Source organism: Vigna umbellata, chromosome 3, assembly GCF_029865625.1.
Source record: "Vigna umbellata cultivar VRB3 chromosome 3, Vumbellata_1.0, whole genome shotgun sequence".
Lineage (NCBI taxonomy): Eukaryota > Viridiplantae > Streptophyta > Magnoliopsida > Fabales > Fabaceae > Vigna > Vigna umbellata.
Window position 1 is genome coordinate 52,915,830 of NC_142167.1, and position 60,948 is coordinate 52,976,777.

Here is a 60,948-nt window from a genome sequence, read left to right on the forward strand (position 1 = left end):
TGCAACAGGCCTCCACCCAACCAGCCACCGCGAGTTGTGGCACAAGGCGTCGCCGGCGCTGACGTTCGTTGCCGATCGAGGTGAGAGTTCCCCTCTTCCGCCGCTCGTCGCGCGATCGCTGCCACAATCTCTGCCGGCCACCGCACCAAGGTGCCTCTTCCTTCTCCTCTTCGCGCGAGGTTCTCCTGCGCCTCGTCTTAAGACGTTGATGCCAGAAAGGGTCGCCACTCCAATGCCGGCGATAAAACTCCTCTTCCTCTGTTATGCGAAGTCGAAGGTGAAATAAATCGTCATGGTTGCACCGCTTCTACTCGGAATTCACACCCGCCATCGGCAATCACCTTCTTGTTTGTACTGTATTGTGTTGGGCGTGAGTCTTGGGGCGTGAAAAATTGATTTTCTGATTGGTGTAGTGAATGTTTTCTGTTAAGCATTGGGTTGGGGAAAAAATGGGTTTATGTTTGGGTTGAACTTCTGGAGATGAAGGAGAGGGTGTTCAGAATTCTCAGGTTGTGATGGTAAGGCGTTTTGCTTCAGAAATTGATTTGTTGTTTGATTTTCTTTCGGCGGTGGTTGATTTGGGTGATGGTGGAAGATGAGGGATATGAGTTGTTTCAAAAGATAAGCTTTAAACCTATCGGCATGGGATTTGTGATTTGGGTCTGTTCATTCTGGAAATGCATTTGATTCTGCTACCATTTTCTATAGTGTTTTCTGGGTGCAAGCAGAGGAGTATCGAAGCCTTGATGCTGGTGGAATATACACTATTTTTTTATTTTACCCTATTTACACGTCATTATTAATTATTTTTTAAAACAAATTATAATGCCACATGATCAAACATTGCACACCTGGCAATTCTACCGTTAGTGAACTTAACGCCGTTACCAAAAAGGACCAACTTGAACAGTTTTTGCGAAAGGTAGGACTAAAGTGAATTTTTGAAAAAAGGAAGGACCACTTTGAACAAACCCTCCCAAAAGAGGGACCAAAATAGATATTAAACCTTTTTTATAAAAACACAATAACTAGTACGATGAAATGGATCGAACATGTGAAATCTTGAAATCTTAACAAAGGAAAGAATAATATATATAAAAGAAGACCCTGCATTAATTTTAAAAGCAGATTCACATAAGATTGATGATAAAATGTACTCATAACGTATAATGCTAAGATAATAACATCTAATAATTAAAACTGGAGTTAAAAAAGCTAAAAATTGATACACGAGTAGAAAATATTTGATAAGGATGGAAAACTTCACAGGAAATAACTTTATTATAGTATATTATTTTTAAATATAAAAGGATAGAACAATTGCATTCTAGAATATCCCTCTCAATAATAGGAAAGAAGAATTTTACATCATCTTTTAGTTGAATCCCATTAGTCTGAGGTGAAACTATATTGGTGATATATATGTGTGTTAAATTATGTATCAAAACGGAGTAATAATGAATGGGTATTCAAATAATTGAGCAATTTCAATTAGTATCATAGTAAATTTAGATGTATTATTAGAAATAATATAAATGGAAGAATTTCTTCCAATGGTAAAACATTTTATATATTTTTATTTTAATTTTTACGAAATAAAGAGAAAGAAATAAAAATAATATATTCATATTTATATATAAGAACTATTTATGTAATCTCTCATTTATTTTTTCTTAAGTTACTTTATGTAATTCTGCACACTAAATCTTTTATGAAATATATGTTTTTAGTTATAGATTTAATTAATTAGATTATTTTAATAAATTGATTAATAAAAGATGTGTTAGATTTTATGAGTTTAAAATTATCATTGTATGTCTTGAGTATATTAAAAAGATCTTGTCCATTGATCACATTTGTATATAAAATTAAAATAATTTTTCATTATATTAATAGCAACTAAACCACACAGTGATCACTAATATTGACATAATCAAATGACATTGACTCATTATAAAATGTGTAGCATAAAAATTACGTAAATGTGACTTGTACGCATTTATTTTCAACTGGTACTTACTTTATCTCAATAAGATCAATATAATAATCTTAATATACAAAGTGAAATTTATGAATAATGAACCATATATTTATAAAATCAAATATGTCTAAAATACAATGTATGTATACATAAAATCAAACATAGAACATAAAAACAGGTAAAAGTGACTAACTCCCACTAACGAAAATATTCCTAAAAATGTAAAACACTCATATTAGCAACATGTTCATAAAAGACCTTCGATGGAAGTCCCTTAGTAAGAGGATTTGCTATCATGGAGTTTGTCCCTAAGTGTTCAATGAAAATATGTTCACTATATCCTTTCTTTAACAACCAAAAATTTGATGTCAATATGCTTCAACTTACTCGAACTCTTATTATTGTTAGAATATAATACAACTGAATTGTTGTCACAATATAACTTAAGTGACCTTTCAATTCTTTCCATAACGTACAACCTTGTGATAATTCCTTGTGATAATTCCTTAGCTATATTCCTTTATTTGATGCGTTATTGTTGACTATTCCATGCAAGTGTAGTGAATGACTCACAAATGTCTATATGTATCAATTCTAAGATGTTTGTAGCTCTATATGCACATAATCTCAATGTCTTGGTATGTTTACCTTTAATGCATTCAACAGAAACATAGATTACGAAGTCAATGGAATCCAAGATCCCATTTGACACAAGTCATTCAAATATATTTTTAGAAATGTGACCTAGACACTTATGCCACAATGCTCTTGAATAAAAAATGGTCATTTTTACGCGAAGTACTACACTATTTCATATTTAAGGATTCACTATAGAAATTCACCGTATCAAGCATATATAGATTATCATTAGCAAAAGTGAACCGGTTTGAAGAACATTTGAATTTAAAGACAATATGAATTTAAAGACAATCTGAATTCATTGTTTCTAAACAAACACAAATAACCTAATTTGTTCAAATAGGAAACTAAAACTAAATTTTGTCTAAATGACGGCATAACAAAAGTGTTTTTCAAATCCAAATAAAAACCACTGCATAATAATAATAATCTAAAATACTCCATGACTTCCAACTCCATTGATTTGCCAACATATATCCATATTTCATAATCTATTGACTTCTGGTAACTTAGACAACCTTGTATTGAAATATTGATGTTAGCCGTTTCACCATAATCTAACCACCAAATGTTTCTTAGCATTGAAGCAAAAATTGACTACAAAATAGATTAAAGAAAGACTTATACAATTTGAGCGATCTCACTTTTCACAACTTTCCTCTCTTCAAAGGTACTAAAGTCCGTAGGAGAAATGGATTTTACAATCCTTAATTATAATCAAAATTGCAGATAAGAACAATTTCCATGTTCTCGTTCGAGTCGTTAAAATTTGTTCCACTAAGAATTGGAACTAGGTTCATGTTGTTTGATATAGAAATATTTTTAAGTGTATTTAGAAATAAGAGTAATATAAATAACCTCACATTATAAAAATAATAATAAATAAATTCAAATAATGGTCTAACATATCTCGAGACACTTAAAACACCGTTAATATTAAGTCATTGAACAATAATATTAATTGTTAGGAATATCTTGGTATAATGATCATATATTGATAATATTAATACCACACTATAAATCAATAAGATCGCTTTGACTTCTAAAATTACAAAAGTGACTATTGTTTTAGAGATAAAATTGAACCATTAACGTAAGATGGTTTTTGTATTGTTTACACTAAAGGGGACAGAAAGTGACTCTCAAAATTCAATGTAAAGTAGCTCAATAGATTTCAATAATATTTAATCCAGTGTGTAAGAATTTACTACCTCTATGTATATTCTCACTTAATCATGCCTTCCTTTCTTGGTGAGGTAAGAAGATGCGTTAAAATTAAAAAGAAAAATATCTAGAAAACGTTATATTAAACTCAAAAATCATAGATTTTGAGTCTTTTTATGATATCATGTTTTTCAGTTTGTCTCTTAGGTGGTATGAGTTAAAATATCAAGAATGATTATAATTAAGATTTTCTGTTCTTTTTTTCTTCTTCTACTTAATCTTTAAAATATTATGGTGAATACTAATTTGATATTCAAAATATATATATTTTTTTAATATATTAATATCAGTGCGGTTCAGCAGAAAGACAGTATAAAAAATACAACAGAAAATATAGACTCGAATGATTATCAGTAAGACATATCATCAAATTATAATTTGTAAGCTTTTGCAAATTTTATTTTATAAATCTATTTTAATATTTTTTAAGCATAACTAAACTTAAAAGAAAGATTTCTATGTGATGGTAAGTATATAGAAAATATCTACTTGTAAAAGATTTAGGAGATAAGTGTTGTTTTTAAGAAAACATTCCATTAATAAGCTCACCCCCTTTTATACAAGTTTACCTTCACCAATATAACCATCAAAACAATAAATTTTACACATAAATGGTTGGCACCAAGTGTCACACCACAACAACATTATTTTAGGTCTTTGATCATGAACTCAATATAAAAAAATCCAAGTTTAAAGAAAAACCAGTGGCCCAGCAGGAAGCAAAGGCCCACACCTTGAGGCCCAGACTTGAGACAAAAGTCTCACTGGATGTCTTCGACAGTCAGCAGAGAAGCATTCAGACAGCTGCGAAAAGAAGGGAGAAGCGGGATCTCCATGTTCGTCCGGCAAGAGTACCGCGACGGTGGTGGATCGGAAAGAGGACGACGGCGGGACGGACGCACGACGGAGGTAAGCTCCTTAAACTGATTAGAGATAAGGGAAAAGAGAGAAAAACGTATGTGCATGAATATATGTGAATAGTCTGTTTTCAGAGGCTGGAAACCTTTATATAAGGTTCCAGTAAGGCAGCAAAGACAGCCAAACTAACAAACTAACTGAAAATAACAAAACCCCCAAATTAGAAAACCTAGAAACCGAAAATACTGTTCACAGGAACAGTAAACTAAAAACAGTAACACCGAATACATTCAATAGCCTCCCCTCAAGCTGGATGATGGATATTCATCATTCCAAGCTTGGGAATAATAGATTTGAACCTAGTCCGGTGAGGAAATTTAGTAAATACATCTGCAAGTTGCCCTTCTGACCGAATGGGAAGCAGATGTAGAAGCTTAGCTTGTATTTTCTCACGAACAACGTGACAATCCAACTCTATGTGCTTGGTTCGCTCATGATAGCTTTGATTGTGAGCAATATGCCTTGCTGAGTTGTTATCACAATAAAGAACAGCAGTAGCTGTTGGCTCAATGTGCAAGTCTTGAAGAAGATAGTGTAACCACTGCATCTCACAGACTGTAGCTGCAAGAGCCCTGTATTCAGCCTCCGTGGAAGACCTTGACACTGTACTCTGTTTCTTTGACCTCCATGAAATAAGAGAGTTGCCTAAGAAAATGCAGTATCCAGTAGTAGACCTTCTTGTATTAGGACATGTGGCCCAATCTGAATCACTGAAGCCCTTTATCTGAGGATTAGAATCAGCAGCAAAGAAAAGTCCTTCAGCTGGACTTGCTTTGACATACCTAAGAACATGTTGTAAGGCTTGATAGTGGTGCTTAGTTGGTTCCTGCATGAACTGACTTAAGAGATTGACAGTGAAACACAAATCAGGCCTAGTGTTAGTAAGATAGAATAATTTTCCTATTAATTTCCTATAATCACTAGGATTCTCCATATAATCCTCCTTTTTGTACAGATTGCTAGTATTGCTCAAATAGGGTGTGGAACTAGGTTTACTCCCTAGCATTCCAGTTTCTTCTAAGATATCCAAGGCATATTTCCTTTGGCACAAGTGTATTCCTTTCTGCGATCTAGCCACTTCAAACCCAAGAAAATACTTGAGTTCTCCTAAATCCTTAATCCGAAATTGATTATCCAAAAGAGTTTTCATGAGATTAATTTCTTTCATTGAATTCCCTGTCAAGACAATGTCATCAACATATATAAGTAGGGCTGTGAAATCCGAAGAGGTTCTTTTAACAAACAGGGAGTGGTCAGATTTAGATTGGGTATATCCTGAAGAAATAAGAAAAGATGAAAGCTTGTCAAACCACTGTCTGCTAGCTTGTTTCAGCCCATATAAGGATTTGGTTAGTTTACAGACCAGACCTTTATTGTCAACATTTAATCCTGGAGGAAGATCCATATAAACATCTTCATTTAAATCTCCATGAAGGAAGGCATTGTCCACATCAAGTTGATGTAGGAACCAGCCTTTAGAGGCTGCAAGAGCCAACAAAAGTCTAACAGAGGTGAGTTTGGCAACTGGGGAAAAAGTATCCAAAAAATCTATTCCCTCTTGTTGAGTGTAGCCTTTAGCTACTAATCTGGCTTTATATCTCTCAACCGTACCATCAGCCTTATGTTTCACTTTATAGACCCATCTGCATCCAATGGATCTCTTTCCTGGAGGAAGTTGGGTCAAATACCAGGTTTTATTCATTTGTAGAGCATGTATTTCCTTCCTCATAGCATCAACCCATTCAGGGCTGTTCTTAGCTTCTTCATAGGAATTGGGCTCTTTATTCACAGTTATAGCAAGAGTGTATTTCAAATGTTTGTCTGAAAGGGATTTATAGGACAAAAATTTCTTAATGGGATAGGGAGTAATCAAACCATTTTTGGCACACAGTTGAGTGGAAGGAGAGTGATCACTTTGTTGTATGTAGTCTTTTAAGTATTCTGGGGTCTTTCTCACTCTGCTGGATTTCCTCTGTGCATTTCCAAGTTCTTGATCTATGGGGCTGTCAGTCTCGGTGGCAGCTTCCTCTTCAGTAACTCTTTCATTCTCAGTAGAACCTTGTTCATGGCTGTTAGTAATGTCATCAAGAAAAAATATGTCTTTGGCATCTTTATTACGATTACTGCTTCCTGCTTGTTTATCTTTATATGGGAAAATATTTTCATAGAAGATAACATTCCTACTTATGAATATTTCTCTACTGTTAATGTCAAGGACTATATATCCTTTTATCCCACTCTTGTATCCTAGAAAAATACCCTTTCTAGCTCTAGGATCAAGCTTACTTCTGTTACCTTCTAAGGTGGAGGCAAAACATAGACAACCAAAAATTTTTAAGTCAAGATAGGTGGGTGATTTACCGTGTAAGAGTTCATATGGAGTTTTGTCTTTAATGACAGGAGAGGGAAGTCTATTGATCAGATAAACAGCTTGGGATAGAGCATAGGACCAATATATGTGAGGGATATTAGATTGGAAGATCAAGCTGCGGGTTACACTCAATATATGTTGGTGTTTCCTTTCCACAACAGAATTTTGTTGTGGAGTCTCAACACAACTTCTTTGATGTTCAATTCCATACGAATTATAGACACTAGAGCAATTAAATTCAGGTCCATTATCGGTTCTTATCACTTTGATAGTTTTATTATGTTGTGTCTGAACCTTGGCAATAAAACTCTGCAGCAGTTCTCTAGTTTGGCCCTTATTATGCATAAGAAAAATCCAAGTATGCCTACTGTAGTCATCAACAACAGTTAAGAAATACCTATGACCATGTACAGAGGGGGTAGATATGGGACCCCAAATATCACAGTGAATCATGTCAAAACAGTCATCAGATAAAGAGGTGCTTTTAGGAAAAGGCAATTTGTGCTGCTTAGCAAAATGGCAGATATCACAAGCGTCATTATCATTAACAGTTTGAATATAAGGGAAAACTTTACACATCTTATCAAGAGTTTTATGTCCAGGATGACCAAGTCTAAAATGCCAAATGTTAACATTGTCATGTTCATACGAAAAGGCAAAACTAGGAGCTAAATTCCTTCCAAAGGATTGTAAATGGTAGAGTCCCTTGCACACACTAGCATATCCAATCATCCTCAATGTTGAGTTTTCCTGAATTTCACACATCTTAGAAGAAAAAGTTAGTGTACAGTTTATGTCCCTAGTGAGACTTTGGACAGATATCAGATTAAAGGTGAATTCTGGTATATATAAGACATTAAAAATCACAAATTCTTTAGAGAAATGTACGGTTCCAGCATAATGAGCAGTGACAGTAGAACTATTTGGTAATTTCACTAATATAGGACTGATTTTATAGAAAGTTGTAAACTGGTTTTTATCATGGGTCACATGATCTGTTGCCCCTGTGTCTATAATCCATGAAAATGTACCTGGTGCATTCTCTGTGTTGTCTTTCTGGATTTGACTGATGCTGTGAGATGGTGTGTCAACTTTCTCCAGCATTTGCAGTATCTTTTGCATCTGTTCATGAGTGAAAGAATTCTGAGTGACATTTTGCTGGCTTGTTTGCACTCCAGTAGATGTAGGACATGCATTAACTGCTCCCCATTCACTCTGTCCAGTGTTGTTTTCATTACTGTTGTCATTCTTTTTGTACCAAGGTGGATATCCATGCTTGGAATAACACTCATCAATGGTGTGGTTCATCTTATGACAGTAGGAACACTGTTTTCCATAGTTGGGGTTTCTTCCTCTCCCTCTTCCTTGATTTCTGGGAGGATTTCCACGTCCATAAGTCTTCCAACCTTGATTGTTCTTCCATTGATTTTGCTTTTCAGTGGCACTTGCAAGAACCTTGCTGTCATTCTGATTAGAATCATTTTTCCCTTGTCTTTCTTGCTGTATGATGAGGGAAAAAACACGATTAATGTTGGGTAGAGGCTCCATAAGTAATATCTGGGTTTTAACAGTATCATAGCATTCATTTAGGCCCTTTAGGAAACATATGACATGCTCCATGTCCCTGTATTTCTGTGATGCTTTGGACAGATCACATTTGCATGGAATTTTGCAACTGCAAATGGGAATAGGTCTTAGAAATTCAAGTTCTTCCCACAAGATTTTCAAATCTGTAAAAAACTGGGTCACACTCCTTTCACCTTGCTTGATGGAGTGAATTTCTTGGAGTAAATCTGAGAATTTGAAGTGATCTCCTTTAGAAAATCTTTCCTTCAATTCTTCCCACAATTCTTGTGCATTCTCTACGTATATCACACTCTCAGCTATTTGGGGTGAGAGGGTTTTGATGATCCAAGATAGTACCATCATGTTGTTTCTTTCCCAAGAATCAAACAAACTGTCACTTCTTTCGGGTCTTGTGATGCCTCCATCTATGAATTTCAGTTTGTTCTTGGATAAAAGAGCCCTTCTCATGTTTCTACTCCAAGAAGTATAGTTGGTTTCATTCAAGACCTGAGATATGAGGGAGATGCCTGGGTTCTCCCCTGGGTGTAAGTAGTAGGGATTGACTGGGTTATTGGTCTGGTCCAGTTTTTCCATAGTTAGCAAGAAAGAAATTAAAGAACCAAAGAAAGATCAAGAAGAAGAAAGATGTGCAGCGGAAACAGTGGCAGAACAGGTCCAAGACCTGCTCTGGTACCATAAAGAAAAACCAGTGGCCCAGCAGGAAGCAAAGGCCCACACCTTGAGGCCCAGACTTGAGACAAAAGTCTCACTGGATGTCTTCGACAGTCAGCAGAGAAGCATTCAGACAGCTGCGAAAAGAAGGGAGAAGCGGGATCTCCATGTTCGTCCGGCAAGAGTACCGCGACGGTGGTGGATCGGAAAGAGGACGACGGCGGGACGGACGCACGACGGAGGTAAGCTCCTTAAACTGATTAGAGATAAGGGAAAAGAGAGAAAAACGTATGTGCATGAATATATGTGAATAGTCTGTTTTCAGAGGCTGGAAACCTTTATATAAGGTTCCAGTAAGGCAGCAAAGACAGCCAAACTAACAAACTAACTGAAAATAACAAAACCCCCAAATTAGAAAACCTAGAAACCGAAAATACTGTTCACAGGAACAGTAAACTAAAAACAGTAACACCGAATACATTCAATAAAGTTCCTCCGACAAATTTAAGACATTATTCACGCCGCCATCAAAAGGGTTAGAACTTTATGTCGGCGTGATCTTATTCATGTTAGGTTGCACTTATTGAAGCTTGTTCAACTCTTAAGAGTCTATGTAGAACATTGTATATAAGATTGTTTCCTTCTCCTTTGCACATTCTTCACTACAAATAGGTAAGCACTTCATTATCCCTATTTTCATTCTCCAACATCAAAGAGATTTATCTTCTTTTAATATCTTGTTGTTATTTCTGTTTTTGGAGTTCTCTTCCCCACAAAACATATATGCTATATATGACTTGGTTGTTGTTTGGTCTTTGTAATTATATTTGCTATTTATTTTCATATTCAATTGTGGAAATTTTAAAATGTAAGTGAGATTCCTTCAAATCCTTCTAATGTTGCCAGAAATAGAATGCAATTTTGTATTTTTCTATTTTACTTAGTGTTCAACATTGAATTGATTTACTATTTAACTGCTATAGGGTCATTATTATTTTGTTTATTTCAAGTAGGATTAGAAGACTATAAGTCTGATTCGATACTTTATTAATAATCTTATTAATTATACAAATAATAAAATACACATGCAATTCCTTCTATGCTTTTTGGTTTTATTTTTTAAATAAAATAGAGTTCATTTCAGTAATATGGGCTTTGGTACAATTTTTCTCTCATATAGAGTGCTAAAATAAACTAATTTTTAATCAATAGTAAGACTAAACCCTGAATATTATTTCAGTCATCAAACAGTCAGTTCTTTCCCTTCAAAAGCAAAAAGAAGTTGTATCATCAAATTAGCATGAAATTATTAAAATATAATCAGTGATTGCAAACTATATTTTAACCATTCAAGAAAACATTTGTCAACAATAGTAATAAAAATTGTCTTTCACACACACAAAAAAAAAATGCACAAAAGAAAAAAAAATTAGTGCTATATATAATTACTCTTTTTGAGCTTTGCAATATGGGTCCCTCTACCGTAGTCTGCTTTATTAGCATTTCCAATTTTTCAGGTGGTTCAGGCAAAGCAAGCATCACTGGAAAAGAATCCAATACCAGGTACACCACCACCACATTTCCTCTTAATTATTCCAACAGATATCTTTTTCTTTTCCCTTTTTTATTCAAATAAAATAATTTATCATATATTTTTAATGCTTTCTTTACACCATTTTAATATTATGTCACTGAATTTTTTTCTCTGTGATCTACATGTTATTCCAAAATTGATAATAAAGAAGTAATTTCTACTTAATAATTTTAATATTGTGAAAATCAATAGGGTAGGCACCATGTCAAATGAGCACAGTGAATCATAAATAGGAATTGTTCAATAAAAATAAAAAACTGGCAACTTTAATACAATTTATATTAATTTTAGCTAGTTATGAAAAAAATACTGTGAAAAGAACTGGAGTAGGAAATATGTTTATAACTTGTGCTTTTCTGCCTTTCTTTGATTTACCGAATTTCATAGTTGATGGCCTTTTCTAGTGAAGCATCAAATATATCGCTAACGCTTTGTTTCCTTAAATGGATTTGGAAAAGAGTAATTGAATGAATTTGAAATGATTTGAAGAAATTTTTTTTGTTATTTATTTGGATGGATTTGGAGTTAAGTAAGAGTGGATTTGGAAGTAGAATTTATGAAAATTAGTATAGGATTTAATTGATGTGACAAATCAAAAAATTTACTTTCAAATTCATTCTTATTTATCTCCAAAAAATTCACTCAAATAAAAAAAAATTAACAAGTGTAAATTATGTCACGCGTATTAATTTTTCCATGTCCTTTTTGTTTGTTAAAGTTTTGTTTATATGAAGAATTTTCACATGGGTACGAAACTTATAAAGTAAATAGTTTCTCAAAGTGTATATATAAAAGATGTACAAAATATGTACTGCATTCAATATTGTATTTGGTTTTTCAAATAAAGGACTAAACATTTAGACAATTTACTTTCTAATCACTTCTCCTTCCTTTTTTTCTTTTCGTTTTTACTCCACCCTTTCTCCGAAGGAAGAAAAAATCGTTTACCTGTTTTCTTTTTAATTTCTTGTTTTGAAGTTTTTTTTCAATATAAAGAAGAACATATTATATACACACACGTATGTATGTATTTTTTTCAAGTTTTTTCTTCTATATATGTTATTATTTGATCTATTAAAAGTATATAGAGAAAATGTATTTAAGTAAATTTATATCAAATTATACGGGTAAGACTTTAAATTTTACGTTGAACACTATCAGATTTAACGTAAAAAACCATCATAAATAAAATAAAAAGTTACAATGAACACATATTTCTATGTTTGTTTCAATTTAGTGTTACATATTAAATGAAAGATTTTGATAAAGTTAAAGTAGAGTTGGTGAACAAAGAAATCAAACTTACGACGAAGGTGAAGCCACTTGGAAAGAAAATTGAGTTGTACAAGTTCAAAGATATTAAATATTTTTGAACTTTAATAACCTCAAACCTATTCAACTCAATACTCTCTCCCAAGTGGTCAGACTTTTGTCTTATGTTTGACTTCTCTATTCACTACCATTTCAACTTTATAGAAAAAGTCCTTTATAGTAACACCATAAACTCAAACATATTCAAAAGTTTCCCTTTCGTTGTAGCTTTTTTACTTGTTGTAAAAATGAATTATGGTGTGACTCGAGATTCGATTTTGATTTTAAACGTTTTTTAGCAAAAAACACAAAAAATAATGATATTAAAAATAATTTATGTAAAGTGTGCCTATTAAATAATAGTTTTTTAAATGATAGTTTTTAATATATATATATATATATATATATATATATATATATATATATATATATATATATATATATATATATATATATATATATATATATATAAGTCTATTGTAAAGCATATGTCTTTGTAATGTTAGAAAGAGATCAAGCAGATGAAAAAAAAAAGCATAAATGGATGGTTTTAATGTGGATGGTTTTAATGTAAGTGAAAAGAAAATAAAGAGTTTTATAAATAAATAGTAGTATCCGTTATGTTTATTGTGCAAGGAAAAAAAAACTTGAATGCAAATGCAACATATTCTATGAGACTAGAAAATGAACTATTATACTTGCGAAATTTTCATGGTATATAGTTTGCTTTTGCATAGATACATTTAATTTTGTTCACTTCTTCTTTACTTCATTTTTGTTTTTATTAATGTTAATAAAAAGAAAAAAATAATAAATATATATTTATAAGAAAAATAAAAAATAATATTGATAATATATAATTAAAATATACTAATAATATAAATAGTAAATGTTAATATTAATAAATAATAAATTTAATTTTCAAAATTAAATAATTTAAAAAAAATATTTTATTAATTTTTCTATTTCCTTTTAATAATATAATATAATGTTTATTTTTATTTTGTTTTGTTTTTTTATATAAACAATTTCTATTTTCATCCATTATTATTATTATTATTATTTATTTATTTTCAACCAACTAACTTTCCTTTTCACTCATTTTTCATTAATTGTTTTCTTTTACACTCTCTTCTATTATCTCTTTTTTTTTTTGCTCGCTTCCAAAAGTACACTAGAAAATAATTTCACCAACATTTCATACCTCTAATATAATTGTTTTTGTTGTATGATATTAATTGGAATGTAGTTGGACATAAAACCATCAATAAATGGAATTTTAAATTCGAGTCTTTAAAAAGAGAAATAAAAATATTAAAGGTAAGAAACTTCAATAGAAAACCATCTCATAGAAAAATGTATTTGAAACATAAAATATTAACTCCGGTAAATATTTCTCCTTTTGATTTGGGGACTTCCCTGAGTAATATGCAAAACTTATGCAGAGTCTTGTGATCTATGTTAATTATAGTGAATTTTGGAACTGAAACTCGTCCAAAAATGGGTGATTATTAATAGAAATACTTAAGAAATGCATAAAAAAAGTGGAATTAAAAGGGTGTTCCAATAAAACAGTAGAAAAAAAAAGTGCAACAGCAGAGACAGTGTAGATAAGGTGTTGGCAGAGTCGAGTTTGGTGGTTCAGTGACAGTGTTTGTCTGAAACACAAAGGAATGGAAGTGATAGGAGATCAATGAGAAATCGACAAATAACCTTTCACACTGTCTTCTTTACGTGTTTTGTGTCTGATGATGAACTTGTCACCCTCACTCACCAAAATTTATTTATTATATTAGTTTACCCTACTTCTAACCCTCTCCTTCCTACTTTTACTTACTCTCATAATTGTTTTCAGAAACTTTTTAAGGTTTTACAATGTAATTGTACTTAATGGAGCAGCATGATGCACACATATATAATAAAAATATTTGTCATGTAGAAAACCTAAAAATAAAGTGTTTTGTTTTAGTTTTATGGGCTTTCAAAATATTGGTTATGATTTTGCTGTATCTACTCGTTTAATGATTATGTAAAAGTTAAATAATTTTATACATTTCAACTCTTAAAGGAAATTATCTTACTCATCTTTACAGGTTATAAACAAAATTGTATAATTATTCTATTATGTAATGAAATTCTATATATAGAGTACTTTGTGATGAAAAATATACTTTATGACAATCGAGTGAGTCAAGAATCGAGTGACTAATCATCTAATAAAAAAATATCGATCGGTCTGAAAATTAATTTAAACAATTAATGAAAAGTTAATGAAAATAATAGTCATTTATTGACAATTAATAGAAATAATGTCATTTATTGACAACTAATAGAAATAATGTCATTTATTGATAATAAATGGGTTAGACATGGTAAACTAAATATAATATTTATAAATATATGTCTGAGGAAAGAAGTAAGTAATTTTGAATTATGATTACTCATCTTTATTACATAATAATTAAGTAAATCACTCACTTTAACCTCGAAGTGTCTTTGATAGGTACCCACCCCTACGTCAAGAACAAGGAGAAGAGAGCGAACAACATAACTCGGAGGATGGATCAGGAAATTCCTTCGATCTCCGAAACATCTTTAAATGCTTTGAGTAAAAGACCTCAAAGCCTTACCCGAAACATTACACCCAAATGAGACTGAGTAGCATTCTTGTAACCACAAGGAACCAGACGAGCAGTACTGGAAAAAACAATCACCTAATTATAGGTCCTTCTTACTGCGACCAAGTTGTAAAGATTATCAAGAATGCTGCTTGGCGTGACACCCAATCTCGTAAGTCTTTCCTCTTCAAATGTGGAGAGAGTTCTTAAACTTCGTCAATTAAAAGAAATTACACTTAATTAATTCAATTTTTTTAATAGTTTATTCTTTTATTTTAAAATGTTTTTGTATATTAATTTAATTCTAGGTTATTTTTGCTAATAAATAAGGAAAGTCGTACATTTTGCAGAAAATGTTTAACAAAAGTAGTTAAAAATTTACTTATAAGATTGAAAAACTAGTCCAAAGATGAAAAGTTAATGAAATAATTAAAAGTTGTTCAATTAGTTTATTATTATAAGCATTTCACAGATTTGTCTTTACTAATGTAAAATCACATTAATTAATATATTTTACATTATTGGTTTTGAATTTATTTTATTGATAAAGTATATTTTATTTATTTATAATTTGAATTGTTAATTAATTTTAAATTCTTATAATTTTTTATTTATATATAAAGTATTCAGATTACATTAATTATGTATATACATTATATACTTTGACGTATTCTATTATTCATCTATATCTTAAATATTTCCATTCAAATTTAAATTAAAGTAAAAATAACATACTTTGTAACACTAATACAATATTTGTTTTTAAACTCGCACAATATACCTCATTTTATACCAAACCGTTGCCTATCAAAACGCAATGGCAGATTTGAAATTAAGGAGACCTTATAGGCCTCGGTTGCATGCAGGACCGAAGCAGAACAACGCTACGACCTCAGTTGCATGCAGAACCGGTGCCTAAAACCCACTTACCAGCCAGGCTTTTGGGCTGACAGCTTTTTGAAAAGGTGATACTACCTCGGTTGCATGAAGAACCGAGGCATAAAGCCTCTGCCACACCTGCAATTCACTGAACACGCTTCTTCCACACGCTTCTTCCCCATTTCGTTCGCTTTTTGTGCTCTTCTCCTCTCTGCCCCAAAATGAAGCACTTCATGCTCCCAAGAAACCCTCTCAAGGACGTATAACTCGCTACTGCGACAATTCCCTCCCCGCATCCTCCGATTTTGGCGTACCTGGAACAGAGAACCACCAGAGAGTGAATAGGCAGAGCAGCAGGATCACGGGGATTAAGTGAATGCATTTTTCCGCAGGCAATGAGTGTGAACGGGAAGTCTCTCTCCTTCCGGTGACGCTCCGGTGGTAAATCGGTAGCTCGTCGAGCGAGTCTTCATCGAAGGTTCTTCTCCGCTTTGTGTGTTGCTAGTGATCTACACCGATGTTGATGGCTCTGAATTCGTCGCTGGTGCGGAAGCTCGAGCTTGAAGATCTCTACTGCATTTCGATTCAGAGAAAACAAGAAGAAGAAGAAGAAATAGCGTTAGGATGTTATTATCAGAGGAAAATCTGCAAAGTAGCCCGCAGATGGAAACTCGCTGGTTTGGTTCGTTAGGCTCGTTAGATTGGTCATGCTCATGTTTTGAGGTCATGGCTGCCGATGCCCTAACCGACAATTCCCTCCCCGCATCCTCCGATTTCGGCGTCAAGGTTGCTTTTGCCTATTACTCTTTTCAACTTCTTACTTTCTAATGTCTTCTATCTGACTTCCCTTTCTCGCTTCTTGCCTTTTTTGCAGGTTATTGTGAGGATAAGGTCGCTCTGTCCCGACAAGGACGAAGGTGCTTGATGCGCTTTGGGTGTTTGATGCTTCTTCCCTTTTGGAGAACTCTTCCCTATTAGAGACCTCTTCCCTGTTGGAGACCTGTTTAACCTTGTTAGTAAAGGCTGGCGAAAGAAGAAGAAAAAAAAGACCTTATTGTCTCGGTTCAGGTCCCAACCGAGATAGTAGAGGTGAACATACTGTCTCGGTTCAGAGTGAACCGAAGTGAAATCGTCCATCTTTTTGCCTCGGTTCATAACTGAGGCATAAAAGTCTAGACTTTTTGCCTCGCCTATATATGTCTCGGTTCAAGAACCGCTGCCAAAGGGCGAAAATAACTGTTGTCGTTTCCCCTGACTGCACTAGTGTAAGCATATATTACATTTTATTTTATGTTAATTATACTATAATCAAGGTTGAAAATATCTACAAATATCTACAAGTATAATATTAAAAAAAGAAAATAAAAACAATAAGAGCATGCATGGTTAAATAGTAGTGTTTTTTTATCAATAATAAGAATTGAATAAATAAAAAATCGCTAGAATACTTTAATCGTTTTACATAAAATTGATATGTATATATCATAATACCATGAATCACATATTTTTTTTCTTTTAACCTCGTATTAATTACTTATATATATCTTACTATTTAATCTGAAACTCATTATCCATGTTTAAATAGAATAATAAAAATTAAATCTATAATATATTAATATAAATACACAACAAGAATATTAATATAGTGATAATATAAACAATTTAATATAAAAATATTTGCAATAAAAGGATAAAAAATACGAAAACTATCTTATGTTAGAAAAGAAAAATAATGAATTTTACTTTACGAATGAAGAAGACAGACAGAAAACATAATAAAACTTTACTTGGTTTAAAAAAGGGTAAAGAAAATCAATAGATATTTAAATTTAAATTTGAACTGGAACACATTGAAAAACGTCTAAAAAAATTATATTGATATTGCTTTTCTGAAAATTGAATAGAAAATATTGAGTGTCATTACATTAGATTTGGCTAATGAACTACCAATGTATAAGTTATGTGTAGTTTGGTTAAATTGAACCCACATAGTGATTGTTAAAGAAATTATGATGTTCCAGTTTGCAAAAAATGGAGTAGTCACCGAAGTGGTTTTTGGTAACATGATAGAGAGTGTACTACAACTATTTGGAAACTTTTATTTATGTGAATACAACTATTTCATGTTATGCCATCACATAAATATAATTTCATGCTGCTATTACTACTTTTAGGAGGTCAATTTTTTTAGAAAAATTTTAATTTCCTAAGAAAGATTGGTCAAATATATGAGTAGACTTTTTCTTCCTTTACTTTTAACAAAGTGAAAATAGGCTATATATGATGTATAAAGGTTTATTAATTTATTTATTTAAGGTATAGTTTGACCTAACTCTTTTTGTTCCGTAAAACAAGTCAATCTATATATTTTTTAGAATATTTTTTGTATGAAATAAACCCCTTAGTAAGAAATGTTCAATTATGAATGTTGAAAGTTTTTATAAAAATTAATCATTATTTCAGAGGAATTAAATATTTTTATTTCAAGGCTCATTAAACCTATTGACTTATTTAATATATTGGCATTCATCTATTTAAAGTTTTCAATATAAAATCAGCCTCTTCTTAAGCCAAACTAGACTTGTACAAGGAATATGTTAGACATAAAACATTGTTATAAAAAACCATAAAATTAATTTCGATTTATTAATATCAGTTAAATTGCAATGTTATTAATATTAACTTAACCGATTCTAATAAGATGAAAAAAAAAATTTATCTACATATTTTGTCTCAACCCTTTCATTCACATTTTTCTCTGAATTTCTTTCATTTATATTCCTCTTTTTCATTTACACATATCTACTTAATTCAATATAATCTCTATTTATTTAGTTTTTTTATATTATTTAAAACGAAGATGTTGTGCATTTTTTTTATGTTATAATCATTAGTGTTGATTAATGCGATGGAAAAAGTCTAAAATAAAAATGTATTAGAATAGGCTAAAACAAATCTAATTAGAGTCAGTTTTCAAAAGTTATTACTAACAAATTATCGTATATAATTTTAGCGTTGCATATCCATACGATGCTAAAATATATATTTAGCGTAATTTTTTCTTTATTTATTAACGTGAACTTTTATGATACTAAATACATCTCTTTTTCTTTTAGTAGATAGACAAAATTATAGAATGGACTATATTTTATACTTAATTGGTCGGTTATTAATAGTAAAATACAAACTTAGACAAGGTTTAGTTTATCATAAACTATTTTCATTTAATTAGTTATTAATATTTAGCTAGTTGCATTGTATCAGTAAAAAATTCATGTGGCAGACTAATATTTGGAAAATTGAAAGTGAAATCAGATGTTTATTTGTTTGCATCAATTTTGACATTATTGGGAAAAAAAAGTTTGGCAAAAGGTCCCATAAGCATTAATATATTTTGTACTAATAACTGCGATACAGCGAAACCTGAGAGTACTATATACCTGCTCTAATAAAAACATGACACGTGAATTTAATAACATTATCTCATTAAATTTAATTTGTACTATTTGTTTTTGTCCAGTATATGCTCACACATAAAATATAGAGAGAGGTTTAATAATAATTTTTTATTATTTTTATTTTTTAATTTAATTCCACTGTTTTTAAATGTTTTAATTTTGTTTGATTTTTCTTTTGAATAATAAACTTGTTATCTTTATGTTAATTAAGTGTTAACATTTAAAAACTTCAATCGAAATTACCATTGAAAATTTGGACAATCTATTTGTCCAAGATTAAAAATTAAAATAAACAATGAAAAACAAATTTTAACAGAATATCAAAATGAATAGGATAACACGCATAAAAAATTAGTCAAATTAATCGAGCCACATAATAATTATAGATTAATTTTATTGGTTTGTCTCAAATAATGATTAATTTATACTATATAAATAAAATCTTGAAGAAAATTACATACAAGTATTGAAAAAATAATCATATTTAAATCTTTTACATATTTACCGTATCTTATAAATAATCGACAAATAAAATTGAAATAATTTAAATAAACCCAAAATTAACAAATACATCAAATAAGTATATTAATTTTAAATATTTCATGAAAAAGGAAATGTAAAAAAATAAATATTTTAGGTTTTTGACTGTTAAATATCCGACGTCATAACGGAAGACTTAAATTGACGTACGTTGTCTTTGAACAAACGTCAATTCACGTCTATTGCATTTATAACATACGGTAATTGACATGACGTTAATGAAGTTTGTTGTAAGAACAACATGCATCAATTTATGACTTTTTTTACAAAAAATTCGCTGTCATGAAGGTGAGGGAGTAAACATGTGCAATTGTGAGGGTGAGGAGAAAAGCGCGCACAATAACGGTTCGAAAATCATCACCACAGTTGTCCTAGAATGCGCCTAAGAACTGCACCAAAAGCCAGTGAAAACGAATTTTATTCGGTGCAAATGAAAGATAATGGTTCCAAACGTAATATAATCGGTGCAAAATGATTTTAAACGGTGCAAAGTGGAAAAAAACTTACCTAAACGTTAACGGCGAACGAGAGAAAAACTCAAATGAAAACGCAAAAGAAAGTGAGGCTCACATTTTGAGTGTTTGGGGTTTAAAATGACATTTGACGTCGGCCCCCTCTAGATCCAACGTCTAATTGGTAAAAAATTTCATTTTGATGCTACTTTTGGAATATTTTCGTACCTTATTGACGTTTGGGGAAGGGGATCCAGCGTCTAAAGAAGGATTTGACGTTTGATCTGGGGGCACCGACGTTTATTTTTGAACCTTTTTGACGTCTGATCTGGGGGCCCGACATCTATGTCGTAAAAAAATTTAATATTGGCGCTTAAAATGAAATATTTTCAGACCTTTTTGACGTCTGATCTAGGGGGCTGACGTCTAAAGGAGAATTTGACGTCTAACCTTGGAGGAACCGACTTCTATAATGACGTTTTATTTACAAAAATGTCATCGGTTATTTTTTCGGTGGTTAAACGTTATAAGCGTGACGATAAACACCATTTCTTCGCTAGTATTTAAGCTATAATAATTAACAATCATCTTCTCTTGGCTTGAAAAACATTATGAATCTTTTTCTTTTCCATTAACACTGGATACAATTTTGGAATAATTTCCAACTTTCTAATAATTATAATTTTTTCTATTATCATTTGCATATATAAGAGAGGATAAATTTAAAATCAAAACGATTAATATACATAAAAAAATAAGATTAGTCAAAAAGATTTTATTACTATAAGAAAATTCATATTCAAATAATTTTTCTCATATTTTTAAGCATGAAAATGATTACTACAATTTTTTAGGATATGAGAACCATCCTTAGAAACTCAAGTGTAAAACCAAGAAATAATAAAACAAAAGAAAATAAAGACTTCAAATTAAAATATTATGAATTTTTTTATTACGAGTTAAATGGGCTATGGGTTGTCAATTTTGTAGGATAGACTTAAGTAGGTTACCAAGTTAAAATATTCAATTCGTCAAGCATTTTATTCTAATGGACTAGTGAGCTAGCATGCATGTACTAAAAAAAATACGGTCAAAATTTGTTGGAAACGTAAAAAGTATGTTGATAACAATTTTTTTCGATAGATCGAAATTCGTCGGTAAAAATGTAGTCGGTAATATTTGTCACGAAAATTTATCTATTAGTAATTATCGAAGGAAAAATTTGTCGGTAAATACCGTGATTTGCTTCATCTTCTTCTTCTTTCTTTAAGGGTTTCAATTTTTTATTTTTGCAGGACGACTCTCATTGTGAGTTATCGTTTGATTGTGACGGTGTGGAGGACCTGTAGTGGTTTGTGATAGTGTTGCGGTGGTGAGTAGCAGTGCGGTGGCTATTGTGGAGAACTGTTTCTAATAAGGGAGATTCATTAGTCATGAATAGTTCTAGTGGACACAACAACTTTGATTTGGTTGGTTCTCGACGACTTAAGCATGTGGTGGTGTGTGACATTTTTCCATATCTGTCACACTAGTGGTGGGGAATTCGCAAGAAAACTTTGGTTAAAGACAAGGTGTGTTTCTCCCTTCCTCCTCTGACGACACCTACACTAGTTGTGGGTAGAGAGGAAATGAAGATGAAGAGGCTTGGATAGAGAATAAGAAAAATATTAAACGAAGAAGAGGCTCACTACAAGAAATATGTTTATTACCGAAGGATTAATACCGACGGTCTTTTATCCTTCGGTAAGGCAGTGACAGTAGTGAAGGAATACGCCCTTCGGTAAAAGGTTCAATTGAGTGAAATGAGAATTTGGGATTTCGCTATCCCATTCTCCCAAATTCAGTATTGTGAAATCTTCTCCCTCCCAAAACCTCTCGCTTCTTCCCGCCTCGCCGCACACCGTCTCCCTTCTCTTCGCCAAACCCCAACACCACCCCTCCCTCCTCTATGCCAAATGCAAACCCTCCGATGACATCGACACCTCCGACAACGTCAACCCATTGGAAGACATTGACTTCAACCCCCCGAAGCCTGCGGAGGGATTTGTCGCCCCTCCCTCCTTCAACGATGGCCCCCTCAAGACGGAGGACGAGATCGCCGCAGCCTACGAGGAGCTCTACGGCCCCTCCTTCAACAATGTTGGTATACTTGCAATTAGACTATCAAACAAAGAGGAGAATTCAAGAAGGCATAGAATTGTGTTCTATGTTCATTCAATTTTACAGGCAAGTAAATCTAAGTCCACATTACATCACAACTCCAAATCAAATGTAATAATTGATTGTTTCTACTGTAAGTTCTTTTACTTTAACTTGAAAAACGATGATCTACAAAATCATAGAACAAGAATTTACGGTAGTGAGAAAATAAGTGCTGTGGAAATGGCCAAAAGAGTTGTAAACAGTATTTTCAATATGGTCTATGTGCTTGTTGTAATAGTATTTTCAAAATATCTATCTACTTTTATCTTCACCTTGCTCAATTGAATGCATAATTAGTACTGTTAGTACATGTCTATATGAGTTGAAGGGGATATATAAATGAATTCAGAACTTGTTTGCCCTTTTTAACCTCTAACTTTAAATCCAATTCATTTGGAAAGCCTCTGGATCTGTTAATGGCCATATATTAGTTTTATAAGGTTAGTTGTAGCATTGATTTACTGTTAGATTCCGAATTTAGTTCACTGTAACTCATTTTACATTTGATTGACTAAGTTCTATGGAAGTTAATAAAATTTCATTTGCTTGGTGTGAATGTATAATTACTGAAAAGATTGCTTTATTTTTTACTTGCATCTAAACTCTGTTGTACTCTATACAGCAGGATCATTCTAGACATAAACATGTATATATATATATATATATATATATATATATATATATATATATATATATGTATTTGAATGGAATTATATCATGTTACAACATCTTGTTGGTAGTTTATGGTTAATGATTGAATCTTGATTGTCTAGGGTGTGATTATTTCACATACTTAAGAGTTTGATATGTGGCTCATTACTTTCTATGGTATTTAAGTTGGTATGAATTACTAAGTATAACTTTCAGTCAAAGCAAAGATAGGTATGTTATGTTGATCACGTATAATATCTAAGCTAAGTTAATTGTATGGAATCAAGTTAACATATAATGAAAAGGATAAAGTAAGTGTTATGTTAAGCAAGCATAAGTATTATTGATATAAAAAGAATGTGCAAAAGCATGAGAAATGGTTTAATTAGGCATGAAAAATTGATATAACATTGAAGTAAATGATTTTTGCACTGCACTTATCTGTTTGCTAAATGGGAGTATGATCTTAATTGCTGAATTGGAGTCAATATATGCAGAAAACCTTATTGTTTTAGTTATAAAACTCTGCAGAAAACCTTGTTGTTTTAATTATAAAACTCTGCAAAAAACATTTGCTGTCTTAGTTACAAAATTCTGCAGAAAAGCTTTGCTGTATTATTGTAAATTCTGCATAAAATTCTGCATTGCTGTATTGCTGTAAAATTCTGCATAAAATTCTGCATTGCTGTATTGCTGTAAAATTCTGCATAAAATTCTGTATTGCTGCATTGCTGTATTGCTGTATTGCTGTAAAATTCTGCATTGCTGCATTGCTGTATTGCTGTAAATTCTGCATAAAATCTTTGCTGTTTTGGTGTAAAATTCTGCAAAAATACCTTACTATTTTGCTGTATAACCTGCATAAAAATCTGGTTGTTTTGATGGTATATTCTGCATAAAAATCCTTGGCTATTTGACCATGTGGGAAGAGCATGCATGTGGAAGGATTTCTTATTTTATTTCTGTAAGGTGTGGGTGATGTGTTTCTTATTTTATTTTATTTCTGTTGCATGTGTAAGGATTTCTTATGGTTAGGTTCAAAAAGAGGAAAAACAGGGGAGTAGAGAATGGTGGCGTTAGGAGGGAGTATACGAAAGAGAGAAATAGAAATGAGAGTTAGTTAGGTATTATGAGTTTTAATTGAAAGAAAGAAGAAGAAAGGCGTTCATAAACTAAGTTGAGGTTGCTTAAAGTATCCAATTTCCTTTCCACAATATACAAGATATTTTCCTATAGTAGTTGGTAAAGGCTGCTGATATTTTCCTATAGTAGTTGGTAAAACCAAATCATTTCGTCTGATGCACCTCTAGTTTTTGATTCTTCTACAAATGTTGCTATACTTGGAACTTAACCATTTCAACAAGATTTAAACATCAAAACAAACTTGTTTGAGCTGCTAATGGACACTAATTCAATGTAATTCAAAATCTAACTTTGCAACATTCAATTAAGTGTTGTGGTGCAGTTTCCAACTTAGAGACCTTATTCATTTGAGGTAGCATCTTTAGGAAGAGGAGCTGAAACAGAATATTGGTTGAATAGGGAACTTTCAGGCAGTTGTAAGTGCTAACTTTAGTGCAAAAATATACAACCTGTGAGTTTTTTTTTATTCATGTCATCCATAATGAATTTCCTACCATTCCAGCTCTGCATTATTGAACTTGATCATGCTTGACTATTGAGGTTGAATTTTAATTATTTGTTATGATTGGTGATTTTGCTTCTGGTTCAAACATTCCTGTAGACATAGTGAAGGCAACACGTGAATGTAAACAAGGTATAACAACAACCCAACCTTTTAACATTTAAGTACAGCCAATTTCATTACACCAATTCATGATGTAAGAAGGTAATATACCTATGTTGATGTTGGTTTTGGTTCTCTTCAAGTTGCAGTAGTAAAATACATAATCCAGATTGAGGTTTATATCTCTTAATTTTATTGTATAATATCTCTTAATTTTCAATCATATGTTTAACACTCTAGCATCACATTCTGCAGCAGCCCAGCGCCCTGTTTTTTTTTCGCCCTTCGGAAATTACCGAAGGCTTTTGGCCCTCGGTAATTACCGAAGGCTTTTGGCCCTCGGTAATTACCGAAGGGCGAAAGCCCTCGGTAAATGTTAGCGACAAGGGATTTACTGAGGGCTCTTTGGCCGTCGATAAGCCTTCGGTAATTACCTTTTACCGACGGTTTTGGGCTGTTTCCGAGGGCTTCTGGCCTTCGGTAATGCCCTTCTTTTTTGTAGTGGCTTGGAGAGAGTTGTTGCGGATAGGAGAAGATGAAGAAATGAGTATATGTTGATATTGAACGTGAGACTTGGACAAAAAATTTGTCGTTCTTTTTATGGAGGTTTATTCTATCAGTAATACATATTCCATTCATCGACATATTTTACTGACAAAAAAGTTGTCAATAAATGAAATATGTATTAACAATGAAATTTTTCATTTATAATAAATCTGTTGATAAAATTTGTCAATAATTAAAATATTAAAATTAATGAGTAAAATATATTGATAATTCAAATTTATCCACGATTGTATTTATATTGATAAAATTTCGTGAATAATATCATAAATTTATATAATGATGGTCCATCCCTTATTATTATTCTTAACAAAGAAGTTTACGGATGTTTCATTTGGTTTTTCTTCAAAGTAAAAGTAGAACTTCTCGGAATAGTTTTGGCCCAACCTTATCAACACCAATGTAATAAAAAAATCAAGTTAACTATTTAAAACCTCTAAAAATAATGAAATTAAATTAAAAAATAAACATATATAAAGGAAAGAAAAAGTTATTACATCTCAATATATATATATATATATATATATATATATATATATATATAATAAATGAATCAAAATTTGAAATAAACACATAGACAACCGTTTGAATAAATTTAAAATAACTTTAATAATATGAACTAGTACTTTTCTTAGAATAATCATAGCCTTTTGCTAAGACTATAACGTGGTTAGGTTAGGGTTTCGATCAAGTCTATCACATCCGCTATAATGCAACATGGCCTTTCATTCTTACGCTTTTGCATATGAACGCTTTGTTTATTTAACTTAGCCAGAAGGTTATGTTAGACAGAGAGAAAAGAAAGTAAGGAAAAAGAGAAACATTTGAAATATAAATCAAATAAAAATTAAAAAAGAAAATTTCAAATGTTTATTTATTTATTTTTTCTCTCTACTAAAATTATAGTATTATATTATCCATTTCCTCTTCTCCATTCTTTTTTCGTCTAACAACAAAAAGTGAGCCAAGAAAATAAGAAAAAGTGAGAGAGAGAGAGACAGAAATAATAAACATTTTTCTTAACGAAAGTCTGTCCTTATTATGTAAGAAATATTTTATGTAAATTAAAGAAAGTAAACTTTGATCAAGACGTGAGCAATAATGTTATGCACCGGTAATGAGTATGTGTCGAAAAGGTTAATGTCACAAGATTCTGATAAAAAAAAAATGTCACAAGATTCCTTCCAAGTTCCATCAAGCAAATTAGCACTCGGTGGTGCTAATGAAATGTAACACTCAGTTATGAGTGTTCATTTTAGCAATTAATTTAAATGGGGTTATGATTAACTTAAATGTTTGTAGTCATAATCGTAATGATGCAAATAGATCACGCCATTTTCAACACACTCTATTATCACACTCAATTCTTGTTTAGCTTAAAAAAGAAACACTTGACCACTTTCTTAAATCTTTTATTATGATTACATGAGATGTTTGGTTGGTATGGCATTGCAGCATGCAAGTTGATACACACATAAAAAACAGTCACTTCCCAATACCTCTAATTGCAAATGAATTTTTTTTTTTAAAAATGAGGATGTGAGCAATGAAAAGCAATTTGAGAAGGAAAAAGCAAAAGGAATTAAAGATGTTGGAGGTGAAAGTGAAACTCTACCTCCATGGATTATACAGTCCATCAATCTACTCACACTCGTCACTGTCTCAATTTCTTTTAATGTAGGAGCACATGAAGCAGAAAAGTATTAGGGAAATTCCCAAAGTTTAACTTGTCTGACTTTTATTGGAAATTTGACTTTGACTTTGACCACGTCATAAACCTAAAATCTAACATTGTACATGTATATAAAAAGAAGTGATAAAAGTTGAAAATATGTATGTTCGAGAGCAAATATTTGTTAGGTAAATATTATTGTTGCTATTATAGTATTTTTATTTGAAATTTATAATATGTAATACGACCAATGTTTCTGTGAGATTTTGGTTAAAGTCATTTAGAGGTTTTAGATAGATGAGAGTGGTTAAGGTTGTAGCTGTGTTTAGTATGATGGAAAAAGACTTGCTTTATGAGGTTTATAAGCAACTCTTAGTAGAATACAAATAATTAGCTTGGGGGAAGAACAACATTTCTTTAATTGAGGACACTTAAATGAAATACTCACTTAAGTCAAAGGTAAGAGAGATTGCTGGTTCAATTCTTTCCACAAACAAAAAATCTAACAACTAATATTTTTAAGTCAAATCTTAATAACATATTAAAAGGGTCTAAGTGAATAATTCCTACTTTGCCCGTCAAGATTTAAAACTTAAAGGAGATAGAAACGGAAAGTGTTAATTTAAGCATATTAGAAATCATTTTCACCATAATAAATGTAATTAAGTTTTAAAGCACTAACCTTTATAAAGAACAACTACTATAATAAAACTTACAAAATGTTAAGTTTATAAAAGCAAAATAACAAAAAGTCAACCTATAACAAAAAAAAAAGTTAAAAGTTGTTACGTTTAAACGACTGTATTTATTCATTTAAAAAGTTTGAGAACCTATTAAATTTTGAGATAAGATCGAGTTTCAATTTCGCATCTAAATTCAGAAGTCAAAAACATATTTTAACATTGTTTTAAATATTTCTCCTGGTTCCATTGTAACAGAGAACACATTTAATCCAGAGAATCGATTCGCATAGTTGAGAACCGATTTTTTACTTGAGAATCAATTAGGGATGCTTTGCACAGTGGAGGAATAAGTTCTCTTGTGTGTTACAAATGTTGCGCCTTAAGATATGTCAAATATTCTATTAGAAATATTAGGTAATCAAATACTGTCTTAGCTATAATTTAAACATTATTATAATTTATGCAGTTATAATTTCTTTAATTGACGAAGAATTATAAGATCCTTTTATTTATATATATATATATATATATATATATATATATATATATATATATATATATATATATATTATACATTACATATATTATACATTATGCTACTCTTTAAAACAATACATCAAAATTATTCTTAAAACCTTTTTATATTTTGTTGGTGGTGTTGAAAAGGAACTGGTTGTAGAACATATAGTTCAGAAAAATTGATTCTTCTTCGTTAAGACTCCTTCTCTAGTGACTTTTTTGAACGTGTTTTATTGTAGGTTCTACTATCCCTATAAGTGTGGTAGTGCTATTGTGAAGTGCGGTGGTATGACTTGTAGTGGGATGGGATGGTGGTATGTGTTGAAAATTGAAAAAAAAAGTATAATATAAAACTAATAATTAACAACAAACAAATAATAATAATAATAATAATAATAATAATAATAATAATAATAATAATAATAATAATAATAATAATAATAATATACATTAATTTTAACTATGAGGAAAAATTTGTAATATTTTAATATTTAAAATATTTTTTTATCTATCACATTTATCAAATTATTTATAAACTTTATTTTTAAATTTCTTTCCTTTCATCTTCGTTCTCCTTAAAATAAATAAGATAAATTTTATTTTTTAATTCTCTCAAATTTATTTAATCATTTTTTTTAAATTTATTCTTCAGTAAATGATTTTAGAGTTAAATACATATTCAACATTATTAATTAATTAATATTGACTTTTACATGATGAATTTGTATTTTCTTGTAAAGATACATCATCTACTTTGTACAATGTGTATGGTATTCCAAGAATTTTGATTTGCTATAGAAATTTCTACAACTCAAAATTCAAATAAACATTCAAATTGTAATTATAAGGTAAAATCGAGTTTTACAAATAAAACTCTTCGCGTCCTCAAAATTAACCCGAGTTTATCAACATAGTTACATTACGAATTCTGGGCAGCTACATTACACTGAAAATTAATCCCACATTACTTTTAGAGCTTAAAAGTGATGTGTAGCCAACATTAAAGATTTAATACTAAAATAATATAAGTTTTAAAATAATTGTTAAATTCAGTGATTTTATGATATGAAATATGTCTGTGGTTAAATCAGAATGAAAATAACAGTTGTGATTTTGAATGATGATTAAAAATTGTTAATAAGAAAAAAATTGTACTGAGGCATGCAGCAGCTAGCCCTGAGCACCTATTCTATGTTATATGTATGGTGTCAGTTGAGCTAACAACAAACTTACAGTCCTTTCAGACATGATATGATAGGATGTCTTTTGTACATACACTGATTTTATGATATAATGTCTTCTTCGTAGGGTAGTAGTTCTTCGCAGATCTCACTTCTTCTGCAGCAACATGGCCTTCTTGACACCTAGTAACTGTAATCTACTTTTCATTTCCCATTACTTTTCTCTGCAAACATCTTTATATTAACTACTTACAACCAAATCATCACACCTTCGCTTCGTTTATGTATTTCTATATTTTCAAACTTCTTCCAACAAAATTGCTGTGCACAACCTTTTTCTTTTTCTATTACTTCCACTTTTCATATTTCTAAGATTCTATCTGCAAACAATACACATGTATCTTAATAGAATATATATGCATGACGGGCCTCGAGTATCACACAGTTCAAGCACAATATTTTAACCTTTTATCAGATATTTTAAATATATATATGATGCTTCTAGCTGCGTCTGTCTCACATAAACACCACTCAGCAATATGTCACTTCTTACTGGAGTAAGGAGATTTGGGTCTTGTTCACTTGAGGGGATTTGAGAGAGAGTAATTGAGGGGATTTGAGAGAATTTGAAAATAATTTTTTTTGTTGTTTATTTGAGTCAATTTGGAGGTAAATGAGAATGAATTTGGAAATAAAATTTGTGAGAATTAGTGTAGGATTTGATTGACGTGACAGATTAAAAAAATTTACTTCCAAATCCAATCTCATTTACCTCCAAATTTACTCAAATAATCAACAAAAAAATTTATTTTCAAATCTTCTCAAATTCCCTCAATTACTCTCTCTCAAATCCACACAAGTGAACAAGGCCTTGGTGATAGTAGATGCTTAACAACCCCTTTTTTAACAAGCAACCTATACATTAAGGAAGAGCAATAATAGTTTATCGCATTGTCATCTACGTTTTTTATTGACCGGATGAAATGAACAAAGATGAGATGTGACAAGTTGAATGGCAGCCAGTTATTATCTGTAAATTTAATACTTTTACAATTTTCTAAAAAAAATCACAAATTTTGTAGAGTGATTGGCAGCACCTTCAAATTTTCCATTATACCCTTTATATTAAATTAAATATAAAATGTGGTTTAATATACTCTGTACCCTACCTTTCCCTGACTGGGTCGTTGACTCTACTTCTTCTTTCCTACTCGTGGTTTGGTGTTTGGAGAGTTACGGTCCCTTGTGTTCGTGGTCCCTCGTGTTTGTGGTCCCTCGTTGTGTTGGTGTGGTCCTGTGCTGGTGGTTTCCGGTGGTTAAGTGGCGGTCAGATCTCGATTCTTCATCGGAGCAAGTAAGCAAAGTTCAAGAGTTAAAACATCGTTTGAATCGCACTTCAAAGTACACTAACCTTTCGAACACCGACCACTTTTAATCGCAGTTCGAACGTCGATGACCCTTAACCGCGGTTCGAACGCTAGTTAACAGTCCAGTCCACCGCATTTCCAACGCCGACTATGATTTTGTCGGAATGCGATTGTTCTTTTATTATCAATGGAAAAAGCACAGGAATAACAAAGAGAGAAAGAAAGCATCAACCTTAGTGCAGAGTGCGACTGAGACACAAAGAGGTGCAATGAGAGAGCAAGAAGGAGAAGTGCAACGACATATGAAGGAAGACAAGGAGACGAGAGAAGAAGGGAGACGAGGGGAGCGAGAGAGCAAGAGAGGGAGTGTGGTGGAGGGGAAAATTGGAATGGGTTTGGGGGTATAGGGTTTGGCTTTTAATTTTTGAAAAATAATCTCATTAAAAGATTCTTTCATTCTTTCTGAAAATTGTGCAACATTCAGAAGGACAATGTGGTAAATTTGGAGGTGCAAGAAGAATTCATAGAGGTGTAGGAAGAAACACTTAATTTCTTATGGAAATAAAACAAAAATTGGAAAACAGAAAACAAAAAAGAAAAAAAAACACTAATTACTATTCGTCCACACATATTTCAAAATTTATCTTTCATAGACTTACTTTGGAGAAAGACAAAAAACTTTTAAACTTTTTGACTGAATTTGGCCATATGTCAAAAGTTAATTTTCTTTAATTTTATGAAGCACAAGTCACTATGTATAATTTTATTATTTTAAATTTTTTAAATTTAATAAAAACAAATATTTTTTATATTTATGCTAAAAGCAAAATATAAACATAAATGCATCTTTAAATTTTTATCAACCATGTTTTTCTGTTGTAGCAACCTTTCGTTTTGTTCTGCACCTAAGTCAACAGATATCACCACTGAAAATTTATTTTCAATGTTCACGTTAATAAACTTAATGTGTGGAGCATGTGGCGTCAACTCAATTTCAACATCATCAAGTGCAATAGGATGGTTAATAGGATTATCAGTAATCCTTATAATATCATCTTGTGAGCAAAATCTACACTTGAAGTAGTTGACTCTGCTGCTTCATCATTAAAAATTCAACAACACCTTTAGTAAAGTTTGTATTGTTAGCATAAAACTGAAAAGAAGAAGTTTTGATGATGTCTCAATGTCAAGTTTCAAGCGCTCTTATTGTAAAAAAGATCCTCTTGAAGACTTGTTTTAAAGTTTTTATGATTTAGTAGATTGATGTATAGGATGTGGTTTATATTTGATTCTTTGTATTGTTTGCCTTAGGTAGCGTTTAAATTCGTTTACAATCAGAAAACCTTATTTCATACTCAAGATACTACTTATAATAATCGATTATGACTTGCTATAATCGATTATCACGAGCAATTATGAGATTTTTCAAGCAAGTTTTTGACCGTTGTGCATCCATTGATGCATAATCGATTACCATAACTGAATAGTTGATTACTACACATTAAATAGGTGACAACGGATTTTTGGAGGTATCCTTGAGTGAGATTTCTATAAATTTGATTGGGACTCTCATTCTAATATACAAGATACAAAATAAGTGTATTTCGAATTCTTTTCTATAGTGTGTGGTGATAAGTGTTCTAGGGTTTGTGTAACCCTTGTGTTGTGCCTTTCAGAACTTGGCATGTTGGCATAGAGTGAAAACTTTCACAAGAGTAGTGATTGAGTGTTGTTGTTGTTGCTGAGTTGAAAGCCTATCATCCTTTGTGAAGATTCAAATGAGGTATTCATCCTTTGTGAAAATTCAAAGGAGGTGGTCATCCTTCGTGAAACATTCAGAGGAGGTGTTCATCCATTGTGGGTTTCAAGGGAAGTGAGTTTCATCTCTCGAGGTAATAAGAGAGGTGTTTTAACATTCAACTTGTTTATTTTCTTTGTGAGTGTAATATTTTGTTGGTTTGTGCTAGTGAAGCATTAATTTTCGATTGAGATTAACAACTGGATGTAGAATCTGTGTAATTCGAATCAGTATAAAAATTAGGTAATTATGAAGATAATATGCTATGTGACATACTACCTATGAATGCTTGTCATATTTTGTTAGGAAGGCCTTGGCTTTTTGATATAGAATCTTTACGTAATGGCCACACCAATGAGATAATCATCACTCATAATAAAAGGAAGTTTGTACTTCATCCTCTCTCAACTTCTGAAATGGAAGAGGATCAAACTCAAATGAGAAAGAAAATAGACAAAAAAAATAGAAAAGAAAAATAAAAGACTCATTTTGTTCTAAGTGTCAAAGCATGATGCACAAGTCTCAAAAGTGTCCTAACAAACAAATTATATGTTAAGGGCCAAAGGTTGTGTAAAGATGTAAAGATCACTTTACCATCTTCCTATAGACGCATGAAAAGAAAAGACCCTAAGAATCTTTGTGTTGGAAATAAGATCTTCAGAAACATGCTCCTACTTTCCAAGACCTAATCACTCCTTTGATTCAAGGTGTATCCTTCTTGGGAGCTATATCCTTCATATACTCACTAATATAACATTTTTATTAACTTGTGTTATAAAATGGGTATTTGACCACGGTAGATAACTGCACCAAAACTAAAAAAAAAAGGATGTTTGTCTTGTTTCATGTTGAAGATTTGAGGGCAAATCCTTTTCAAGAGGGAAGGAATGATGGGAAATCCCTTAGCCATGGTCAAACACTTTCAAGAAAGTGAAAGTCATCGTTGAAGATGGGGTCAGCTCTACCTTGTGGACTACCATTGGAGCATGAAGCATGGATTGAAGAATAGTGTAAGAATTTAGGTCATTGTATTCGACCATGTAGTGTAAGTTTGTTTAAGGCTTGTATTAAGTCCTAAATAGCATAAAATTTTCCTTAAGTTAGACATCCAAACCAAGTGGAAGGTGTGTGCCATGTGTCATGCTTCCATTGGAGAGGATTTGCTTTTTAGAAGTGACTACATGGCACCCTAGGAGTGGAGATGATTTCTTTTTGGTTGTGGTCGCATGTCACTCCACCATTGGAGAGAATTTTCTTTTAGTAGTGGCATCATGGCACTCTAGGAATGGAGATGATTGTGTTTTTGTGAGTGACCACATCTCCCATCATTGGAGAGGATTTGTGGAAACTTGTTCACTACTTAGAAGGCCTCATTTTTGGATAACGAGAGCAAAGGTGGGAGATCATGCTTTTAAGGTTGGAAGGAGACATCCTTGACCTATGAATAGAGGTGTCTCCACCCTTGTATTTCATCTTAAAATTAAGTAATGTTATGTTGCCAAATTGTAGCCATACACTTCCTTGATCAAGAGTAGAACAACCCTAGAGGTCCTTCTAGTCATCTATCTCATGGAGTTGGCCTAACCTCTCCTTGAACCATCAAACTACACACCTTCTTTACCATACCACTCAAAAATTGTGAGCTATCTCCATAACCATCACCATTTACGCATCATATTACTCTATTCCACCACATTTTCGCAACCCTAACATCCATAGGGACCATCTCCTTGCTTCCTTCTAAGCTTTGGCCCAACCTAGCTCGAGAAGGTTACTATCAGATATTCAATTATTCTACAGAAGTATAATACCCAATTTTGTAAGAATACAACATATAAAAGGATAATAGATTATTATCCCAACAATCGATTATTCCAATGAAGAAACCAAAAAATGATGCACAAATAATCGATTATCACTTACGATAATCGATTATTTCCGAACCCAAACTCATTCTGGACAAATATCAAGTATTCAAAACACACACATGTCATCCCCAAACCACGAGAAAATATACTTAACACATCATACACGTATTCAAGCCTCACATACCCTTGTAAACAAACCTAAATACAAACATTACATCACTTGAATCATCCAAAACCCATCATTATGTAGGTTACAATCCAAACAAAACCTAACATACTGCATATGATTATCATACCACTCTTTGTAACATATCTTTAACCCTTCTTGGCATCATACATATTATCATGGAAAAATCCAACAGAGCCATACATGCTTTCATAGGAAAACCCAATACAATCATAATATAAACCCTATCACCATGCAAAACATATTCTCACACATACACAATTATAAAACAAGCATTACCTCTCAAGATAATCAACAATATCCAACATACAACAAAAAATGTAAGTTTTCCCTTGGCCAATATTAGGGCTTTATCTACATCCTCAAAACACCACAAATCTCCCTTTGTATGAATTTTTTTACAGATCCTTTTCTTTTCTCCTAGAAAATGTCGCTCTCTCACTATTTATCTCTCTCTTTTTTTCTCTTCATTTCATGCTAGGTTAAGGTGTAAAAGTATGCAGACTCTCTCTCCTATTTGCTCTTTTATTCTTCTAACTTATCTTTTGAATAATATCTATTATAATTTATAATTTTACTAAGGTTATATCTCCTATCTTCTCTTAACTAAATTTTAAAATCAAAACAACTCAATCTTCTCAAGATTTACGTAAATCTTCTTTTTAAATTTTCAGATTATCTATTATTTTGCATGCTTTCTCTTCCTACTCCCCTTATTTTAATTTATGCACCCATTAATAAAGAATAAAAGACCGTTCAATCCTAGACCTCCCCTCTATCAACAAGTCAACACATCAAATTGGTAATAACACACATATATCACAATCCTACAAACATACCAAAACATGTGTTGCACTTTATTAAAATAAAATAAAAGAAATAACATAACATTTATGTTCTAACAAAGATATACACAAATAAAACACCAAAGTCTCAAGGCTATTTTAGTTCTAATCAATATATTTTCACGGGTCTTACACTCAACCCTCCTTAAAAGAATTTTCGTTCCCGAAAATTGATCTACTTACCAAAAATATAAGGATACTCCTTCTTCATAACTTCTTCTAACTCCTAAGTCATTTCCTACATAGCTTCATCCCAAAGTACCTTCAATGTACAAATGTCCTTTCCTCGTAACGTCTTAGTTTGTACATCTAACACCCGTATTGGTCTTGCATCTATGGTTAAATATCTTTCACTTGAATGTTATCAACTTCCAACCCATGCCTTGGATTTGGAACTTACTTCCTCAATTGTGATACATGAAAAATTATAAAAGACACACATTTGCGAAAGGAAACCAATTCACCCTCTTTTTGGTTTATATCCTCACGCTAAACATTCTGTTACACCGCTCTAACATTATTATCCAAATAATTAATTATTTCGGTAACGAAATTCAAAAATGACGTGCAAATAATCGATTATTACTTACGATAATTGATTATGACATACATCATCCCCAAACCACGAGGAAACATATTTAACACATCATACATGCATAAATTTCCTTAACACAATTGAGTTCAATAAGTGTTTTAATTCTCTTCAGAATTACAATCAATGATTGCTTACAAGTTGTGTAGACTACTACTCTCGTAGAGAGGATATGTGTACAATACAATAATATAGTCTACTTGAGAAATCTCATACTTGACAAAAGTGTTATATTAGAAAGGTTGTGAAAAAGTTTTTCATTAACATTATTCAACCCTCGCCTTCTACTGCTTTCACCTACTTCAACAACCACATCAGAAAGCCATACATATCATACAGTAGTGAGCAACATAGGCAAATCAAAAGGACGATTAACCAAAACACATGCTTAAATTAGTTTTTACTAAGGCACTCCCTTGAAATTACTAAATTTATACTCACGTTCACTAATAAAGCATTTCTGGACTACTCCCTGGTTTGTTAAGTTCACACCCACAAATAACCCAACACTATTCACGCACCCCATCTATGTTCTTCTAAATTCACTCACCCTTACCAACCTTGGATGTAGGCCTCACTGGTCCATAATTAATTTAAAATTAGACATTTCGTCTCACCAAGGTGGGCCACACGCAAGTGTACCTCCAAAATCACAATCTTCTCTTTTTTTTCTCACTCCAAATTCACGTAGGACGCCATGGAAAAAGGACAAGAAAAAAGTTGACAAGCCCACCCATTCCCTTTTTCAAAAACAACGCCTCTCTCACTATTCTCTTCCTTCTTTTTCTTGAAATTCTAGGAGCTACTAACCCCTCCCCTCTCTCTTTTCTTCACTACAAAATCACATACAACCTTGCATTCCACTTTCCACTATTTTATATCACGGTCCCACACCATAGTGCACCAATCATGAAGCTTCCTTTATACCACTCACCTTGCCATGCAAAAGGGTAAACCATGAGGTTCTTTCACCATTGCAAACCTTCATCTACCACGACCTCACTCCAAATAACCCATAAAGCATTAAACCATTCATGTATCTCTACCATGCAACCTATGAAAAAAAAATGGAGTTCTCTAATCCTGCACTTATTTTTATTGGCCATTGCAATGATCAACAAAGTATAGCTTCAATAGAGACCTACAATACACTCTACCACGAGAAGCCTCTATTACTATTACCCTCATTCACCCTTCTATCTTCCAAAACCAAACCCATTTGATACCCTTTTTTTGGTTTTCTCTTTTTCTACTCTCTCATTATAAGAAATATTACATTTACATACGAATTGTAATTCGTATGTAATGTAGGTAGTACATACGGATTTTGAAAAAAAGGTATATACGGATATTACATACAAATTTTTACCTATCGAAAATCCGTATGTAATTTTAGCGCGTGATGGCGGTAAGATTTTCGAAGGATAAGATCTATATGTAATTGCTACAATCCGTATGTAACTTAAAACAAGTTTTATCTACCGATGTTACATACAAATTTGGAAAATCATTATTTTAAAAAAAGAGTTAAAGTTTCAATTTATTAGTTGGAAGCCTCTTTTCCCAAACCCTTTTTCCTCGAAGCCTCTTTCCTTAACCCTCTTCACTCGTTCTCTCTTATCTCGAACCCTGTCTTCTCTAGTAGCTTCTTCCCCATCTTTACTCCTCTTCATGCTTCAGAAGCTTGCCACATCATCCATGTTTTTCCTCTCACGCATCACAACAACATATTCATTTTCTATTCACTGATTCGAGACATCTAAATCTTCGCTCGAGAGCTCCTCCATTATCGAACCTTGTTTTTCTCCTTCATAAGTTTCATTTTCATTACAGATTCATCTTCTTCCTTCACTTTTTTGTCTTTTCCACCGAACATCTTCGTCGACCTAGGGTTTTCTCCATCATATTTCCTTTTCCTTCAATTTCAACCATTTAAAAGCCTTTCTCACCGATTATTTTCGCTTTCCACCATTTAAACCTTCATTTCCACCATTCAATCTTTGTTCTATACCACAAACGTCAAACATCGTAACCCACACACCCATGATCACCCCCACCAACAACTCCTAGCCACTACCTTCCTTCCTTGCCTCCCTACCATGGCATCATCCACTCATACAGCCCCAAACCCACAAGGGACGTACCAACACAAACCCATAAATGTAATATAAAGGGACAAAGGAAACCCTACTACCCACACTCACACCATAGAGACTTGGGAAAAGCACATACACTTAAGCACACAAAAGACCCTTAAACCCGTACATGAAGGCACGAAAGAAAACCCACAAAATCGCACAACCCATAATGATATTCAAGTTAGTTCCCTTACCTGGTTTCCTAAGCTTTTCGTTTGCCAAGATTCATCGAGTGACTTAAAGTATCATATGCTGGAAAGTCGTTGATTGTACAAACTAACATAACATGCAACTTCAACTAATCATCAGTGTACCCATCAAACATATCAACACTTCCTCTCATAAAATCTTCAAGTCTTGAACTAATAGGGCTAAATAAACATCAATGTCATTTCTTGGTTGTCTTAGACTTGAGATATTCAACCATAACATCACACACTTGCATTTCATGTACAACCACGAAGGTAAATTGTAAATCACTAACATCATAGGCCACGAGCTATGTTTACTGGTCAAGTTGCCATATGGATTCATTCCATTTGTAGCAAGTTTAAAACTAATGTTCCTTGAACAATTAGATAAATTAAGGAACATGCAATCAATATTCTTCAATTGCAAACCATATTCCAGATGGCTCAAATTCCCATCTTTTATATAACCATCTACAAGACATCTTATATGTTTTGCATCATTTACATTATTAAATAAGCGTTTAAACTTGGAACAAGAGGAAGATACCATAAAAATTTTCAAAAGGACCCTTAGTGTCACATTTAGACTCACCATTTTTTTGTTTGTATCATGATATCCCACATTATGGATATTGATGTAACTTAGCAAACTCACTCTTGTATAAGACACAATTGTTGGGCATGCATGAATTTTTTATACTCCATACCCATGGGACACAATATATTCTTTGCATCATAATGGCGTTTGGCAATGTGTTACCTTCAAGAACCATGTCACTCAATAACTCAAGCAATTATGTGAAGCTTTTATCAGTCCACTCCTTTCTTGTCTTCACATTGAACAATTTTAATACTGTTGACAATTGAGTATACTTAGTTCATTCTAGATACCAAGGTTTTTTTGCGTCATTGCACAAGTTATTACGCATGAGCACGTTAGAAGGAATCATGTCCAACATCACGTATCATGTCTTTTAACCGATCATCCATCTGTAATAACCTTTTTCTACTTTTACTTGAGACTCATCTACACTTAGAATTTCTATTAATCCACCATGTCATGTCCACTTCATGTAGCTCTTTAGCAATTTGTCACAAAGAACATGCTCCCGAATAACTTTCAGTTGATAGTTTTCACTTATTCAAACAATTAACACACAGGCAATAAAATCTATTATTGTTTGAAAAATTCATCTTTGCAAATTCAAGAAATTTTTCTACTTCACTCTTGATTCATTTGTTGTGCATATAAAATTTATCCAACTTTGATCCATTATTATTTGTAAAAATCAACACCTCTGCTTTTAGGTGGTGCTAAGAAATAATTAAGCACACATTAAGGGTTTCCAATTTGATGGACAACTTATTTGGTTTGATAATAAAAGATTATGGTTACATATAAAAAGAACGAGTTCACTCATTTCATCTACTTATGATCATAAACTCATTATAGTTTAAGACTTAACTCGAAATCATAACATATCATTCACATAATGCATGTGAGATGCGAAACTGGTCTTATACAACGCATATCACCTAAGTTCTATTCACAACTTACCAAACTAAAATATTTGCTTAAGTGCTTTCAGTATTGTAAGCACAAGGGATTAATACTTATAAGCTTAGTGGTTTGTTTAAAGCCTAAGGCTCAACATGAACTATGATGACAAAAGTATTAACCACAACATAGTTTCCCTACAACTTGTGTGTTGCCTCCAAGAAGCCAGTAACAAAAGGTACTTGTCAAAGATAGGCCCAACATACATTAAGGAGGTCAAGCAAAGAGGAAGGACCACTTCTTATCAAACAGACCCTCTAACTAACATATTAATATCTATTTCTAAACTATTTGTTAAAACTCTTTATTTTCAATGTCCATAGTGCAGCTTGAAACTTCTTTATCCAAAAATCCAACACACACATACATTTTATATTCAAATGTACATTCATAATTCACCAACATCACAAAAACTTAGACATTAGGTTGAAATGCTAACCTTTTCTAATGAAGAAAATGCATAGGAGGTGGACGGTAAAGGCAATTGAGTGGACAAGAGAATATGATGATGATGACGCCAAATACACGATGCGACGACGATGGTGACACAACAACACCACAACAACACACCAAAAATCATCATCGTGAATGAGTTCATCGAAGAAAACTAGAGAACACCGAACGTGACGAGAACATTCTTTATTGCAATAACAACAAAGATGAAACGCAAAAAAATGACAAGAAACTTTGCACAATGACGAGAACAAGGAGAGCAAAGTGATCAGTGTAGATGCAAATGAGGTGTGGCGCGAAAGCTGTGAAGAAGAATTAAACATTCTATATCGGTTAAAATGAGAAATCGATATAAAAAGTACTTTCTATATCACTTTTAGGTCTAACCGTATAGAAAACCTTTGTAATTTATTACAACTTTTCCACTACATCGCTTTCTATACCGATTCTAAGTCTAATAGGCATAGAAAACCTTTGTATTTTATTACAGATTTATCACCTTGTCACTTTTTATATTGGTTCTAGATCCAACTAGTATAGAAAATCTTTGTATTTTATTACAATTTTCCACCACGCCACTTTCTATATTGTTTTGATCTAGAACTGGTATTGAATGTCTTGTTACAATCATGATAATTTCTATTTGCAATCATTATTAATTTGATGTTCAATCAAATAGATAATTTCCATATTCATATGATTTGACCATTTAATTTGAAAACATTCTTCTTTCAAAGTAATTAACGTTATGAATTTTAATTCAATTTTGATTTCAAATAATCAAGTAAAATTACTCTTTCAAGTATTCTATCAATAATTATATGAAAGTAATAACTTAACCAAATTGATCAAGATCTTTTAAGCTCATCTGATTTGGGTAGTAGTTTGATGTTTCCATTCATCTAATGCTTTGATTCATTTGGCCAATGCATTTGTCTAGTTGATTTAGGCTTTCAGTGTTTGAGTCGTTTGGTCAATGTTCATCTGGTTAATACTATGATGTCATTCATTAGTCATCTAGGCTACTCGTCTAGTGAATATTATACTTTTATACTTGAGTCTTCTAGTCAAGACTCATTTGTCAATCTTCTTTGTTATGATTCGTTTGGTGTATGTTCTCTTCTAGTACATGTATTTGTCTAGCTCGTGTGTTAAATGTCAGCTTATATAATCACATATTAAATATAACAAATAATGATTAAATATTTGTATTACTATCTAAAAAATATATTAATTTGCAATCATAGTTGTTTAACACTTTATAATATTGGTATCACTTCTATTTCCTCCTTATCTTTAATCTTAAAGAGACTCTGAACAATATTCTTTTAAGAAAGCAACATATGACCATTGTAATTTAAGTGTCTTAGTCTCTTATGCCACAGACAATATTTATTTTCTTCTCTTTGTCACCAAGTTGAGTTTTATGTTATAATTAAAAGAAAGTGGAAAGCATTTGCTATTTGTCATTTTCACAACAACAATAACTTTTCTTTTTGAATAAAACATTTTGTACACTTGATTCTCAAATCAAAGAGAATAGTTGTGCTCCAAACATTTTCCAATAATACTTAATGAATTTTAGTCTAATTTTTTCACATAAAATATGACGTTGGCACCTTGCTTTGATATGACACCAATTCTGCCTTTTCCTTATAATTTAACTTTGGAGGCAAATGAAGAATCCATATCACCAAAAGTATCTTAATCTCCAATTATATGATTATTGCAAGTGTAATAAAAAATAAGAAACATTATTATGTCCTTGAGTTGTCATTTTTAAGCAAAGAACAAGTTTCCTTCACCTTGTTTTGCTGCTGCTTAGGAAGATGAATTATGTTGTTTATTGCAAGGTGACAATCTTCCGTTTCTTTTCCTTTCTCAAACTCTCTTTTGATGTTTGATGTTGACCGTTCTCACCTTTAAATCTCCTTTAAATTATTGTTTATTGTAATAATACATTCTTCATACCAATAACTTGTGCATAAATCAATTCTAACTATTAAATAATCTCGTCATTTTTTCTTATTAGTTTTTCTTTTCTACAAGTATTATAAAAAATAATCTACAGACGTATTATTTTCTTATGGGACCATATTCTAAACATCATATTTGGGTATACTTAAAAATTTAATATATAATACGATAAAATATATTTGGACGAGTCTTTCATATATTGGGTTTAATATTTGCGTGTCCATCAGGGCCTTGTTCATTGGTCAAAGTGTATTATGTCAGCTTGCATACCTTGATTTGAATTCCACTTTAAAATCTTTTTGGTTTCCCATTTGACTTTTCACAGCAGGAAGTATAAATTCAATTAAAATACTTGTATTCACCAATAATCTATATTGAAATCCCATATTAAAATCATATTACAATAGTTGCAAGTGAGGTAAATAGTAATATTTAACCCTTTCATTATGTAGCTGCATAAATGGCATTAAAATATAGCAGCCAACTTAATTTAGAGAATAAAATTACATGTTAATAAGTTACATTAATTGTATTTACGAAAATAAAATATTTAACTTGTGTCACATTTCCTTTTCAAAATTATGATTCTGTCATAGTGAGTTTACTATACATTCATTTTTGGTATAAAATCCAAGACTTGCACGCCACTACACCATAGAAAACGGGCCAGTATACTTCTACTTCTACATTACATTATGACAGCAATTTTTTTTTCTATATTATTTTTATAACTAAGCTAAAGTGTCTATGATCCTTTGGATGTAAATATATAGAAAGTATTGAAAGGAAAAAATATGATGAGATAGGTTATATCTGAGTCGTAAAATAAAATATATGAAAATGAAAGTGTTTTTTTATGGTGAAAATGTGAAGTTGTACCTAGTTACAGTGGAAATAGATGTGAGATCTAGGAATTGAACTGAGATGTAATGAATGCTGTGGTTACTTTCTAGTTCTACTTGTTTTTGCTTTACAAAAGGGCTGATATTCTCATCTTCCATTACGCATCCATCATAGGTATACCATACCTACTAAAACTGAGCGACAGATCATAGCATATCATGTGATAAGCTAGCTTATATATACACACAAACAAGAGGTGGAAGGGAAAATTTGCAGAAAATAGCTGGAAAAAAATATCTAATCTAGAATTATGCTGCTTTTCCATCTGCTATTCTGAAAAAGCAAGTTTAGTTTTATTTGCGGAAAGAGATATAAAGAAATTTGCAACAATAATATGGGTAGGGGAAAGGTCGAGCTGAAGAGGATTGAGAACAAGATAAACCGTCAAGTGACATTTGCAAAGAGGAGGAATGGGTTGCTCAAGAAGGCTTATGAACTCTCTGTCCTCTGTGATGCTGAGGTTGCCCTCATTATCTTCTCCAACCGTGGCAAGCTCTATGAGTTCTGCAGTGGCCCTAGGTACCCAAACCCCATCAACCTTTTTCTTTCTGTCACTCAGATTTTCTGCTTTTCTTCAACTTCTCGGGCTGTTTTCTTTTCTGGGGTTCTTGATTTTCCCTCCCTGCTTTCATGGGCTGCTTAAAGTTCACATCTTGCTGCTGATTAAGTGGTCTGTGCTTGTGTTTTTCTTTAGGGGTTTGTGTTTCATGAATTTTTGTTATGTTTGTTGTTTTCCTTTGTCTTTGGTTTCTGTGTCTGATTTGTAGGGCTTGATCAAGGATGTGTTGTTTGTTTACGGTTTTGTCTCTTCAATTTGTTTTCATCTTCCTTACAATTTTCCTCTCTTTTTTCTTTACAGTCTCAGATTCATGCTTTTCGGTAGAGTTTTTATTGGAAAGCAGCTACTGCCTTCTAGATCTTTTTGATTCAAAATTTTAGCGTGACGATTCTAGTTCATACAAATTATTCTTCTCTAATTATATCTTCATCATGGTTGAATTTTAATTTATGGTTTTGATTGGTGATTAACAATAATTATATCAGTTTTTTTTTCATACATGTACTGAGCTAAAACATCTCATTTTCTTCTGTTTTATTCAAAATCTAAACTGTTGTAAATGGTTTTTCTGTATAATAAAATTCAATGATTATAATTTCCTTTTCCTCAAAATGTTTTGTAAATATTTATCTCGTTTGCAGTGGAACTTTCTCCTCTTAACGAGCTCTGATGAAAATTAATGAGGGGGAAATCTCTGTGGTCTGTTTTGCAGCTGCAAAATTTCTTGCAATGAGTTGACATAATCAGAATACTGTGATAAAAATTATCATGAATTTTGAAGTACTTTCCTTTTGGATTAAGATCCTCTAGAGTTTTCGAGAAATACATAAGATCTTAGTCACTCTTTAACTTCAATATTTGATAATTCAACAAGTAAAGAAGATATAAACTCACATGAACAGTGAATTTATAAGTTCCTGCACTACAGTTCTTTCTGAAACCGCATGAGATTCATTTCCCTTTTGAAGTGGATGGTTCATAACTTTATGACCAGCTGGTATAGACTTTAGTCCTTAAACATCTTCATTTTTGTAAGAAAACAATTTTTATTTTTTTCTAATCATTCATGCATTTTCATTTTTGGGAGATATATTCTCATTCAACAGAAACAGCCCTTTGAAAAGTAGTCATGAATATCAGATCATGCAATAATTCTAACGAATTGTTTTGTTGAGTTGTGTGCTTTTAGAATGTAAACCTCATGTTAGTTAAACAAAAAGGAACGAATTTTCACCTTCCTGCAAATTGGAATGGAGAAAGTGTTTTTGCCTTGATAAGTGTGTAAAGTTCTTTGTTTCTTAAACTTTAAAACAAACAAACCAGTTACCCAGCATGGAAAAACACTGATCAGTTTTGTTAATAATTAATTTTTATTAAAAATTGCTTAATCATATTTAATAACATTTTTCTTAGTTTTGCTTTTCTACTTGTCAAACTTGAATTTGAGATCAATTTCAACAAATCCAAACCTATTTTACTGAGAAGAATAACACTTTGGTGTTCTCTGATTTACAACTATGGTAGAGCAATGAAAATATGATGTTATGACGTCCAATCTTCATTATAGGACCCTTAAATCATGGTGTGTAGTGAAAAGCAACACTAACATTCTAGATCTTTTGGTAACTATACTTACAACCCCAAGATTCTCTTTGTTGTTGTATACTTGATTCTGATTAGACATTCACCCATATGTCAGAACACATCAAAAGAAAAGAAATCAAATCATGCATTTGCATTCAATGTAAAAGATAGAACTTTGGTACAATGCACACTTTAAATATAAAATGGAATAGATAAATTCTGATGTGATTTTCTGCTAAGAATATATATATATATATATATATATATATATATATATATATATATATATATATATAATCATTGTACGTACATATTTCACTTTAGAAGTGCCATCAAGTACCTTTCCTTTTAGGTTAGATTGGCTTCTTTACTGATAAGTAGGTTTCTCTCTCCTATATTGATTATATCAGGCATTCATATTTTATCAACATTACAACTGCATAAAAATTATGTAAACATTTTCTACTCCCTTGGCTAATTAAAATATGTAATTCAGTACCATAAAGGAAATCATATACACAGTGTTAATCATTGCATGATTGATTATGTGAAGCATAGGCTTTACTGATTTACTGCTATCTCTAGATGTGAATCACATAAAGATTAAAGAGTATATATTGTAGATTTTGCTGCATGAGACAAATTCTGTACTTTGAATAATTACTGTGGATAGGATAATAATAATCATAAGACAATTAATCCTGTGTTCATTTTGTGCATGCCTACTGTTCTATAATTCTATATATCTTCACTGTCATGCATTAAACTTCCTGATCATGCATATGTAGATGATTTTTACTTATTTTATTTCATGAGAATAAGCTTAGTTATCCAAATTATATAAGCATGAAACTTAGCAGAGTAAGCTATGTGATGAACTTCAATAGTTTGCAAGAGATATTTAGTTTAAGGAAATTACACTTATCTTTCTTTAGATTATGCTGAAAGATACTCATTTTCCCTTAATTTAAAATAATTTTTTTTTATGTTTTAACAACAACTTTTAATTTTTTAAATTTTTTTTAAAATAAATATATATTTATCCTTCTTTTTTTCCTAATAAATGGCATTCACCTCTTCTGTATTTTTAATGAATGAGCACTCAGTACTGTTATTTTGTCTAAAAAATATAAAAATGACCAAAATTATGAAATTAAAACTAAGTTTTAAAGTATAAAAACTAAAGATTTTTCAGAAACAAAAAGTTAAAAAATAGTTTTGGTGAATTAAAAAAAAAAAGATAAGTATCACTTTCATAAAAACATGATAGGGTGATTTTTAGGAAGGTGAGAAGGAGATGAGTGTTTATTTAAAAATTATAAAAAATATAATGTTATTTTTTCAAAAATATAAGAGAAATAAGTGTTTGTTCTAATTAAAACTTCCATTGCAAACAAAATAAGGTTAGTAAACTTTCTTCTACTTTGAATAACTCTTTTTTAATTTAAAAATATGTAGATTCGAATTTCTAAATGTCAAAGCAATCATGCCAATAATCATTCTTTGTGTTATAATACTATCACTAATATATTATATGGTCAACATTTTATAACTAGCTATTTCTCCTACTTTGATAAGGAGAAAAAATATTGTGCTAAAAATATAAATTTTCAGGGATTTTCACTACTAATAATTATTAAATTATTGCTACAGGTTGAAAATTTTTTAAAGAAATTTTCTTTTAATTATATTTTGTTAAAGATCCGAACCCTGTTTTATAAACATCAACAACCAGAAAATATATATATATATATATATATATAATATGTATGTATATATGTGATATATTATATATTATATATATATATATTAAATATCAACAAAACATAGAATAAAATAAAAAAAAACATTTATTTTATTGAAAAATTTTATATACAAAGTGTGTTTGGAAGATAATATATATATATATATATATTATTTTTCTTTTTAATCAAATTTTCTATGTGATGATAATAAGTGATTAGTGTGTTTTAAAATAGTAAATAGTGATGTTTAATATTAATTTTATTATAAAGAACAAAAAAAAGACAATTAAGCTTAAATACCAATTAATATATACATTATTTAGTTTATCTAAACTTAATAATACTGGAATAGTTCATTATTTTAAGAATTTTGCTATATATTCCCATCTGGTCCAATAATACTATTAGAGAAAGAGTGTAATATAAATATTATAATAAAGTAGGCTCATATATATTATAAGGCTTTGAGTAAATACACATATGTAAATGTCATAATTTATCTCCGGACTCATACAACTGTCCTTATAATGATTATGCAGTGTGAGTTTGTGAATTAAACACAGTCAATATGGTTAGAATTGTAGTGCATAAGACAAATATTATTGAGGATAATTGATTAAAATTTTACTTGCCTTGTATTCTTGTATGCTATAATACACAATTTCTTCTAAACTGAACTAATAAGAAAACTGATATAGCTAATCAGATACTGATCTATCATTGATTTCAATGTTATATTTGAGTTTTTAAGAGGAAAAGTACTTGACAATTACACTGAATAATTAACTATATTCTAACATAATTAAAAAATTTCAGGACAACAGCATTTGTACTACTCGTTTTGGAAATATGTGCTTGTTCATAGCTGCAATTGACAAAATACATTGTCATGTTAGAAACAGTAAAAAAAGGATTCATTTCATTGCCTATGTTATATGTTTGCATATCCTTGTTCTTGAGGTGAAATATATATGTATTCATATGGTGGATATTTGTTTCAGCATGGCGAAGACACTGGAACGGTATCACAGATGCAGCTATGGAGCCTTGGAATTACACCACCAACCTGAAATAGAGACACAGGTTCATCTTTCTCTTTTTTGACTTGAACAAGTGTTTGATGAAAATGTAACAAGTATTGGAAAAAGGGTTTGAGAAAATAGCTTTTTTACCTTACTTTTTCAACTTCAAAGTGCTTTTTTTCTGAGTGTGTATGTGAATTATGTATGTGGAAGTAAATGCAATGTGTTAAAGGCTAAGATGAATGAGCATTGGGTTGTGCAGAGGCGCTACCAAGAGTACCTGAAGCTAAAATCCAAAGTGGAGGCATTACAGCAAACACAAAGGTAGAATGGTGTAGTGCAATTATTGAAAGCATGAAACTTAGTACATGTTACAGATGCTTTTAGTATTCAGTTTGGTGCATTTGATACAATTAAAAAAAAAAATTATTTGAAAATAATCAAATGTTATAACTTTTTGTTTTTGTTGTTTTCTTTTTTTGCAAATCTTAGTCAGAAAATATTTTCTCCTTCTGTTGTACTAAAAGTTTTCTTTTAGTAATTGAAATCGACTTTAAATGCTATCTTTCTTGTATAATCATTAAAATAAAATTTGACTTTAATTGGAGAATAACAGAAGCACATATTTAATAAATTGTTGTTAATTGTTTTCTTTATCAAAGTTCTTTAAACATTCGATATTCTTGATTGACTGAAATAGTAATTTATATTTTTTAATTATTAATAATTACAAGACAATTGCATTAGTCGTAGAGAAAATAGACTCTAAATTCCCATTGTAGATGAATTTGAACCATTATCTTCTTGGATGAATTTCTACATAATAAGAAGAGAAGAAAAAAATCTTTTTGAATTAAAATTATGTTTAAGAAGGTTTAATTAACTTTCAACTCTATCGTAAATTAGTGTATTTTTAATTTAGTCTCTATTAACAATTGTGAGATATTCAATTTCTAAATTTTTTAATTAAGTTTCTATCATTTAATTTATTTATTTTTTGTTAATTAAGTGAAGTGAGTATTGTCTTATCCCATTATTTTGCTTTCTAGTTTCTACATGTTTAGAATGTAGGGTAATTTAGTTAATACAAAACATTATTGAAGTAACAAAAATTACTCGTCATTTTATATTAAATACAATATTGTTTTGTAATAATAATAAAATCTCATTTTTTTAATACTTGGATACAAGAAAATAGGATGGCAAGATAAGATATTAGTTCTGTTATCCGATTAATAAAAAAAATCAAATAAGAGTGACTCAATTGAAAAATAAAAGAATTTAAATTAGAAAGTATTCAATAGGGATCCAATTCAAAATTTCAATGAAAGGCTTAAAACTTAATTAAACTTTTATAAAAATTCTTTCATATATCTGTTTTAAATTTTTATTTGACTTATAGCTAATTCTTAACTTATATAAACCTTCATTTCATCCAAAAACATGTTCATATTAAATTTGTTGGCCTTTATATTATAAATTCATTTTAATGATTATTTGTTATTTATTGGTAAAAGCTTTTACCTTAACTCTTTTTATAAAAAAACAGACAACAACACAAACAAAAATTATTTTCGGCTTCTGTAAAAATGTAGAAAGTAATAAAAAAAAGTGATATTTGTGTAATTATATGAGTAAAAGAAAATGGAAACAAAAATGGTTTAAGTTTGAAGGTATTTAAATCGTAGATATATAGTTATGAATGGCATTAGCATATATATTTAATTGGTTGCATAACTCTGTAGAAACCTGCTTGGTGAAGAATTGGAGCACTTAGATGTTAAGGAGCTTGAACAGCTTGAACGTCAGCTTGACTCTTCCCTCAAGCAGATCAGGTCAAACAAGGTATGCAAATTTGGCATCTCACTCTGTTAAACTAATTTATCATTATATTGTAGAATTTGTATCAATAAATCTTCTCATTTTTTATTGAAAAATGAAAATGTCACAAGGGTTTTGCAAAATTTTGTATAGATCATTATACTAAGTATTATATGATATCATACGATTCAACTCCTTCGTGATACCAGTCGTTTTGCTCCCAAAACATGTTCGAATTACAGATACAGATTGATATAGGTTTCTGAATCGGGTCCGGTCGACCCACCCATTTTGATAAAAAACCCTAATTTTTTTTCCCTGATAAGCGATTCAACTACCATTGTTATTGCTAAAAAGAATTATAGGAATTTATAGTGAAAAGATTACACATTGAGGTGTTATTTCATGGATGGTATGCAGATAGAAAGGATACGGAAGAAAATACAAATTTTAAGAGATAGATAATATTGGTTAAGATTCTAGGAATAATAAAACAACTGACTATAAGACTTGTAAATACACCTCTGACTATGGATAAACTAACCTTATTTTGAAGGATCTAGCTAAATATTATAGAAATGATATAAATCTAAGTTGAAGCTTTGATGGTGACACTAATATGATGCTTAATGTTTTGTTAGTGAACAAAGTTTTTTCATTAATTGTCTTATTGTAATCAACATAGACGTGATCATAATTTTATAAGAGCTAAATAAATTGAGATTTCCAATGTTATCATAATATATGTTTCTTTATTGTAAAAATGAAAACACAGTCATTTTAATATTTAGTTTGAGAAAAGATATTAATATCATATTAAAACAATGAAAAAATAAGTCAATTATCACGTCTAATAAAATTTGGATTGTTATAACTCTGAATTTCATATTACTCTTAAAAAGAATATAATTTGAAAATTCAAATATATTTTCATCATTGGTTTCAAATCCACTAGTTAGTTTATATGTCACGTTAGAGAGTAAATTAAGACCCACTAAATTTCTCCTTAATTCTCACTAAACAATATGAAATATCTATTATTAGTTAACTCACTATTGTTGCTTTTACAAGCAATTAACTCTTCTTAGGGTGGCATATAATTCCTAGTTTTATTAATTCTCAATATATGCATCATAAATTGTCTACCTTCTTTTATAATTTTCAATATTTCCATTCTTATGATATATTAACCAGCTTAACTAAAAACACAATAAAACTTAAAAAACAAAAATAAAAACGAATTATATTGACCCCTTTTAAATCATATAATAAACGGTTACCCAAATATATCACATAATAAAACTTACATGCACATCCAAGTGATATTAGATGGATCACATTGATTTACTTTTTATTTATTGTCTCTAAATATAAAGCTCTAAATTATCACAACAAAGTCATACCCTATCTTCATTTCAATTTTGAAAAAAAAAATTATTAATGTTTGATGAACAAGATAAATAATATATAAAAAGAAAAAAAGTCAGAAACTCGTTAAATTAAAAATTTTAGATAATATAATGACTCTTTCCTACTCTCTTCTAAGTAGAATTATAATTGATATCAAATCTTTCTGTCTCTCAGAATAATTCACTGAATAAGTAAGCATTAAATGTAAAATATCCTCTTAAATCTTCATCAACTGCATATATTTGATATTTAAATTGGTTTTTTAATATAACTGAGTACTTTACATTTGATAACCCTTCATTCAAAGTATACCAAACATCAATAAAACATGTCCTTTGAAACTGACTAAAAATATCAATGGTGAACTGAGAAGTTTGGACTCTAAAATCTGAAACTAACTAGTATTAGTAATCTTGACAACCATTCTTCATAAAGTTTAATAATATTATATTAGATAAAGGATTTTGAATTGAATTTCAAAATCCATATTAGATAAAGGACTTAATTTATTCGTGAAAAGAAAAATTATAACACGCAAGAATCCAAAATGCATATTGAAAATGTTTGTAAAATTTTGAATTAAAAATTCGAAATGCATATTTGATTAGATAAAATTTAAATTTGTGGTAGATAAATATTTTTAATCATACATGTAATTCACATTTTATTTTCACGATTAATAATTACTGTTGATTTTAAATGTTAATATATTTATAATAATTTTGAAATTCAATTTAGAAATAAGGATGAAAAAGGATAATTAACAGGGGGATTGGAGGCTAAACTAAATTCTTTAGTTGAAAATTAAAATTAAAACATTCTCATTACACTGTCATCAGTAAACATAGTGAGTTGAAATTATATATTATGATATTAGATATTTAAGTGAGTTGAAATTCTTATATTAAGTGGAAATAATTTGTTTTTTGATATCAAAGTTATTAGTTTGTATGTATTATTTAAATGAATATAAGTGTTACAATTTACAAAGAAAATAGCCATAATACTGCAGCATGACTTGCTTTATGACTTTGCAAAGAAGATTAATTTTATGAAATGTATTATGTTATCCATTTCCTATTGTTAAAATAGATATTATTTTGGGTATGAGATCGAAGAAAACATTTTAAAGTTCAAATTGTTTAGAAGTCTAAGTACTATGTGGAGGTTCATTCAAATCATTTAAAGGGTATTTGCTCACTGGAGTATCAAAGTTAGCTCAATGTTTGACCATTGGTAATTAATGCAGTAGTAAATGCACCTAACTTACTTCTTTACCTCAAACATTTATTTATAGGTTTCGAAATAGACTTTTGATTAATCTTCTCATTACATATCATCACTAAACATAGTTGTTCTTGTTATAGAATATAACACTCGAAAATAAATTTGTATATTATGATAAGTGTGAGATGAAATTCTTGTATTAAGTGAAAATAAATAAATTGTTTCTTGATATCAAATCTCTTTCACATAGAAAATATAGTCATAATACATCAGCATGGCTTGGTTTATGACTATGCAAAGAAGATTATCTTTTTGCTAAATGTATTATTTCATCCATTTTCTATTATAAAAATAGATATTATTTTAGGTATAAGGTTGAGATAAATGACCTTGGTTGCATTGTATAATCTAAAGTTCAAATGTTGTCTAGAAGTCTAGGTGTTGTATTGAACCATTAGTAATTAATACAATAATAAATATTCGTAACCTACTTCTGTACCTCCAACCTTTATTTATATGTTTTAGAATAGGTTTTTATCAACATTGGTCCAATTATAAATAATAATACTTTATTATTAAGTTGATAAACATTAAGGTTAATGTTCTCTAAATTATGCATAATTAATCAGTTTACTTGATAATTTGACAAATTTACTGTTACCTTGTTAAATAATTCAAACTATTACTTATTATCCCGTTTATAACTAATCAAGACAATCATATAATATATATATATATATATATATATATATATATATATATATAATATATATATATATATATATATATAATATAATATGTTTCTTGTACAGTAATAAAAATGAGAAAGAACGAGAGAAAAGAGAAAGAAATAGAATGTAAGAAGTGAAAAAAGATAAAAGGAAGAAAACATTATCGTATAAATAATACAACTCAAAAGTACATCAGAATTTCTACTCCCAGACAATGATTTTTGTCCTCTTTGGCTCACAGAGGGGTCTCCAATTATGCTTGATTCAGAAGAGAGAAATAAAAAAAAAAAGAAAAAAGAATCGATTAAAACTGAAATTACTGATTCTGAACATTGAATTAACACTTGTTATGTAATTATCATTTTACAGTTGTATTTATTTTCTGTCATATTAGACTGATATTTTCTAAAGATTTGATTTCTGGTATCTAACAACAAATTCTAACAGTAAATACTTGTGTACCGTACACTGTTTGAACTGTTCCAAAGGGTAATCAATTGTGATCAAAGGTGTGTTTGTCTTAGTTTGTGGGGTGGATCTTCCATGCATGGATCGTGGAAACTGTACTTATCTGTGATGTTTTTGTACTGTTAAACAGTTTTAGTATCCGGATCACCCTGTCATGTGAATAACACCAAGTTTAATTATTATAAATATGATATCAACCTCAGAATTTACGTTGTTTGGTGTACTATGTACACCAAAATTAGCTAACAGTATAGGTGTAAATCGTTGCCAGACTTCAACTGTTTGATAAGACATATGTGGTCTAAAAATTCAGACCATAAATTGTCTTAGTCTTGTCTCCAGATTGGATATTCCATGTGCCAGTTGGCCTAATTTTCTTTTATATTCTATCACTACTGTTAGATTCTGATCATCACTCTCTGAAATTATAATATATTTTAAATCCAACATAATTTGTTTTTATAACTATTTTGATTATTAATATGTGTCTCTTGTAAATTATGTATGAGTTCATCAGATTATAAAGTCACATGGTCGTACAGGATTCATATTAACATTTGGAAATTTGAATAGAAAATTCGCATCTAAATGTTTGTTTTAAGAAAATAAAAGGGTGTTCAGATTAAGTTCAGGATTTATAATTTTAGATTGCTGTGATTGTGATAAGATACTCACACAGGAGTAAATCAAACTATTTAGAAAAAAAAGGTTTCAAAAGTTACTGTTTTTAAATCTAATGATTAAAATTGGCTAATTCATTAGAATAGTTAGTTTAAAAAATAAAGCAGTAAAACTAAAGAGTAATTCTTTTAACATTATTTTTCGGATACTAATGATTTCTGATTTTTTTTATTTTATTTTAAATAGATGTTGACTATATTACTAGTTTGGTTATTTAAAATAAAAGGGTGAGTATGACTATGGATTAAATTGAGTTAATAAATTACTAGATATTTGTTTAGAAATTTTTTCTCACATGGACTTCTACAAAATAAAAATACGAAAAAAAAATTAAAATTGATATCTCTATATAAGTTACTTTAATTTATGTATAAATTAATATGTACAAGTTCTATTATATAGCTTAAAAATTTTATTTTTAATGAGTGTATAAACTAATTTTAATTCATGAAGAAGTCAATTTTTTTCACATTTTTTTTCTTCCAAAATTTCTGTTAAAGCTCATATCCAAACATTTTTAGTATATCTTTAACTCAAATATAAAATAAAACCTCAAACTAACTCTCTCTAAGTAATGAGAATGGTGACTAATCTCAAATTTTTAGTAAGATTTATTTTAAAAAATAATTTTTTTCCATAAAAGTATATATTAATTCATAGTGAGATGGTCCAAATGTCCTGTACAAATTAATACTTCTATAATTAATGAAATCTTAAATATTTTTAGAGCCTCATTAAAACATGAAATTAAGCAGGGATAGAAAGTTTTACAACTAAAATTTTATCAATTTTTGCGGATCACTTTTGTACTTCACCAAAATATTGTGTGATGATCTTAGAGGAACAATTCCAAGCACAGTGTTTATACAAAACTGACAACATAATTTAAGATTTTAAATTATGATACTGCTAACAATATTATGTTAACTTTCTGCAGACACAGCAGATGCTTGATCAACTCTCTGATTTGCATAGAAAGGTAACACCTTGTTTGAGGTTTTTCTCTTTCATCCTTAAATGAATATCACTTTATTCATAGTGTGGCTAAGAAAAATAGAAAATAAATAAAATAAAACCCCCCCCCAACTCTGTTTTTCTGTACACACAGGAAGAGATGCTGCTGGAAACTAACAATATCCTGAGGAACAAGGTACCACAAGAGACACACTTTCAAATGTTTCTAAATATATTTATATTATTATAATGTGGATAGCTGAGTCTGATCTTGCCAATGCTTCTTGAACTTTGTGATCCGAAAATTTTTCATTTGTGGTGAAGTTACTAATAAAATCAATGACACAGATTATTTATTGTTTAAAAGAATTAAACGTGGACCCCTTTTTTTAGTACATGGGTAGATGGAAGAGACAAATAGAGAAAAAAAATTAATAGATGTGAAAAATGACATGGGAAATAAAAAAGAAAAGAAAAAATTGAGTATCTGTGGACAATATTAAACAATTCTATATACTTTTATTTAGTTATTAAATATATATATATATATATATATATATATTAAATTTTGCATGACATATAAAATATGTTTATAATCATTAAACTCTGTTAAATAATAATTAATGTAACTATTTTGGAGAGTAACGTACTATATAACATTAATTTGATCAGTGATAAGCATTGATTTGAACGTCAACAAGATGGTGATGTGATTACCAACATCCGTGCATTAACTGCATTTTATTCTTGAAATTTTGATCTTACACTTTAGACCATATAATGCTTCGGCAAAAGCTTTTGGTGTCCTTGGTACTTTCCTGCTGAAAATTCAATCACTGCAGTACACATAATTCATCATTTTCTGGTTTTTTTCCAATTATTCTTACATAACTTTTTCACCCCTCTTGATGAGAAGACTTCAGTAAATGCAGGATCCAAGTACTCAACCCTACCACCATAATCTAGCCAAATTTTTAACAACTTCCAAAGCTTAATCTATATGCATACACATAACACATGGCTTCAATCACATGATTCAAACCAGTTGCTTCCAGCTTCATCTTAAATTCTATAAAACCTTGTTTTCTTTTCAAGTGTTGTTTATATTGTCATCTATTTGATTAAAAGTGCAAGCTTCATGTTCATGTTTTACAGTTGGAGGAAATCAATGTAGCCCTTCAACCAACATGGGAAGCTAGGGAGCAAACTGCACCCTACGATGGCCACCCTCACCCATCAGATGGATACTATGACACAACACATTGCAACAGTACATTGAGAATCGGGTAGTTTTCTTCTCCCTCGGTGCATGAAATGTGAAATTATACATGTTTTTTTTTTTGCTGAAGTTGAATACTGTTCTTTTTCTTTTGTGCAGCTATGATTCTTCAGGGTTAAATGAAGCAGGAGGAGCTGCAGGAACCTCAGCCCAAAATGCTAGTGAGTTCATGCATGGATGGATGAACTGAATTAATTCACAATTTAGTTTAATTCATGATTGTCAGAAATATGATGCTTATGTAGAGATGTTGGGGCCTACAAGAACAGGCTGTAATAATAGGTGTCATGCAGCATAAAATATACTATATATGCTATTCTTAATATTCCAATAAGACATGTTTCGAAGAATTTGATAATTAACATCTTCCCAAACTTCCTAACATTCTATAATTGATCTAAATGTTGTTCTTCGAGACTTATTGACATGTTTATGTTAGTAATGTTACTAAATAAGTGTCAATGCTTAAATTTTCTGTTCTTTGTAATCCACTTTTTTTTTTTGCTTCAATCATGAGTATAAATATCTGCATGTGAATCTGTAGTTTGGATTTTGTTTCATCTGTTAAAGCATTGATGCCATTTGAGAATTTATATTTACTTTAGTCTCTTTGTTTTTTATTTCACTGTCATCTCACTAGTTTGAGTAGAATTTGGACTCAACTCTTTTAATATGATTATCTAGTTTGAACTTTTAAATGAGAAAATATGACTTTATTAAAGTGGTATGATCCAAAGAAAATCTTGCATGTTGGATCTAGCAGGAGCAATTTTTGGCAAAATTAGTAATTTCTCTCTTGTTCAATTTGCCAAAGGAATAACATCTAGAAACAAAAACCTAAGGCTGTCAATGATTATCACCCCATCCTTTTCATTGGATGTATGAGTAATAATTTCAAAACTATTGTTTAATAATGGTACATGTTTGGTTAGAAAAGAAAAAAAAAAGGAAGGAAGGAAGAAAAAAAAAAGTGGAGTATAATGGTTTTTAGAGCATTTAAAATGAGGAAAAAATAAGTAAAAAAAGTACTTTTTTTCCCTTTTTGTTTGCTTGTGTAGAAAGTACAGAAAAAAAATGATATTGTAACGAAATAATTGTCCTTTTCTAAAGCATAGAATTTGATAATTAATTTGAGCAAAAAAGAAGATATTTGAAAAATATTTCGTATTAATAATGTAGTTCTTCATTTCACAGTTATATTCCAAGAAAATTTGCTGAAATGAAAAACCATAAAGTTTGTACAGCTGGCTTATAAATCATCATAAATGAAAGAGATCACATGGAGCTATATAACATCTATAGTATGTAGATGATAGACTATTTTAGGTAAAATTGTGACCTATAAAGAAAAATATAATAAGGTGCTTTGGATTGCTATTTTAGGGTTTGAAGGTTAATTCCTATAATTTTCTCTTTAACATAATTGGATTGGAAATTCCATTAACCCTACTTTTTATGTATCTAATTTCTTGAAATGATAAAGTAATCCCTATAGTAGTTCAGTATTGTGTTGGAGAAGCCAATGTAATCATTTTTTATTTTATTAAAATATTTACAAAATTTAGCATTTTATCTTCCATCCAATAAATACTCTTATATAAAGTAGTAACATAATTTCATTTATTTCTAATTTTTACATAAATTTTTTTAAAAAATTGTTAATTTTAAGTCCAAAAATTAAAAATATTGGTAACTTTTACTGAGCATAAAAAATATTGAAAATAAACCATTATTAGTCCATTTGAAGAAAGTGTTAAAATCATTAAAAATCACTGAATTTTTTTTAATTTTGTACCTAATCAAACAGAACTGAATTAAATCCAAATGCTCTTTAAATCTATACTGTAACATAATAAGAGTAAAAGACAAAAAAGAAAAGGGTGAATTGCGTTGTACCTTCTTTTTTTTTTTTTCATTTTTATAAAACAAGTACATTAAAAACTTTTATTATTCAAAGCCTTCAACTTTGACACAGTCAATTCCCCTACTTTTGTTGGAATTGCAAAACCAAACCTCGTTGCAATTATAATATATTTTTAATTATATAAATAACTTATTAATCTATTTTAATTTACATCAAAATATAATTTATCAATGATCTAGTTGATAAATTCACTCAATCTTTCCATCAATATTTTTTATAGATAAATATCTAATCCATTAAAAAACTACATAATTTTTAGCTTTAGTTTTTTCTCTCTCTCCTCTCAGCCACAGAAGAAACCCAGCTTGAAGATAAGTTTTTCAGTGATGTTTGAACAAAATATTTCAGCCACAGTCTCTAATATCCTACAAAAGTTTTATTTTTAATTTAGTTCACAAGTTTTTCTAGTGATGATTTTTTGAGTTCATTGTATTACAACTATTTTATCTAGTTTGGAAAGAAAACAGCCAGATTAAATTATACAAGTTATGAAGCCTATATTTACTTAGTAGTTCAATAAAGTAATAATGAAAAATCATTTTTGTTAATTTTTTAAGATTTATAAATTAATATTATTTATTTAACTTAAAAGAATAAAAATCTTGAAAAAGAAAAGGTTTCCATGAGAACTAAAACTTAAATTCACACATTTTATAAGGATTAAAAGCTGTAACTTAAAATTTTGGTGAAATAAAAAGTTAAAAGAAAAAATGCAGAATCTAAAATCAAAACTCACCCATCTTATTAGAAACAGTGGTTTCAAATTTTATAAAAATTAAAAGAAAATACCTTATTAGAAATCAAGTTTATTCTTGTTAATTTTACAGAGGCTAAAAATATATTTAAGGTTTTTTAATTTATTATGAGAGATAAGAATGAAGTAATAGAAGATATATAAGAAATTTCACGAAGTTAGAAATTATAAATGTAATTTATTTTAATGACAACAAATAAATTAGGGGCAACGTATAAAATGAAATAAACCACATTAGTGAACGGGGATGTCACAACAATTTCAAATATTAAAAAACATCTAAACAACGATTTTTTTTTCTAATAATTAACTCACAAAATCATTTTCATTATAATATTTAAATTAATACAAAGAGTACATATAGAGAGAGAATTATTAGTTTAACCACAGTTTAAATATAATTGCACCAACGAACCATGAAGGTTCTTCAATGTTTTTATGATCTCTATTTTAAAAAAATAGTTTTGGAAAAGTAATTGTTTTTGGAAATATGAGTTTTGGCTTAATACCCTATTTCGTCCCTAGTTTCGCTCGACAATGTCAAATTAGTCCATCCTTTAAAACGTGCGTCAATTACATCCTACTTAATAAAATTTATATCAATGAAATCCCTTTTTAAATCCGTACAAACGGCGTTAATTATTTTTCTCTCTCTTCTGTTAACGCCGTTTGTACGGATTTAACGGAAATGATTTCATTGATATAAATTTTATTAAGTAAGGACGTAATTGACGCACGTTTTAAAGGATGGACTAATTTGACATTGTCGAGCGAAACTAGGGACGAAATAGGGTATTAAGCCTATGAGTTTTTATGTGAATGAACCAATATAATTAATTAATTAAATAGAATAATTTTTAAATAAGTAGAATATACTTTGTAAGTTGTACACGTCTTCTCTGAGAATCAAAGATTGTGTGATGAAGATATTAAAATTTAATTAGTCTAAAATTAAAAAATAAAAACAAAAATAGAAAGATTGTAATATAAGATAAGATCTTCTGGAACTGATTGATTTTGTTGAGTGAAAACAAAGTGTACTTAACCTACATAGGTCCCATTTTTAAACATTGATTCCACACTGTTATGGGGAAAGAAAATCACATGCATGGCTTTGTTAGGTCTTTCCAAGAGTAGTGTAGAGTAGAGTAGAGCTTCTTAGGTTAGGTCTACATATTCTTATATATTTTCATATCAAACAATAATTTCAAACGTATTTTAATACATAAAACTATACTTATACACTTTTTTCAATTTTTTTTTTATTTTCCCTAAACATATTTTCTTTTGGAAGAAAATTAAAAAAAAAAATACATCAAAATTAATAAAATCTCTTCATTGAAATTCACCATTAATAAAGATAGTAGACAATCAATTCACACTTACAGAAAATTACATACTAAAGATAGAGACTTTTATGAGAAAAATTCAACTTAATTTTATAATATTTTCTTTTTTGATTTGACACAT

General features: G+C 30.4%; 2 protein-coding genes across 2 annotated transcripts; one reads left to right on the forward strand and one right to left on the reverse strand.

The window, feature by feature from the left end:
• Positions 1 to 7,848: 7,848 nt before the first annotated feature.
• On the reverse strand, positions 7,849 to 9,293 carry LOC148202924 (uncharacterized). Its single transcript, XM_088108939.1, has 2 exons — positions 8,165 to 9,293; positions 7,849 to 7,883 (listed from the first exon to the last, which is right to left on the reverse strand). The coding sequence occupies exons 1-2, from the start codon at positions 9,291 to 9,293 to the stop codon at positions 7,849 to 7,851; spliced, it is 1,164 nt and encodes a 387-aa protein (XP_087965065.1).
• A 34,085-nt stretch (positions 9,294 to 43,378) lies between these two features.
• LOC124819967 (agamous-like MADS-box protein MADS2) lies at positions 43,379 to 57,287 on the forward strand. Its single transcript, XM_088111088.1, has 8 exons — positions 43,379 to 43,838; positions 48,209 to 48,290; positions 48,492 to 48,553; positions 49,975 to 50,074; positions 55,505 to 55,546; positions 55,676 to 55,717; positions 56,677 to 56,807; positions 56,900 to 57,287. Exons 1-8 carry the CDS (start codon positions 43,654 to 43,656, stop codon positions 56,988 to 56,990), a joined length of 735 nt encoding a protein of 244 aa, XP_087967214.1. The 5' UTR covers positions 43,379 to 43,653; the 3' UTR covers positions 56,991 to 57,287.
• The last annotated feature ends 3,661 nt before the right edge of the window (positions 57,288 to 60,948 follow it).

Coding starts and splice junctions, on each gene's coding strand:
- LOC124819967 (XM_088111088.1), top strand. CDS start 43,654: ATGGGTAGGGGAAAGGTCGAGCTGAAGAGGATTGAGAACAAGATAAAC. Junction 43,839..48,208: donor GAGTTCTGCAGTGGCCCTAG/GTACCCAAACCC, acceptor TATTTGTTTCAG/CATGGCGAAGACACTGGAAC. Junction 55,547..55,675: donor TCTCTGATTTGCATAGAAAG/GTAACACCTTGT, acceptor CTGTACACACAG/GAAGAGATGCTGCTGGAAAC.
- LOC148202924 (XM_088108939.1), bottom strand. CDS start 9,293: ATGGAAAAACTGGACCAGACCAATAACCCAGTCAATCCCTACTACTTA. Junction 7,884..8,164: donor CAACACAGAGAATGCACCAG/GTACATTTTCAT, acceptor TGTGAAATTCAG/GAAAACTCAACATTGAGGAT.